General features: G+C 43.1%; 3 protein-coding genes, 1 long non-coding RNA gene, 5 other non-coding genes and 1 pseudogene across 15 annotated transcripts in view; 6 read left to right on the top strand and 4 right to left on the bottom strand.

Annotated features, from left to right (window-relative positions):
- Positions 1-1,782: 1,782 nt before the first annotated feature.
- On the bottom strand, positions 1,783-2,299 carry LOC136163137 (mitochondrial import inner membrane translocase subunit Tim17-B pseudogene; annotated as a pseudogene).
- A 2,332-nt stretch (positions 2,300-4,631) lies between these two features.
- On the bottom strand, positions 4,632-4,764 carry LOC136165846 (U11 spliceosomal RNA). The gene has a single exon (XR_010662812.1). It is a non-coding gene; the product is annotated as a U11 spliceosomal RNA (small nuclear RNA).
- Positions 4,765-8,495: 3,731 nt separating this feature from the next.
- Positions 8,496-33,254, top strand: TAF12 (TATA-box binding protein associated factor 12). 5 transcript variants are annotated; one of them, XM_065930210.1, is made up of 7 exons: positions 8,503-8,670; positions 19,590-19,674; positions 20,368-20,619; positions 22,239-22,316; positions 26,382-26,496; positions 31,193-31,281; positions 32,764-33,254. In XM_065930210.1, exons 2-7 carry the CDS (start codon positions 19,603-19,605, stop codon positions 32,797-32,799), a joined length of 642 nt encoding a protein of 213 aa, XP_065786282.1. In that variant the 5' UTR covers positions 8,503-8,670; positions 19,590-19,602; the 3' UTR covers positions 32,800-33,254. The 5 variants fall into 5 exon arrangements, with proteins under 5 accessions (XP_065786285.1, XP_065786282.1, XP_065786284.1 ...); XM_065930211.1 differs by having other exon boundaries at positions 8,524-8,601; XM_065930213.1 differs by lacking the exon at positions 19,590-19,674 and having other exon boundaries at positions 8,496-8,601.
- A 5,657-nt stretch (positions 33,255-38,911) lies between these two features.
- On the bottom strand, positions 38,912-42,005 carry RAB42 (RAB42, member RAS oncogene family). Of its 2 annotated transcripts, none has more exons than XM_065930208.1 (2): positions 41,757-42,005; positions 38,912-41,107 (listed from the first exon to the last, which is right to left on the bottom strand). In XM_065930208.1, the coding sequence occupies exons 1-2, from the start codon at positions 41,993-41,995 to the stop codon at positions 40,684-40,686; spliced, it is 663 nt and encodes a 220-aa protein (XP_065786280.1). In that variant the 5' UTR covers positions 41,996-42,005; the 3' UTR covers positions 38,912-40,683. The 2 variants fall into 2 exon arrangements, with proteins under 2 accessions (XP_065786280.1, XP_065786281.1); XM_065930209.1 differs by having other exon boundaries at positions 41,902-41,995.
- Positions 42,006-47,411: 5,406 nt separating this feature from the next.
- On the top strand, positions 47,412-50,148 carry LOC136164769 (uncharacterized). Its single transcript, XR_010662406.1, has 6 exons — positions 47,412-47,624; positions 48,056-48,103; positions 48,633-48,721; positions 49,005-49,090; positions 49,422-49,470; positions 50,031-50,148. It is a non-coding gene; the product is annotated as an uncharacterized lncRNA (long non-coding RNA).
- LOC136165802 (small nucleolar RNA SNORA16B/SNORA16A family) lies at positions 48,160-48,294 on the top strand. The gene has a single exon (XR_010662772.1). It is a non-coding gene; the product is annotated as a small nucleolar RNA SNORA16B/SNORA16A family (small nucleolar RNA).
- Positions 48,769-48,899, top strand: LOC136165820 (small nucleolar RNA SNORA44). Its single transcript, XR_010662789.1, has one exon. It is a non-coding gene; the product is annotated as a small nucleolar RNA SNORA44 (small nucleolar RNA).
- On the top strand, positions 49,118-49,243 carry LOC136165839 (small nucleolar RNA SNORA61). Its single transcript, XR_010662805.1, has one exon. It is a non-coding gene; the product is annotated as a small nucleolar RNA SNORA61 (small nucleolar RNA).
- LOC136165865 (small nucleolar RNA SNORD99) lies at positions 49,886-49,959 on the top strand. The gene has a single exon (XR_010662829.1). It is a non-coding gene; the product is annotated as a small nucleolar RNA SNORD99 (small nucleolar RNA).
- Positions 50,149-51,369: 1,221 nt separating the features above from the next.
- Positions 51,370-60,948, bottom strand: part of TRNAU1AP (tRNA selenocysteine 1 associated protein 1) — a 19,728-nt gene continuing 10,149 nt past the window's right edge. For both annotated transcript variants that reach the window (XM_065930207.1, XM_065930205.1), the window contains 3 exons: positions 58,511-58,673; positions 58,270-58,303; positions 51,370-51,613 (listed from right to left, as the gene is read on the bottom strand). In XM_065930207.1, coding sequence (XP_065786279.1) covers positions 51,477-51,613; positions 58,270-58,303; positions 58,511-58,673 — 334 coding nt within the window. In that variant the 3' untranslated portion in view covers positions 51,370-51,476. The remainder of the gene's footprint in view (positions 51,614-58,269; positions 58,304-58,510; positions 58,674-60,948) is intronic.

Here is a 60,948-nt window from a genome sequence, read left to right as displayed (position 1 = left end):
GCCAACGCATGTAGGGTCTTGTAGACCCTGATAAGGAGTTAAAGGTTAATTCTAAGGGACAGGAATCCCACTGGAGGAGTTAAGAATGAAGACTAGAAGGCAGTATGACAGGAAGTCAAAAGACCACTTAGGAGGTTCTGGTTGTAATAGAACAGGTGATGATGGTGGTTCAGACCAAGTGGGGATTCAGAGAGGAGGTGGTCTTAGAGGGGTCTCTGGGAAGTGACTCAGTGATGGAGGTGCCATTCGCAGAGGTGGAAGAGACAAGAGAAGAAGCAGGCTTGATGGGGGGATGGGAATCTAAGGGGAAGTGGGGATAGAAATTATGAAATAATTGCAGAGTTAGTAGCTGTCCATGCAGCTGGAGACAGTGTTCTGGGCTGGAAATAGACACCAGAGGGGAGGGACCAGAGGCTATCCTTCTAGGGACCTACCTAGGTCATACCTCTTCAAGGATGGATAACATAGGGTCCAGAAGATATCTGAAGTTTTTCTTTTAAATTGTTTATCAGCATTTACAAATCCAGAGATATCAAATAAAAGGTTTTCTGCCTCCTTTTCCAAATTGGTTGCTCTGGTCACACTGGGCCCTACCCCATGTACTAGGAAGGCCATAGCAGGCTGGTAGGGGAGCCCACTGCTCCTCCAGATTGAACATAAACTCTTCAACTAATCCCACCACTGCAGGCCTGCTGCAGATTCCACTCAAAGTCTGGTCCTGGTAGTCCTAGAGTTTCAATTTCTGGTATGGGCAGGAGGTGCCACCATAGAAGAGGAAAAAGTTGGTCTGGGACACAGTATATATTTTCTCCCATTCTGTAGTGGTTATTGATAGTGGTTGTGTGTGTGTTAGTCACTCAGTTGTATCCAACTCTACAACCCCATGGACTGTAGCCCACCAGGCTCCTCTGTTCCATGGAATTCTTCAGGCAAGAATACAGGAGTGGGTAGCCTTTCCTTTCTCCAGGGCATCATCCTGATCCAGGGATCTAAGTCCACTCTCCTACTGTTCAGGCAGATTTTTTACCAGGTGAGCCACCAGGAAAGCCCATCGATAGCGATTATTGATGCACAAAGGTTGTAAATTCTAATGAAGTCCAATTTACTTATGCTTTCTTGTGTCGCCTGTACTTTTGATGTCATATTTAAGGAATCGGTTACCAAACCCAATATCATAAAACTTTCCTATTTTCTTTTAAGCACTTTTTAGTTTTAGCTCTTAAATTTAGATCTTTGATCTATTTTTTGTATGTGGTTTAAGGTAAGAGTTGAGCTTCATTCTTTTGCATGTGGCTATCCAGTTTTCCCAATGCTACTTGCTGAAAAGATCGTCATTTCACTATTGAATGGTCTTGGCATTCTTATCAAAAATCATTTGAAGCCATGATTTATTTCTGCACTCTCTATTCTATTCCATTGGCCTACATGTGTGTTTTTACACCAGTACCACAATATTTTAACTTACTTTGCTTTGTAGTAAGTTTTGAAATCAGGAAGTGTAGTCCTCCAACTTTGTTCTTTTTCTTTTTTTTTCACTCATCCACAAACCTTTACTAGAGACGACTCTCTGTGTGACTCCAAATGTGATGGTTCCCACATCCCTGAAGAGGGCTCTGCCCCTTGTCCTAGGGAGTGACTCCTAGGGGTGGCTCAAGGAGTACATACACAAGCATTTTCAAAACTGGCTTTAAATACTCATCAGAGCGCCATGCAAAGGGATTGGGGTGAGAGCGTGTTACATATGTGAGTGGGGGTTGGGGTGCCCTGAGAGAAAAGGGACCCATCCATCAGGGCAGCTGGGGTGCCCCACCCCCAACCTGGGATCAGAGAACAGATAGAGACCCTCTCAAGGGTCCCATAGGACAACTGGGAGCCAGCCCTCCCTTCGAGGTAGATCATCAGGGAGGGGACAAAGGAGGAGCTCCCACAGTGGCAGTGATAGGCGGTCACTTCCTCAGTGGTACTGCTGATAGCTGGGGTAGCCTGGGCCCGGGGTACCCTCCTTAGGGGGCAGCTGGCCAGGGTCCTCCAGGAACGGGGGTGCATTGTGGAACTGCTGGGCAGTATAGCGAGTGAGAAGGATGCCAACACCCTAGATGAGGGCCAACAGGATGCCACCCATCATTGCCGAGCCCACCATGGCCAGTGGGCCACTGCGGGCAGCCAGCACAGCCCCAGGTGCATTGCGGAATCCCTTAATGGCCTGGAAGACTCCACCTCCAATAACACCCATAGTGAAGGCTCCACCGCAATCATCTATAATTCGCCATGGGCAAGGTTCCCGAGCTTACTCCTCCATGGCGCCCAACTTTGTTCTTTTTCAAGAGTGTTTTTGGTAGAGTCCTTAGAGATTCCAAACGAATTTTAGGAAGGGTTTTTCTATTTCTGCAAAAAATGTCATTAGGATTTTTACAGGATTTTTTGCATTGAATCCACAAATTACTTTGGATAGTATTGGCATCTTAATAAGATAGTGAACATGGACGACCTTTCCATTTGTTTCTGCCTTCTTGAATTTCTTTCAACAATGTTTTGTAGTTTTCATATACAAGTCACACTCCTCCTTGGTTAAGTTTCTCCTCCTTGGTTAAATTTCCTAAGTAGCATATAAACATTCCTAAGTATTTTTTTCTTTTTAATATTTTGTAAATGGAATTATTTCTTAATTTTCTTTTCAGTTAGTGTATAGAATACAATTTTTGTGTGACCTTCATTTCTTATCAGTTGTCACTGATTGCAACATTGGAGATATAGACCAATAGAGGAGCTCGGGAATCAGATTTGGTTGGTTTCAAGAGAGAAGCCATGCTGGCATTCGCCTACCTAAAGAATGGAAACTTCCTCCTCTCTTCTGACAAACTACTTCCCTGGTGACTCAGATGGTAAAGAATCTGCCTGCAATGTTGGAGACCTGGGTTCTATCCCTGGTTTGGGAAGATCCCCTGGAACAGGGAAAGGCTACCCACTCCAGTATTCTGGCCTGGAGAATTCCATGGACTGTATGGGGTCGCACAAAGAGTCAGACATGACTGTGCAACTTTCACTTTCACTTCTCTGACAAACTGACACCCTCTTCCCCTCCATCCTTCAAAATACCAAAGCTTCATAGCCTGTCAAAATCCATCTCCCTGAACCACCTCCCCTCCCATCACCCACCTGCAGTAAACCTATCCTGTTGTGAGTCTATGATATGATTAGAAGTAAGTCTATTGGGGGTGGGTCAAGGAGGGCCTCCCTGAGGAAGTGACATTTGAACTGACACAAAGAATGAGGAGGAATTAGTCACTTTGGGAAAATGCGAGAGGAAGACAGGCTGCTGAAAAAGAGAAAATTTACAGTTTTATTAAAATACAATTTACATATCATAAAACTTATCCATTTAAGTGTACAATTTAATGATTTTAGGAAACTCATATAGAGTTATGCAATTTAATTTACTTGTAGAACATTTCCTTCACCGCAGAAAGATACCTCATGCCCATCTGTAGTCAACCCCCGCTCTCAACTCCAGTCCCAGGCAATCACTAACCTACTTTCTGTTTCTATAGCTTTGCTTCTTCTGGATATCTTGTGTAAAAGGAATCATATAATATATGGTCTTTACTGACTGGCTTCTTTGTGAGTCTGATTTTATTTTTCATCATTTGTATTCCAGTGACTGTGCATCCTCATCATTTCTCTAATCTTTTCATCTACCCCATATTTTCTTAGAACTAACTGGAAAATATAGAGAAATAAAAGAAAAAAAGCTTCACTGTTCCAGTAAATCTTCCTTCTGTAATAGATTCCATTCTGGTTGACATTTTTCTTGGATATTACTCTGTGCAGTCACAGCAAGTTTCCTTTCAGAAGATCTGGACTCATCTCTTGACTTGCTGCTTTCTAGCTCTGTGTTGGGGGCCTTTCAGAGCTTCTGTTTGCTCATTAAGTGAGCAAAATAATACAACCAGCCCTCTGTATCCCTGGGTTTTGCATCCACAGATTCAACCAACCACCGATTAAAAAAACAGAAGAAACCCAAAAAGTTCCGAAAGGCAAAATTTGATTTTGCTGCCTGCCTGCAGCTATTTTACAAGCATTTACCTTGTTCTAGATATTATAAGTAATCTAGAAGTGATTTTAAATATACCTGGAGGATGTGCAGAGGTTATATGCAACTAGGGTAAAGAATCAGCCTGCCAAGGCAGGAGACACAGATTCCATCCCTGGCTGGGGAAGATCCCCTGGAGGAGAAAATAGCAACCCACTCCAGTCTTGCCTGGAGAATCCTATGGACGGAGGAGCCTGGTAGACCCCAGACTATGGGGGCGCAAATAGTCGGACACGACTGATCGTCTTCAGTATCTATCACTAATGTATACGTGTAAAAAAATGATTGTTTACATAAGCAAACAACCCAATAAAAGCATGGACAAGTCTTCTGGCTGCGTGGTCCAGGGAAAAAACACGCCACTTCTCATAACTCACGAGAAGATTAAAAAAAAAAAAAACTATAATCTAGATCTTAAGAACAAGGTACTTCACCCTACAAAAAAAAAACGTAACACAAACAAAAAAGAGAAAAACAAGCCCGCATTATAGCAATATAATATAACGACTACTTCATATTCTGTTCTGAAAACATCATAAGTGGGGGCGCCAGGACCAACGATCACCAGCTGCCCTGTTAGCAAAAATTATGCTTCCGAAATCTCTTGATGTCGATTCCGCACGTAGAGCAAACGAGCTGCCCTACGTGTGCCACTCACGACAGAAGCCCTTTTTGCCTTGCCGGCTACCGAAGCAGGGTGGCAGTGTCGGCAAATCCCTGTTATGGTAAAGGTGAAAATAAAGTCTACGCAGTTTTCCATTCAGAGTTCCCAAAGTTGACGATGTAACGGCAGACCCTTCTGAAAAGGTGAGAAGTCTTCATAAGGAGACTCTTATCATCTGTTTTTGGGTTTTTATTTAAAATAAAAACAGAGACTTGAGGTGTATGCAAATGTGCGCGGTGCTTGCTGGGAAGGTGCCTGCGGGTGCTTAGGAAGGCGTAGGGAGGGGACTGTAGGAAGGAGAGTGATTCTCTACTGCGTGCGAGCTGCGCCGCGAGACCGACTTTCCGGTAGATTTAGGTACCTATCGGGGGAAGACTCAAATCTCACCCTATTAAAATTGAAAACGCACAACTTGTGCTACTCCTAGGCGTCCACCCCGAAGCGGCCACACGGGCACTGGAGGCGTCGGATCACTGCAAGATCAAAACACTGGGAGCAATTTAACCTTCACCTGCGCAGCAACGGACGAGCAGAATGTGGTGGGTTCATAAAGTGGAATGCCATCTGCTGCAATTCCAAGGAGTGAATTGGACATCAAAATACACAGATTGATAAAAGCAGTAGAATAAGGTACAGCGTGATACCATTAACGTAAGCAAACAAAAAATACTGTGCTTTATCAACAAATATTTAAAAATTAAGTGAACCACTGAAAAAATAAAAATAAAAAATTTAAAAATAAAATAAAAAAACAGCCAAATCCATCTCATTAAAAAATACCTTTTCTGTACAACTTAAAAAAAATTAAGTGAAAAATGTGTTGAATAGGGTACTGCATATCATTGACGTAATAAAAAGCACACGTGTGCAAACAAAACCCAGTGCTTTATTTTTTATGGCTACATATTTGTATTAATATATATCAATGATTAACGCTGGAAAGGAGGGAAGGAGTCTGGGCACAGACACACAAAACTTTAGACTTATAATGTTTTGTTAAAAACCACAACGACTATTTTATTATGTATTTTGTTACTTGTGCAATTAAGACTATTTTAAAAATATAGTCCTTGCTTTCAGTAATTTCTCTGACATTTCTTAAAGTCAGGTTTGCGTGCTAAGTTGCTTCAGTCTTTCTGACTCTGCGACCCCATAAACGGCAGCCCAGCAGGCTCCTCTGTCCATGGGATTCTCCAGGCAAGGATACTGGAGTGGGTTGCCATGCCCTCCTCCAGGGGATCTTCCCCACCCAGGGATCGAACCCGGGTCTCCTGTGTCTCTTGCACTGTAGGCATATTCTTTACCCCTAAGCCACAGAGGGGGAGCCCTAGGATTAGGTTCATTGAGGTATAACTTATATACAGTAATTTCACCTTTTTTATCATACAGTTCTATGCGTTTTAACAAACTCATATAGACATGAATCTGTTATCACAATCAGTATTTCTATCACCCCAAAAAGTTCCTTTGTCCCTTTTTCTAGTCAACCCCTCCTCCCATCCTCAATCCTGGCAACCTCTTTTCTGGCCCTGTAGTTTTGTGTTTTCCAGAAAGGCATAAAATTGGAATCATTCGTGTATATTTCATTTTTAATATAAAAGAAATTGACATAGTACCAAAAAGTGAGAATTGATACTGTACGGAAATGTGAGAATGGTTTTCCCAGTTCTGTGTTTATCTTGCCTCCTACCCGGAGTGGTGCAGTCACTGTGGACAACAGTATAGAGGTTTCTCAAAAAACTAAAAATAGAACTATCATAAAACCCAGCAATTCCATTCCTCGGTATGTATCTGAAAAAAAACAAGAATTTGAAAAGATACATGCACCAAGATGTTCATAGCAGCATTATTTGCAATAGCCAAGATATGGAAGCAACTTAAGTGTCCATTAACAGATTAATGGATAATATATATCTATACTACCCATTCATTAAAAAAAGAATGAAATTTTGCCATTTGCAGCAACTTAGATGAACTTGGAGGGCATTATGCTAAGTGAAATAAGTCAGAGAAAGGCAAATATTGTATGATATCACTTATATGGGGAATCTAAAAGATACAACAAACTAATGAATATAACAAAAAAGAAGCAGGTTCATAGATTTAGAGAACAAACTAGTGGTTACCAATGGGGAGAGGGGAGGGTCGGTATAGGGGTGGGGAAGTGGGAAGTACAAACTACTAGGTGTAAGAGAGGCTACGAGAATGTATTGCACAACATGGGAGATATATAGCCAATATTTTGTAATTACTAAATGGAGTGTAACCTTTAAAACTGTTTAAAAAATAAAATTAAAAAGAATAATTAAGACCCAGAAAAAAAGTAAACTGGGTCTTAAAAGGACAGAGTGCAAAAACAAAATGGAATGCCAGACCCTTAGGAGAATGAAGAGAGCAGTGGCAGAGAAATTAGACTAGTACCATAGCTTGGAGCCTAATGCTGAAGCAGCCTGAAATCTGTGAATCTAGATCTGTGGCAGGGTTACCGGTGCATTAGGAATTTGGTGGGATGAGGATGGCAACATATAAAGGCAGGGAGAGCAAGCTGCTGTACCATCATTCCTGGTGGGAGGCAGCTTTTCCTGCTGACAGTACTGCTGCTCACTAAGCTATCACAGCGCTTTGTACACTACTTTTTGTCTGTGGATTCTCGTCCATCTTAGTTTGGGGACCTGGGCTCTAGGACGGACTCGGGCTGGCAGGCACTCAGGCTGGAATAAGGTCTTCTTTACAACTCTATCATCTAGCAGGAATTCAGCAGTTCTCACCAAGCATTTGACATTTGATGAAGTAACCGAAAGCATCAGTTCTAATGGTTAGACAATTGAGGCTTAAGAGTGAGAATTCTGAGTTCCAGTTGTGCCTCTGCACTTATTAGTTAGAATTTGGTTAATCTCTCACAGGTGTCCTTTATTTTCTTCTGGATGCATTCCGCTGCACGCAAGATCTTACTTCCCCTACCAGGTATAGTACCCGCGCACCCTGCAGTGGGAGCGCGGAGTCTTACCCACTGGACCACAAGGTAAGTCCCTCTCACAGGTTTCTTTAAATTGTTAAATGACTTAGCGACTGTAAGGTGTTTATAAAAAGTTCCTGGTGGATAGTAAGCGCTCAATTGTTATTAACTGCCAATCCACAGCCATAAATCTTTCTTTCTTGTCCCCAAGTTTCTCCGGTTGACGTCCAATAATTAGGTATCTATGGAGTGTTGGTCCCAGGAGATATTACTGTCCTCAGTTCAGTTTCAGTTCAGTCGCTCAGTCGTGTTCGACTCTTTGCGACCCCATGGACTGCAGCACGCCAGGCCTCCCTGTCCATCACCAACTCCCGGAGTTTACTCAAACTCCAGTCCATTGAGTCGGTGATGCAACCATCTCATCCTCTGTCGTCCCCTTCTCCTCCCGCCTTCATTTACTGTCCTCACAGCACGACAAAGACACCAACCAAAAATGCCAACTTCTAAGCCATCCAACGGCGTCAATTACCGGTCTTGCTAGCAGTATATATAACAAAGCTATTTGGCGGAGAAACAACCAGGTCAGGGTTAGTAACGCCGGGATAGAAGGCGCAGAGTTCGCTCACACTACCAGTCAGTCACAAGCAGGAAAAACCCCAACCGCCAAAGCCTAGCTAACCGGCAAGATCAACCACCACGTGTCTGAAGGCAGTCTGCGCCTGCGCAACCAGGCGCGCGCCCGCCGGCCGGAAGAGCCGCGCGTTTCCGGGTTGGAGGCGGGGAGTGGTGCCGGAAGTACTCGGGGAGGGCCGAGCAGTCGGACAGGCTGTTGAGACGAACGCTTCTCTGGGGCAGTCTCCGCATATCATGGGGAGATAGACGCTGCTGCCTGTGAGTCTTGGGCCCTGGCAGTTGAGGAAGAAGAGCGGGAGGAAGGAGTCAGGACCCAGACCCACAGTGGTCAGTATTTGAAGAGCCAGGTTGTGGAGGAGACGGGGCTGTGTGAGGAATCAGGCTCTTGGGACGGGACTGAGGGGCTCGGGGCTCGGAGAAGATACGGCTGTGGGGACCTGGACTCCAGACGGGACATAGGGAAAGGGGACGGATGTGAGTTATCCGGCATCCGAGGGAAAGCGGGCTGAGAGGGCCAGACAGGATTGTGAGGACCCACGCTCCTAAGAGGAGAGGGTTGGAAGAGAACGGGGCGTGAAGACACGGTCTCCTAAGAGGTAAAAGCCTAGCTGTAAGGACTTGGGCTGCTAAACGATAGAAGCAGGACAGTGAAGACCCGTGCTTCTAAGGAAGGATTCAGAAAGGCAGCAGCGAAGACTTCGGTTCCTGAGAGGCAGGAGTAGTAAGAGGACACGGGTTTGGGAAGAACAGGAGCGGGCAATGAAGACGGACTTCTGTGGGGACGGGATCGGGGCTTGGAGACTCCGAAGTATCTGAGGGAACAGGGCTGTAAGGACCCGAACTCCTAAAAGCAAAGAGGATTAGGGGCCATGGGTGTGAGGAAATAAGCCTCTTAGTAAAAGGGAGAGAGTTCGGAAAAGATACAGGATCCACTTTTTCTCCTCGTAGTCTCTGAACCGAGGGTGGTAAATGATGTATTCAGGGGAAGACAACGACTCCTTCGCGCTGCCTGCTTGACCTTTTGGCAGGCTTATCTTGTGTCGGATGCAATCTAGGAAGCCCACTTGCAAGCATCTTCTTTTTCAGCTTCGTTCTGGTAAAGCACCTGGTGTAAAGTTGAAGCAGTTATATACTTAGTAAGTGCTTCAAATCCCATTCTACTCAACCGAGCGTAGATCTCTGCATCTCAAAAAATGAGGATGGTGGAGATGAAAGGACCAGGAAAGATAATCTTTTTTAAACTCATATTTTACATGTAAGGAAGCTAAAATCCAAAGAAGATTAAGATCACAGTGAGGCCATGACTGATTAGATCATGATTTTGATACAGTACCCTGCTCTGCATAGCAGGTAGGAGATGCTTGGTTAATATTCCTTGAAAATATATTCTTAGAATCTTTGCTCTAACTTCAAACTCAAGAGGGAAGTTTTTACAGATTCTCCTATTTTATTTTGAGTCTTCTTACTGTATTGACATTGATAAAATGAGTGTCACAAGTTAGGAAACCTTTAAATGGAAGCCCCTCCCCCCTCAAAAATATAGTAAGTCATTTAGAAAGTCAGGGATAAGTAAGTTGTGTCCTTTATTTTTAACATAAATACTTAGTGAAGATGGCTACTTTTAGATAAGGATGGTGGGGATACTAGAACCAGTTACTTTCATTCTTCAGTAATACCTTTTGCTGAAACTTAGAGTACGTTTACAGTCCCACAAGTTAAATATTGTTAATTCCATTGTACAGATATATGAAATCAGTGCAGGGAAGTGAAGTTCCTCGCCTGAAATCACTTGCTACTAAGTGACCCAGCCCCAGTCAAATCCAGTTATGTGTTTGACTAAAATTTTTTTCTGTTTTTCTGAGTGGATTCTTCACCATGTCTCAGTTTGCTCTTCAGCAAAATAGAGGGAATAGTTATACAAAGCCTAGCATTGAATAAAAGCTCTCCTTTCTCCTCCTCCAGACTCCTCTTAATATTAAGTACTGTAACTTATTAGGGTATTTAAGCAGTGTGCTTTTGAGGAGAACTAAATTCATGTGTTTTAAAGAAGCACAGATATTCAAGATAGAAAAATGGGACTTGAATAGAACTTTCCTCACAGTGGAGTAAGACATTAATTTTAAATTTAGGAGGCTAAGAAAGACCAATGTGAAGAACAAGGACTTAAATTGGAGTAACTTTATAGTTATTGTAATAAGAATTAGATGATTAGGGAAACCGGAATAACTTAGTTTCCAGTGGGATTGCCTATACTGTTTTCAAATCCTTATACTGAATGCAAGTGATCAAAACTTACACCAAATTATGAGGTAAAGCATGACCATACTGCCATTTCAAAATACCTGATGATTTAATTCATGATAGTTTACTCCTGAGTTATCATTCTCATCTACGTTTGCAAATTGTATTACTTATTTCACTCATTTGTGGCTCTAACATTGACTGAGTTATTAGAATAGGATTTCTAAGTAAGTCTCTGATCAGAAAATCATTGTGTTAGAGCAGATATGAACATAGAACATATTACTTTTGACCCAAAGTACTTGAGAGACAACATATTGGCAGTGTTTACAACCTGCTCTGTGAAACAAGTGTGTTGAAGACAAACTTTTAAATCTATACATATGGACTTAATTTTAAATCTTATACTAATTGTTAGAACTGGAGGAGACTTTAGATTTTGCCTGGTCCTTTTCTAATTATAGGAGTAGAAACTCTGGGCAAAGGCAGCTCACATAACTCAGTGGCAGAACTTATGGTGGCACCTAGCCCAACTGACTTGCATCTTCCCTGTGTCACAGTACCTTTCATCAGCCTCCTGCTGACCATTTGCCGCAACTTTTTTTTTAAATCCACTTTTCTTTTTTAAATGTCTGTAGTAATAAGAATAATTATAGGATGCTGCTAATACATAGCAGGATGGGTGAAACATTTTAGGCTTAATACACTGACTTTTATAATTAAAATTGAAAAGAGGAGAGCATATATAAAATACTAGCAAGCATTTTTAATTGTACTTACCAGTGCCACACATTCTTCTAAGTGCTTTAGAGTACAGAAATTAAGTGAATGGTCACAGCAATCCCATGGGGTATATACCTTATGATTAACTCCATTTTCTAGATGAGGAAATTGAGACCTAAAGAGATTAGGTAACTTGCTCAAGGACATAAAGCTAATAAGTGGCAGAGTAGGTGCTTGAACCCAGCAACTGCCCCCAGAACCCATCCCTTGACTGCTGTACTGTACTGCTTTTCTGCTAATTCAAAATTGCCTAAAAAAAAAAAAAATGCCTGAACAGGATCAAACCAGGCAAAAAATAAGTAGAAAAAAATCCCACATTTCTGTTGCTCTCAGATCTCACACGCTGCAGTAAAATGGATTCTTTGTGGTTTATTTAGGCTGGAAACCATGAGCTTGTTTAGATGCATTTAGAAACCAGTGAGAAGAGAAACAGCCAGGTAGAAAACTCAAAGCATTAAGTCATGTACCACAGTGATAAGGCTTTTATGCCATCAGGCTGGTAGTCCCCTTTCAGTTTGGGGTTTTTTGTTTGGATCTTCGTTCTCTGACCAGGGATTAAACCTGTGTTCCCTGCAATGGAAGCATGGAGTTCTAATCACTGGACTGCCAAGGAATTTCCTACTTAGTATTTGTTTAAATAATAAATTCCTAAACATTTCAGAGGTAAAAGGGTTTTAAAGCCAATCCAGGCACAGGATTTTCACATAGTAGGGGCTAGTAAAGAGTTTACTATTATAATTGTTCTCTCAAACTATCCTACAGTTAATACCTCTGTTTTTATCCATAGTACATTCCTACCTCTTGGCATGCTAAGAAAATGAGTTGGAGATTTGAGTAACCCAAAAGCAACCATAGTACCTTACATAATGGAATTCAGGTTATTTACGGTCACTTCATTCCATTGTGCTTGACCAGCGTCATCTACAATTGAGCTAATGAAAGTTGTCAGTAAACAGATAATTTGGACCATTTTTATCACATCGTGATTTTTTTAAATTTTAAAATTTACCCAGTAAAACTCACTTTTCAGGTTATAGTTCTGTGAATTGAAACAAGTGTGTACTGTCGCGTAAGCACTATAACACTCAAGTTCCATAACAGCCCCAGCCCCCTCCAGGTTTCCTTCATGTTGCTCTTTTGTAGTCAGACTTTCCCCAGTGTCAGACCCCTGGCAATCACTGATCTGTTCTCCATCCATGTGTAGCTTTGCCTTTTCCAGACCCTTACAGGAAGTAGCCTTTGGAATCTTGCTTCTTTCATTTATTTTAGTGCCCTGGAGATTATCCATGTTCCTTGTATTAGTAGTTCTTCCTTTCTGTTGCTAAATTGTATTCCATTGTATGGATAGACATAGTTCATTTATCCATTCTCCAGTTGAAAGATTGTTTTCAGTTTTTGGCAATTATGGATAGTGTTGCTGTAAACATTCACATACTGATTTTTGTGTGACTATAAGTTTTCATTTGTCTAGGGTAGATAGCTAGCAGTGGATTGCTGGGTCATATAGTAAGTATCTAATTTTATAATAAACTGCCAAACCATTTACCAAAGAGACACTACCATTTTACAGTCACGCCATAAATGTATGAGGGTTTCAGTTGCTCCAGATCCTCTCTAGCACTTGTCTATTTTTAATTTTAATTATTTTAGTAGGTGCTTGCTACTGCTGCTGCTAAGTCACTTTAGTTATGTCTGACTCTGTGCGACCCCATAGATGGCAGCCCACCAGCCTCCTCTGTCCCTGGGATTCTCCAGACAAGAATACTGGAGTGGGTTGCCATTTCCTTCTCCAAATAGGTGTTTTCTGGCATCTCATAGTGGCTTTGGAACTTCCCAGGTGGCGCAGTTGTAAAGAATCCGCCTGCCAATACAGGAGACACAAGAAACACAGGTTCGATCCCTGGGTTGGGAAAATCCCCTAGAGTAGGAAATCGCTACCCACTCCAGTATTCTTACCTGGAAAGTTCCATGGACAGAGGAGCCTGGTGGCCTGTATAGTCCATGGGGTCACAACGAGTTGGACATGACTGAGCACATAGTGGCTTTATTTTGCATTTCCCTAATGAGTAATAATACTGAGTATTTTTTCATGTGTTTATTTGCCATCTGCTTGTCTTTGGTGAAGGATCTGTTCAGATCTTTTGCCCATTTTTTAATTGAGTTGTTTTCTTATTGAATCTTGAGAGTCCTTTGTATATCCTGAATACAAATTATTTGCAGATACATGATTTGTAAATATTTTCTCTTAGTTTGAAACTTGTCTTTATTTTCATTTGCAGAGCAGATATTTTACATTGTGATTAAGCCCACTTTATCAATTTTTTCTTTTGTGGATTGTGCTTTTGGTGTTTTATCTAAGAACTCTGCTTGACCCAAAGTTAGGGAGATTTTCTCCTATGTTTTCTAGAAGTTTTATAGTTTTACATTTTTACTTTTAACTCTATGACCAGTTTTAAATGTATTTTGTATAAGGTATGAGATAAAGGTCAAGATTTATTTTTGTTGCTACTGCTGTATTTTTTGTTAGGTTTTAAAAACAGGGGTCAATATTACCTATTTCTTCAGAGGAAACAGACCAAACAGTAGTTTATTTTAATTTTTATAGGTTATGTATGCACATATTACAGAATTTAGGATATATAATGAGAGATAAGTCTCACACCTTGGTTCCATGGCCATCCAAATATTACTATTCCCCTATCCTCCTGAAGACAGCCATCGCTATCAGTTTCTTATGTATCTTTCCAGGAATAATTTATATGTTTATAATTAGGTGTCTTTTAAAACAAGTGATAACAAATTATCCTCACTGTTCTGTACCTTGCATTTTCAATGTACAGTGTATCTTGCAGGTCATTTCATGAACTTCCTTGCTTTTTAGAAACAAGTTTATTGAGACAGTCACATATTATACAATTCACCAATTTAAAGTATACAATTCAGGGACTTCCCTGGTGGTCCAGTGGCTAAGACTCCATGTTCCCAGTTCAGGGGGCGGGAGTTCAACACCTGGTTGGGAAACTAAGATTCCACATACCATGAGGCACAGCCAAAAAAAGAAAAAGTATACAATTCAGTGTTTTGGTTTCTTTGTTTATTTGGTTGTACTGGGTCTTAGTTGTAGCACGTGGATCTTTGATCTTCATTGTGGCATTCAAGATCTTTAGTTGAGATAGGGGGATCTTTTTTTTTTTTAAGCTGTGGCATGTGGAATCTAGTTCCCTGAGCAGGGATTGAACCTGAGCCCTGGAGTCTTAGCCATTGGAGCACCAGGGAAGTCCCTAGTCCAGTGTTTTATGGTACATAGAGGGCTGTGCAACCATCACCACAATCTACTCTAGATTATTTTTGTCACTCCTAAAAGAAACTGCATAAACATTAGAAGTCAGTTCCTGTCCGTCTCCCCACTCCTCAGCTCTAGCAACCACTACAGTATAGATTGATCTATTCTGGACTTTTCATATAAATGGAATCATACAATATATAATCTTTTGTGACCGGTTTCTTTCACTTAGATAATATTTTCATGTCTCATTTTTTTTCAGTGTATTCCATTATATAGTTATATTCTAGTATATTTAACTATCATTTTGATAGACATTTAGGTTGTAACTGCTTGTATGTATAGTATTCTAGTCACATACAAGTTCAGCTGTAATATAAATTGTTAAAAATAGAACCATGGGATCAAAACAATATATACTTCTCTAATTTTGATAGATATGGCCAAGTAGCTCTTTATAGAGACCTCTAACTAATTTTCATTCCCCTCTCTCCAGCAACTTATGAAATGATTATTTCTCCATTAAAATTTTCAAACACAGTATGTATACTAGAATTTTACCATCATTGCCAAATGGCAAATAAATAGTACCTTGTAGTTTTAATTTGTATTTTTATTATAAATGAGAATAAGGCTCATTTCATTGTTTTAGGAACCATTTGAATTTCTCTTGTACTGTCATGTTTCTTCATAGTATTTATTTTGGGTAGTTAGTTCTTACTGATTTGCAGTTATTTTTTATATATAAAAGAAATTAGTTCTTTGATACATCTTGCATATATTTTTGCTAGTTTGTCTTTTGTCCTTTAACTTCATTTGTTACATTTGTTGCCATGCAGACATATTTATTTTTGTGTAATTGAACATATTAATCTCTTTTATGGCTCCTAAGCTATAGCTCCTGAGCTTTCATTTCTTTAAAAGGATATTATTTACTCTTGAAAATATTGTTTTTCCAATTTTTAAAAATTGAGATAACTTAGATTTGTATAACATTATAAAAGATAATACAGAGCACCCTTTGCACCACTAGTTTTCTCTACCAATAACATTTTGCAAAACTGTTGAGTAATATGACAATCAGGATATCAACATGGATACAACCAAGCAATCTTATTCAGATTTCCCCAGTTTTACCTGCACTTGTTTGCTTATATGTATATATGTACTAAGTGCTACACAATTTCATCACTTTTTATAGGTTAATTTATCCATCATCACTATCAAGATATTGAACAGTTCCATCACAAGGGCTCTTCGTTGCCCCTTTATAACCACATTTCCCTCCCTCCCACCCAGTCCCTGACAACCTCGCTAATCTGTCCTCTGTTTGTAAAATTTTGTTATTTCAAAGATGTTATATAAATAAAATTATACAGTGTATACTCTTTGAATTGGCTTTTGCTCAGCATAATTCTCTGGAAGTTCATCCAAGTTGTGCATATCTGTAGTTCATTCCTTTTTCTCGCTGAGTAGTAGTCTTTGGTGTGGATATACTACAGTTTGTTTAATGATTCCCCTATTAAAAGACATCTGAATTGGCTGCAGTTTTTGATTATTGCATGTAAGTCTACCATGAGCATTCATGTACAGGTTTTGGTGTAAACATAAGTTTTCATTTCTCTAGGATAAATGCCTAGGATTGCAGTTGCAGGGTCATATAGTAGTTGTGTGGTTTTTTGTTTTTGTTTCTCCAGATTCACTTTATTGAGGTATAATTTTTATTCAATAAAATGTATACCTTGTAAGCATATAGTTCTGTGAGTTTTGATAAATGTAGCAGCTGTGTAAGCATTCCCCCCACTTCAGATATAGAACGTTTGCATCACCTTGAAAACTTCCACCCTGCCCTGCTGCAGTCTCTGCTTCATCTATCATTAGAGACTTGTGTTTACATAATTAGATATTACAATTTCACATAAATGGGATCATAGTATGTATTATTTTGAGACTGGCTTTTTTTCCCACCAAAATATTTTGATTCATTCCTGTTGTTTTCTGTATTAGTAATTTTTTTCTTTTTCCATTTTTTTTTTCTTTTTCCAGTTTTTAATAAACTCTTAGAGCAGTTTTATTTATTTATCTAGGAGGTCCTACCCGGATAGCAATTTTAGATTTATAGAAAAATGGAGGAGATAGTACAAACCTCCCGTATACCCTGCACCTAGTTACTATAATAATGTACTTCATTATTAACATCTTACATTAGTATAGTATATTCATTACAACTAATCAACCAATTTTGATACATCATTATTAGCTGAAGTCCATGGTTTATTCAGTTCTTAGTTTTTACATTTAATCTTCATGTCTTTTTAGGCTCCTCTGTGACAGTATATATTTAGATTTTTAAGAAATTGTTTTACAGAATGGCTATACCATTTATATTCCCACTAGCTATATGTGAGTGGTCCAGTTTCTCTGCATCCTCGTTAACACTTGGTGTCACTATTTTTTATTTTAGTTATTCTGATAATTGTGTAGTTTTGTCTCATTATAGTTTTAATTTGCCTTTAATGACTAATGGTGATTGGATGACTTTCAATTTGCTTATTTGCTCTCTGCTTATCCTCCTTGGTGAAATGTCTGGTGTGACTTTTGTCCATTTTCGAATTGAATTACTGTTTTTTTAAACTATTGAGTTTTGAGAGTTTATTTAATGCATTCTAGATACTAGTCTTTTGTTGGATCTATAGTTTGTAAATATTTTCTCCTAGTCTGTAGTTTGTCTTTCCATTTTTTCTACATGTGCTTTCACCGAGGAAACTTTTAGTATTTGATGAGGGCCAATTTACCAGTTTTCCCTTTTATTGATCATGCTTTTGGTGTCATGTCTGAGAATGCTTTGCCTAGCTAGAGCCCCACAATTTTCTTCTTTTTTTTTTTAATTTTGTAAGTATACATCTTACATATATGTGATCCACTTTGAGTTAATTTTTGTATAAAATGTAAAGTTTAGGTTTCAGAATATTCTTTAAAGATATTCTGTATTTTATCTGTGATTTGATATTTAAAATTTAAATGTGTCATCCATCTGTAATGGAAGAACGTATGAAAGGGAAAATGTATAACACCCCCCAGTGCAAATTGCTCAACTATTTAAATTTTAAATATGAAACTAGATGTTTTTCAGATATATTCAGTCATACACCACCATTTATTCAATAATCTGTCTTTTCTCTATTGATACATGCTATGAACATTAGTATATAGTTTGTGTGAGAACATGTTTTCAGTTTTCTGAGATAAATGCCTAGGAGTGTAATCTTTTACCTGTTTGGGCGGTGGGGGGAGGTTGGTTTATTGTCTCTAATTGTGGCATAATTTAAAATGCACAAATCTTAAATATTCAGTGTGATGAGCTTGACAGGTGTAAAAGCCCATATAATCATCACCCACCCAGGTATGTTCTGGTGCTTTAAATTCAACCAAATAAAGGAACGGTCTCAGAAACTTAGAGCAGTGCCAGTCTGGAAATGAGTGTCTGGTTATCATCTGCTTTGTTTGTTTTGTTTTAATGGAAGAAGTAACTCACTGACCCAGAATTTTTGAAAAGTTAGAAGTATCTTTTGTTTCTCAACAGAATCAGTGGGAACGGTAAATTTCAGTCCTGTTTTAGAAACTTTGATTTTTCTTATGTTATACAGGTTCCACTTATTTCATTAAGGCAGTTTATTTTATTAGTAGCCATCAGAGCTATTCCTTAAGATTAATTCCTGTATGATTATTCATATTAGGTACTATGTAGATAGCTATTTTTTTTAATCTACAGGTTTTTTTTTTTTTTTTTAATATTTATTTGGCTGCACCAGTTCTTAGTTGTGGCATGTACAATCTTATTTCCCAGCTAGGGTTCAAACCCGTGCCCCTTGCGTTGGAGCATGGAATCTTAGCCACTGGACCACCAGGGAAGTCCCTATCTCCAAGTTCTTAATAGAACTTTCTGAAATTCCCATTATTCAGAAATACAAAAAAGTTCTTCCACTTACTTTGAGCAATACTCAGTGCTATTTGAGAAGTAAATCTGTTGAATGTTGTGGGAATGTTATTTGAGGACAGAGTATATGTTCATACTGATAATCTTCAGTAAAGCTTTATGATAGAACTTGCTCTGGGAAAATAGTTTGTTTTTTATAACATTAGAACAGTTATTACCGTTTAACGACCTTTTCTTTTTCTGATTCTTTGGTAACATTTGTGAGAAAGGGAGAAGGAAGCGTGGACCATGTGTTTTTTTAAAAAAAGTAATCTGGGGATTTCCCTGGTGGCCCAGTGGCAAAGACTCCATGCTCTCAGTTCAGGAGTCTTGGGTTCGATCCCTGGTCAGGGAACTAGTTCCCACATGCTGCAGTTAAGACCCGGCAGAGCCAAATAAATAAATAAATGTTTAAAAAAATAAAAAAAGAAATCTGAATGTTATGCTACCCCCCTCAGCCAACCCTTGGCCAACAAAGTTTCTCTTGACCATTTAACTACTTGCTTTTATTAAGAGTAAACCAGCAGAAGATGATTTCTCCCATTAGAGAGTTAGACAATTTGTTGGAGAGGAACTCAGCAATAGGAACAAGAGTAGAATAGATGAAGATACTCATTTAGGTTGCTAAGCTTTTTCAAGTTCTGAAAACTTTGCCATGATTCTTGCAGGTTCAAATTCTGTACTTTTGGCCAATAAAGTGTTTCATATGCTGCTAGTTTATCCCTAACAGTAGAGGATTCATTTTTTTGGAAGAGAGTCTTAGTGTTACTATTGTTGTCATTAATTAGTTTTAAAAGTTATATATGAAAAAGATGGAGATGTTTTTCTTGGTGCACAGTAGGAATAAGGAAATGTTTCTCTGCGTGCAGCTTGCTACATCCTGGTCTTTGAAGACATGCAGGCCATGCAGCTGAAATGGTTCTGTGACAAGGGTGGTGCTTGACGCCAGTTATTCATTTACAGGTAGCTTTTGAAAATGGCTGCCTCTCATTTCACCGGGCTCACAGCTGTTGCTGATGTCATTAAAGATCTAGACACTCAGATAGCTGTAAGTAAGCTCCTTGAGGTCACTGTGGACAGAACTTCTTGAATGTGCTTCTGATCTTGATGACACCAAAGCTGAGGTCCACCGAGTCAATTTCATGGCTCTAAAACTTAGAAGTCTTGGCTATTCCAGGCTAGGGGCTCTGCATGTATTTAAAGATTGCTAACACTCAGAGAAAATTTGCCCTTGATGACAGAGAAGAGCTTACTTTTAACAGTTGCTAAATTTATTGTGTTTATCAGGCCCTGGCATAGAGTTAAGCATGTTTGAAATGCTGAAATGAACTAATCTGTTTTTTGAAGTTTTGTGACTAGGTTTCAAGTATGTGATTGTGCCATGATTTGTTTGAATTTAGCGTTATTTGATGTTCAAAAATAATGCATGTACTACTTAACCAAGTATTCTGTTTTTACACAGTCTTCAAAAATGTCTTGCTCATTCTAGTTTATTTATGTACATAAGATTTCTCATTTCTTTTAATTTCTTATTTCATTTGTGTGGACTATTTAGCTTTTCAAAAAGAGATGGTTTCTAAATATCAGGTGAGAGCAGTGAACATTCTTCATTCCATTTTGAATGTGCAAGTGTCAAATGAAGACCCTTCAAAGTCCGACAGACCTCATAGAATTTTACTTTTAAAACTCATCCTTTGTTACATGTCTTTCCTGAACTAATTCTTTTGTTTTTCTTCTACAGTTGATTGGCCTTGGTCCTCATAGCTCCAAAAAGAAACAAGATCTCGATAAGCTCTATGAGCTGAAGTCCAAAGCAAGACAGATTATGAACCAGTTTGGTCCCTCAGCCCTAATCAACCTGTCCAATTTCTCATCAATAAAACCGGAACCAGCCAGCACCCCTCCACAAGGCTCCATGGCCAACAGCACTGCAGTGGTCAAGATCCCAGGCGCTCCTGGGACAGGAGGGCGTCTCAGCCCTGAAAACAATCAGGTATCATCCTCTTTTTGTTCTCTGTGAGCACTTCTTATCTTTTTTTAAATCAGTGATACTTTGAGAGATGTCCATATCAGATGCTGCCTCTTCCTCTCTTCTCAAGTTCTTTATCGATATATCATGTACATTTATCAGTTTTTACTTTGTAGAATATATGTGTGTATACATATATATATGTATATGTGTATATATATACACATACATGCATTAATACAATACCTTGCCTATGACAGGTTTTTGTATATTTATATATAAATATATGCTATATAATTATTAAGCAAAATAAAATAGGTAAATAATTAATGGATTCATTATTCATTATTCCTATAATAAAAGTACTCTTGCGTCCAGTCTTTTTTCCTTCTAGTTCATCTAGCTGCTACCATTATTCATTTTCTGCAATGATTCTATAATCTGACCTTCTCTTTTTACCCATGATCCTGACTCTGTCCTCCAGAGCCATAAAAAATAAGTATAATATCTGATTTGGGCCTTGTAGGCTGAGTAGAACAGGATGAGGAGACAATAGTTGAAGAGAATGGGGGCGGGACCAGCAACGGTGAATGGGAAGGGTTAGGCAGATAGTCAGGAGATTGATTACCATGCTGAGTGTGGAGTTGGAGAAGAGCAGGAATTAAAGTTGTATAGGTGGGATTATGGCAGAACATATTGGGCCTATGTTAGTTTACATTGGAACTTTTAGTCAATAAACACTCTGCAAATATTCAATGAGGCATTAAAATAACATAATAAAGTATCTTAGGAGGATTAACTTGACAGTAAGGGGACAAGAAAGGTAAGAAAGGGGGCAGACTGAGAGGAAGACCAAGTCTGAGACTCTTGCAGTAAGTCACGATATGTGGTAAAGACTTGAATTAAGCAATAATGGTAGAATGGATAGATCTGAAACATTATTAACAAATATTTATTTTTAAAATCATATTCTTTTTTTCTATTTCCAATGTTAGGCTTTTCTTGAAATTTTAGAAAAAGAGAGAGAGTAAATAGTCCGTAATTCTACTACCACCCCACAGTAACTGTGGTTAACATTTTAGTATGTGTCTGTTGATTCTTCTTTAGTGGCATATACATGTGATATAATTTTCCCTTTATGAAAGAGGAGATCATAGTTGTACATACTTATACAAATATTCAGTTAAACAGAGAGGAACACATGTTCCCAGCTATCGAGGAGCTTTTAGGCTATTAAGTCAGAAAACAAGGAAAGAAACCCAATGATGGATGGGTACACAGGGCACACCAGAGGCCAAAGGAGGAGGTGGTTGCTTTCACCTGGGTAGCCTAGGAAAGCACAGAAAGGAGGCTCTGTGAGCTGAGCAGGTGGGAAGAAGGGTAGAAGAGCTCGACCACAGGCAGCAGAGGAGTTATACGACTTGTGGTCAGAAAATTGCAAATTAATACAGAGTTTCCTAAAACTGTTTGACAGATGTTGGCCTCTCCTCCATGCTACTCTTTCTGCCTTTTCCTAGGTTATTCTTCTCTCTAGAATATAGTCTTCCAGTAATAGCTCCAGGTAGGCCAGACTGATACTTCTTTGGAAAGTAGAAATCAAACCCAGTAAATTGGCTGAAAACTGTTCTCCCAATTAACTTTAGGTATTGACCAAGAAGAAATTACAGGACTTAGTAAGAGAAGTGGATCCTAATGAGCAATTGGATGAAGATGTGGAGGAGGTAAGGTGGGACTGGGTACTCCAGAGACTGTGTCCCCGAAAAGTATAGAATAGCCATCAACAGCACAGACTTTAGATGCAGACATGTCTGAATTTGAGACTTGGTGCTGTGGGTGTGTTAGTGAAGCTTTCTGAAACTCAGCTTCCTTCTGTGTTAGTGAGGTATGACATTATTTATCTACAGGGTTATTCAGGGTTTTTGTGAGGGTCCGGTAGAATAACTTACACAAATCACCTCAGAGAATGCTTAGTACTTATTCCTAACAACACTGCTATTTTTGCCTGTCAAAAAGGGTGTAGTCTACTGCTCATAGGCAGTCACTTTCAACAATTTAAATTGTTTCCTCTGTATTTCTTTTCTAATTAATTTTTTTTTTTTTGGCCACACTGTTGGTGCCTGTGGGATTTTAGTTCCCCGACCAGGGATTGAATCCATGCCCCCTGCACTGGAAGTGCCGAGCCTTAACCACTGGGCCATCAGGGAAGTCCCCATTCCACCAAATTTCTGAGTAATATGCTTAAACAGATATTCTTTGATTCATTAATTTTATAATAGTTGTAAACTTACGGTTATGGTAGATGAGAATTTGTTAAACCATTCACATACATGCCATACATGCTTTTCTTTCTCTCATTTTTCTAGTATCATTTTGTCACAATTTTTGCATAGTTCAGAAATCAATATTTACATTATTCTGGCTATTTAATTATTTACTCTTCACCAGTGAGCCAAGTCATGCCTATGATTACCTTTCCTTTTTGGTAAAACTTATCTTCTTGAAGTAGATAATTGACCCTTTTTAGTTACTTAGTTTTCTTTGTACCTTTTTTATTCAGCTTCCACTCTTAGCTATCTTATACCCCATCAACATTATTTTCCAAATGGAAAAATACTTGATTTGGGTATTCCCCCTCCTGGAGATCAGACTCTCAGAAACCTCCATCCTCTTCTGGTTTGATTTATTTTAATCCACTTAGACAGACCCCTCCCTTTCCTTTTGCTCTTTTTCTGTTTGGATGTCTTGTCTCCTAAATCCCACATCCCCTTACTTCACTCCCTCATTTTGTTAGACTAGATTTTTTTTTGTTACTTCCTACGAAAGGCTAGATAATAGGTAAAATGTTTGAAAATATCTGCAGTCTAACCTCACACTTAATTTTTAGTTTGGCTGAGTTTAGAATTCTATTTGGAAATCATTTTTTTTCCTGTTAGTGATGAAGGCATTGCTTCATTGTCTTCTGAAATCTAAGAAACCTTAGGCTATTTTGGTCCCAGCTCTTTTAGGGTCTAAATTTTTTCCTGTTCTGAATTTTCATATGAGCCTTATATATATCTTTTTTCTTTTATTGTGCTAAGTTTTTAGAGGCTTCTGTTAGACACTTGTGTGCCTTGATTCAAAGATGATATTGTTTTTTTTTTTCCTTTTCTGAGGAATATGTAATAATAGAGAAAGAAATGCAGGTTGCAAAAACAGTATAATTTCACTGTTTTTTTTTTTTTAATCTGAAGAGAAAATATTTGTCCTCACTATGTGAGTTTGGTTTTTTAGATAGCAGCTTTATTGAAATAAAATTCATGTAACACATAATTCATGCCTTTGAAATATGCACAGTTCATTAGTTTTTAGTATATTCACAGGATTGTACAGCTATCAACATAATCTTAGAACATTTGCATCACCCCTAAAAGGATCACATACCCCTTAGCAGTCACTTCATTTTCCCCCAACCTCCACAACCCTTGGCAACCACTAACCTACTTTCTGTCTCTGTAGATTTGTTTATTTTGGACATTACAAATAATTGGATTCATATAATAACTGGTGTTATATGACTAGTTTCTTTCACTTAACATAATGTTTTTTAAATTCATCCTGTTGTAGCAGGTGTCAATACTTCATTTCTTTTTATGACTGAATAATAATAATAGTCCATTGTATGGGTAATGCCACATTTTGTTTTTTCATTTGTCAGTTGATGGACATTTGGATTATTTCCACTTTCTGGCTATTATCATTAATATTGCCATGAACATTCATGTATAGGTTTTTTGTTTTTTTCTTTCCTTTCTTTCTTTTTTTGAAATCATGTACAATTATTTCTGTGGGCATAGGTTTTCATTTCTTTTGGATATATACCTAAGACTGGAATTGATGAGTCATATGGTAACTGTGTTTTTCCTTGAGGAATTTCCTGTTTTTATAAAGTGTTCCATCCTTTGACATTTCCACCAGCTGTTATGAGGGTTCCATTTTTTTAATCTTAGTTTTTTGATAATTTCTTTTCTATTATTGTTCTTTCTTTCTGGAATGACAGTTGTCCATGTAACTTAGTAGTTCCATGGCTATGAACAAGTTAGTCTCCATGAATCTTAGCATCTTCTTCTATAAAATTAGGATAAAATCCATACCTCATTTTTCTTTCCCACAGGATTATTATAACAGTAACAGTTGGAGGTTGGATCTTCTGCATTGATCCTCTTAGTTTTTTGGTTTTTTAATCTTTTCTATTGTTCCTTTCTTTGCAATTCTAAGTTTTGCTTGCTGGAGAGATTTTCCTCAGTTTATCTTCTAAATTTTAACTTTTTTTTAGTAAAAATTTTAATTCCCATGAACTTTTTCATGTTGACTTTTTTTTTCCCCTTAAGCCATTCTGTTCTTATTTTATGATTGTTAGGATCTCCTATTTTTCTCTCTGAAGATATTAATTATGTTGTTTGACATTTTCTTCTTTTCCTTGTATTGTCTGTTTCTTCTGGGTCCCCTTCTCCCCCTTTGGTTTGTTTATTTTCTTTTTAGTGTTGGAGATTTTCTTCAGATGTCTAGTAATCCTGGTATGTGTGGGGAAAAGTCGCTTGGCTGCTTTTGAAGATGAGGATTGGAACCTCATCTTCATCTTCTATATACATATTGTATATAGACATGTAACTTCTTCAGTTTTTAGTTCCATATCTCAGTCAAGTGTTCTGTGGTTAATGATAGCTCCAAATCCTGGATTTGGCAAATCAGTTCTGTTCTCGTTGGTGTCCCCTCTACAGGCATTTGTGTTATACCTTCTGTCTGCTAGGTCAGTTCCCACTCTTTCTTTGTTACCTCTTTTCCAAAAATTTGCTGTAAAAGTTTATTGGAATCTCTTGCCTGTGAAGGTTTTCTCTCCTTTTCTTGTTGTCTTTGTAGATTTATATGTCTTCCCCCCTCCCCTCACCTTTTTCTTGTTGTTTTGGGTTAGGGAAGGAGAGGTCATTTTTGAAGTTGACTTGCCATGTTTAATCATTTGAAATCTTTCTTTTAGATAGTTTGGTTCCATGGGAAAGATAGCAATATATTAATGGTCTAGCAGAAAAAGGATTGTTTATTACTATGGTTGTAATTTTATTTAATTTTTTTCCAGAGGAAGACATGAGGAAGGTATTCACTAATCAAAATTTCAGTTTTTCTTAATTGTAGATTTTTCACTTCAGAATTCTAATTTTGCTCTTTACATAGTCTACAAATAATGGATAATGAAGTGGAAAGAATCCAGGATTTGGACTCAGAACTTTGAGCTCGAATCCTGCTTCCACTACTTAGTAGTTACATGGCTATGAACAAGTTAGTCTCCATGAATCTTAGCATCCTCCTCTATAGAATTAGGATAAAATCTATGCCCCATTCCCCCCCCCCCCACAGGATTATTATAAGGACTCGGTGAGATAATGAAAATAAAAATGTTTAAGAGAAGATAAAGGATTTAATGAGAAAATGAGGATTTAATGATTCACTTTTATGTTCCTCCCTAATTCAGAAGAAAATATAGAGAGGGTATGGTTTGGGCTGGTTGACCAGTGCTAGGTAAAAAGTACAGAAAATGCATCCTCAGAAAGGTGTGAGTTTCTCTCAACCTGGTTAACAAGCTGGTATGTTTCTCTTGTCCTCACTCCTCCTCCTTACCTTCACTCAAATGCTGATTCCAGGCCGTGTAATAGAAAGCCTGACTAGATAGGTGATTCAAGCAAATACAGGTGTCTCAGCAACAGGAGCCTACCCTGCCACGTCATGGTTACTCTCCCTCACTGTTTTTCCCCCAGATGCTGCTGCAGATTGCTGATGATTTTATTGAGAGTGTGGTGACAGCTGCCTGCCAGCTTGCTCGGCATCGCAAGTCCAGCACCCTGGAGGTGAAAGATGTCCAGCTACATCTAGGTATGCGCTCTCATTTCTCCTGAGGTAACCACACTATTGCTCCTTCAGAAACCTTCCTGCCAGAATCAGACTTTAGGGCTCTGGAATTTATATATTCATTCAATAGTAACATTACACAGGAAAGAGAAATCCATCCATGGTAGGGGGCATGAGCCCTTCTTTGGGTTTGCCACTTTCTAACTGTACCACCTTATCCTTTCCACTTACTTTCTCTTAAAGTTGATTTCCTCATTTGTAAAGTGGGGATCATAATATCCTCCTTACAGGGCCATTGTGAGGATTATAGATAATGTTTGTAAAGTGACTGGCACAAAATAATGATCTTAGTAAATGTAGCTATTATATGTCCACCATTCATATAATGGTATTTTCCTTCCAGTTTTTAGTTTATTGATGTATTTTTCCCAAGAACATTTTATCCCTAATGCACATATGATTTCTGCTTTTCTACTTAATAGACACTAAATTTGAGCTTGGATTTTTCTGGGAGATACTCTAACATTGGTAATCTAACATTGGTAATCATAATCACTTGGAAATGAATAAGCCACCCCCACCCCCATCCCCTACTGCTTTGGTTGCAGTATGATCAAAAGGAAGAGAACAATCTGTGACTACAAAGTCAGGCCAAGAGAATGAGGCACAGTTATTAAGGTATTCAGTGCAGATCAGCCCATGACTGAGAGGCTCCCTTCTCAGTATTAGGGAGCTACTGCTCAGAAGGTACTAGTACTGGGGGTGGAATAAATGACACACTTCTGGTTAACATTGCTGGTATTATTAGCAGAAGACTTTGCATCATACTTTCGCATCATACTTTGGCCACCTGATGCAAAGAACTGACTCATTGGAGAAGACCCTGATGCTGGGAAAGATTGAAGGCAGGAGGAGAAGGGGATGACAGAGGATGAGGTGGTTGGATGACATCACCGACTTGATGGACATGAGTTTGAGCAAGCTCCAGGATTGGTGATGGACAGGGAAGCCTGGCATGCTGCAGTCCATGGGGTCACAAAGAGTCAGACACGACTAACTGAACTGAATAGCAGAAGACAGATATTTCAGTTACCTATTATAGTATAACAAACATGGCCGAAACAGCATGGCTTTTGTTAACTAGTCTCTGAAGACACACTGCATTGCATGTGCATGTGCTAAGTCGCTTCGTTGTGTCCAATTCTTTGTGACCCCATGGACTATAACCTGCCAGACTCCTCTGTCCATGGGATTCTCCAGACATGAATACTGGAGTGGGTTGCCATTTCCTTTTCCAGGTGATCTTCCCGACCCAGGGATCGAACCAGCATCTCGTACATCTCCTGCATTAGCAGGCGGGTTCTTTACCACTAGTGCCACCTGGGAAGCTGAATTCTCTTCTATGAGGCGATCACAAAGACCTGTCCAGGTTCAAGGGGAGGGATCATAGACTCCACTTCTTGATAGAAGACATACTTTAAAACCACCACAACACAAATGCATAGAGACCAAAAGCTAGGTGGTTACCAGAGGCTAGGAGGATAGAGCAATGGAAGTTACTGTTTAATGGGTACAGAGTTTTGGTTTGGATGGATGAAAAAGTTTTAGAGGTGGAGAGTGGTAATGGTTGTGTGAATGTGCTTAACTGCCACTGAGCCGTACACTTAAAAATGGTTAATTTTATGTATATTTTATCATACCCTCCCCAAAACAATCCCACACAGTTTCTATTACTTTCAGAGTTTAACATTCCTGTTTGTAAAAGTATTTTATATTTTGATTGTTGAAAATAAAATTTGCCGGGGTCCAGCCTCGGCAGGATCCAGGGGGGTACCCTCAGGATGAACGGCGTCGGCGAGAGAGAGAGAGAGACGTGAGACTAGCCTTGATAGGGCCAAATCTGCGAGGGAGAGAGAGAGAAAGAGAGAGAGAAAGAGTGACCAGACGGGGGTGCAGAGAGTCTGGAAGAGTCTGGCAATGCTTTATTTTTTACCATAGCTTATATACCCTAAGTTAGTACATTTCTAAGGGGAAGATAGTTTAACATTACGTCAGCTTGTCCTTCACGAAACCAGGGTGTGTTCTGCATACTTCTTTGTTTATGAGGGTCTTGTACATTATCTTCTGGCCTTGGGGCCTATTAACATTTTATGCAGGTCAGGTGATTGTAAACCTATTTTCTGTTTTTATGGTGACCTTAACTGAAAGGTAACAGGGTCATAGGGAAATAGTACAGAGTAGAATTATATTCTTGTTAATACAAAAATTAATCTTTCTGCAAAAGTTGTCAGTTGTGCTTATCTAAGAAGTTTACCCCATACAGATTCTGCGGCTTCAGTGAGGCAGCTTCTGCCTAGTACTCCTGGCTGACAATTAACAACCATCTCATTGTTACCACACTAGGGCTAAGTTCTTATTTCCCTAGATCTTTAACTAAATTAACAATGGTTTTTATAACACAACCTTAGCACATTAAAGGCAAAAATACAGCAAACAAAAACACAACAAGTAAATCACAACCCAATAACCACCTATAGAATAAATTTTCTTATGTTTTCTAATAGGACTCCTTTATCCCCTAAAAGGGCTCTATATCTATTAGGGCTTTTATATAATCAGGTTCTTTATGCTACTTTATGATTAGGATATTATAAGCAATCATGCATATTAGTACCAATGCATAAAGGCATTTGGCTAACAAACTACCAGCAAAGGAGTTTAAATTAAAACACTCCTTTCACCCTAAATAATTTCATAAAATACCACCACCTGGGAAACTTATTGATTAAAATTCTAAATTGATTCTTATTTGGGAAGAGATCGGGGAAGGCCTTCCTGCCTGTGTCAGAGAAATTAGGGAGTAGTCCATTGAGGCAGGCATCAGAAAGACAGATATCATCTTTAAGGTGAGAGCCGGGGGCAGCTTTCCGAAATCCCTAAAAACCTGATCTGCCTTGCCTGTCAGGCTTTCTCCTCATGACCTTGTCATGGGTGGGATCTCGTGAGCTGGCCTTTTCAAAAAACCCCTGATAACCTGATTCACCTTGCCCATCAGGTTTTTTTCCTTACGGCATTGTTAGGGGCAGGGTCTCGCGTGTTGGCTCCCGGCAAAAATTGGAATGTCAGTTTCTTCATTATGGGTAAGAAATAATTATCACAGATGTGAATACTTGAAATTCTGTATGACCAGAATAGCTTCTTGTCAGGGGGCCTAATGGAACCTGAATTATAAGGAAGATTGCTGGGAGGTATGGGATCAGAGCATGGGAAATTAGGAAACCTGGTGTTAACCATCTAGGTCAGCTGCTCACACCCTCCCTCCTCCTAGCCCTAGCAAGGATAAGTTTACCAGTGGAGCTGTAAACCTTGATGGCTTTCTTTTGGACAGGCTGAGATGGATACTGCCAGTGTTTGCTTCTCACTCAGCTATTTCCTATACTTGAATAGTTAAATAACCTCGCCTTCTGATTGACATGGTCTTCATTTCTTTTTTTTTTTTTTGCATTAAATATATTTATTTGTAGAGTATACATTCATACTAATTCATTATCTTTAGATTTAAATGAATGTAAATATTCCGGGTTACTAAACTCATTGACTTAGGTATCTTCTAACAAGTTGTACTTGAATATGTGTTAAATATGTACTCCTTTTGAGTAGAGATTTATTTCCTAAATAACCTTATATGTGTGATTTTTTTACATTTGATGTACTTAAAGTGCAGTACACTTTTATTTGTGGATTGGAGGGTCCATGCCAGTTTCTGACAAAGCAGAATAACCAAATGTCTGCCCTCTGGTGACTTGGAGAGGCAGTCTTACACGTATGATCATCCGGTGGCACGAGGAAATGGAGCCGTGGCGTGGACAGAGCTGTGTCAGTATCTGTATTTCTGTGTGTTTATCTCAGGCTCTGGGATTGCATTATGCCACTGAGGGCTCTCAACCACCCTATCAGGTGGTTATTTCTGTTGTTGTTGTTCAGTTGCCAACTCGTGTCCAACTCTTTGCTTCCCTATGGATTGCAGCACACGAGGCTTCCCTGTCCTCCACCATCTCCTGGAGTCTGCCTAATTTCATGTCCATGGAATCAGTGATGTCAACCAACTATCTCATCTTCTGTCGCCCTCTTCTCTTTCTGCCTTCAGTCTTTCCCAGCATCAGGGTCTTTTCCGATGAGTAGGCTCTTCGCCTCAGGTGGCCAAAGTATTGGAGCTTCAGCTTCAGCATCAGTCCTTCCAATGAGTCTTTCTGTTGTTACAACCTTATAAAAGGTCAAGAAACCAAGACCCAATATTATATTGCTCCACAGTGAAGCAACAGAGCTAGGACCTTGCTCTTCACTCCAGATTGCTAAGAGTGCCTTTTGTGTTCCTACTCCTTTAGGTTTGAGAGCGGTTGCCTTGAGCATAAGGGTAAGATGGTTGAAGAAACAAATAACTTTCCTGAAAAGCTACATAGAAAACCTTAGGGCTTCACACTCAAAAAGTTGACTCATTTACCTCCTCCTTCCTTGCACGAAGGTCAGACTGTCCTCTAAAACCCTGAAGGCACCATATGCACTTACCTTTTTGGGTCCCATAGAGCCACTCCTCAGTTTCTGTTTATTAGTACAGCGGATTGCCCAGGTTAGTCCCCCCTGACCCTTGTCTGAGAGTCACACTGCACCCAGACACTCTCTTCCTCGTCCCCTTATCTCTGTTTGGGCTTCTCCCTTACAGAACGCCAGTGGAACATGTGGATCCCAGGGTTTGGCTCTGAAGAAATCCGACCCTACAAAAAAGCTTGCACCACAGAAGCTCACAAACAGGTGAGAAGCCTTCAGAGTCCCAAGACTGCCACAGCTGATTCCTTGAGTTGTGTCTCAGAGAGAAGGCACACAGCTACCATCTGTAGCTGGGAAATGACTGCAGTGTCATTTCCCCCAAATGTCAGAGAGGGCAGGGGGCAGCAAGGCTCCATGCGTATCGCCAGGTTTTTCCTTGGCACTTTGCTGCTCTCACGTGGGGTCTGTTTTTTCTGTCAACCCTGATGAGAGAAAAAACTGAGTGTCTGTGGGTGTTGCTTAAAGGTGTTGATTCTAGGTTCTTCTAACATGGATGGAACTCACTCCCACCACATCTCTTTAATGAAATCTTTCATTGTTGCTGATTTGAACATCATCTAGGACCCCTGACTAAATGGCAGTTTAAGGAAAGAAGTATGCTATACTTGTGCCAGGAGGTAGCACTCAGGCTGTTCTGCCAGGCATTCTGGCCTCTGCCCCAGCTTAACCTTTGTTCTCTGTCCCTCTTACTGCAGAACTGAGGGGTCAGTAAGAGAATATGTCTCCACTTCTGCTGGAGAACAAGCTGTCCCTGTCATTAGTCTCATAGCAATGTTGGCCTCCGTTTGACAAGTCTTAATTTAACTGGCTACTCTGATTTGAAAGTGGGCTTTTTGCAAGCTTTAGATGGCCACAGTTGGACAGTTCTGACTGACCGTACCCTGCTTTTCCATAACTTAGGATCTCTGGATGGGTATGTTTACAAAGCTCACAAAGGAAGCTCTATAAGAAGATTGCCAGTAGCCTAAGTGCAGTGTTGTTCAGAAGGGAGTCCCTCAAGTCTGTGGACAGTCAATTTGGTTCTGCTATCAAATTGTCCACTTTTAACCCTATTTATTTATCAGCCAGCAAATATAATGTTAAAGCAACCTCTTAGTCAAAAAGAGTGAGCAAAGCAAGTTGTTAATTTGGCCACTGGCTGGTAATAGGAAGATTTGAAACCCATGATCTGAATGTTGCCCTGATGGGTTATGGTGGAAATTATTAGAGTCAGTTTCCTCCATTGCAGGTCATCAAGTGACATCAAATGTCAGCTCCCTTTGTGTGTTGGCAACAGGCTCAAAACAGAGGCCTCTTCTCTATTTTCTCCATCATCAGGAAGAGATTGGTGAGGGGGAGTAAGCCTAGAAAACACATATTTTGATGGCCAGTCCCTTAAATCCCTGAAAGGCAAGAGATGTCAGCTTCTGCTTTTAACTTTTCTTTTTTTTGCCATCCTGCTAGCATAGGGCTCTTTGAGTCTTTCAGTCAATGAAATGGGCCTACTGGCCCACGTAAACATCTCTTAGGGCCCCACAGACTGTACTTTAGTTAGAAGGAGTCTGCTGAGCTGCCCCGTGCCTGTAAGTTCCTGAGGACTCCAGCCTCAGGAGTGCCGTAGACCATGCTGCCTGGTAACCACACATGGATTTCCTGGAAAGTTCCTCACTCTAACCTGTGTAACCGCTTATTCCTCTCTCCTTTCAGAGAATGGCGTTGATCCGGAAAACAACCAAGAAATAATGCAGGGAAAGGTCAGGGGATGGACAGCAATGTATTCGGAGATACTTGAGCTGAGACCTCAGCCATCTCATCCTTGGATTTTTTTTTTTTTAATGCTTTACAGAGAAGCATATATTTTTTATTAACAGTGCAGCAATATCTATAATGACTGAGAGGATCTGCCAAAAGAATAAAGCCTCCTACCCCAACTTCCAGTCCCTGTTCCCTGCCATCTCAAAGAAGAGCAATGTATCTTCCAGAGAAGATTTTATTTGTGGTTTATTATATAAGTGATTGAATAGGGGACAAAGCATTATGGTCTTGTTTGGTGAGAGAGTATTAATATTAGCAGGATTTGTAGAGGTTTCTGTTCCCTTCTCCCTGCCCCTTCTCCCTGTACTTTGTAATGTCAGTGTTTATATGAATATGACTTTCATTTGCTTTTCCAGAATAAAGAAGTTATTAATCGAAAGAAACAGGGTACATGGCTTACAGCCTTTAAAAATGCCAGAGGAGGATAAGCAAGGCTGAATGTAGGCCTCTAGTCAGCAGATGGCAGCACTATTATTCATTTCTATGATGGAGGAAAAAACCCAGGGATTTTTCCATTATTTTACTCCAAGGAAGACCATACCATCAGCAGGACTTTCAGTCCAGTCTCTTTGCCATAACAATCGAGCAGGGTGACCTTTTCTTATCAGCCCCAAACTGAAGAGGGATCCTGATTTGGGGAGATTGTTTTTGATCTGCTTTTCTGGAACTGCTGGAGTTCATCCTTGATGCCGAGAAAAGATGGGAACAGACTTGTGGGGAGGCCTTTCCGTGCAGGCTTCCATCTGTCTGTCGTTGTGGAGATCCTAGTATTTTCACCATCGTACAGAGGAAACCAGCTGCTTTGAGACCTCATGGTCGTGACCTTCAGTGGCACCTAGCATCATCCTGTTCTGTGCCTGGCAGAGACCTTTGTGGATCCTGAAGTTTCCAGGAGCTTCAGGGAGTGTGGCTGCCCACCCAGGGGCCACCAGCATGGACACATCCCCCTTGCCCCGCTTTGGGTCTCTGCCTCCTGAGACTTGGTCTGTGGTGGGACCCTGCTGTTCTCTCCCTCCCACCCTGAGTTTGGCCCCATGACCCCTCTCTTCACAGCTCATAGATCTCCTGAGTCAGCAGCTTAAAGTCTGTGCTGGATGTCACCGTTGCTTTTGGCTGAGGTCTCAACATAATAAGCACCCAAAGAGGCAGCCAGCTTCTCGCCTTCCTCCGGCATCACGTGTCGCTCAGTCATCACTCTTGTGGCCTCCCACCAGGCAGAGGATGTTGAAGGTTTGTGCTTTCTCCAGAACCTCCTGACGCTGCTGGGGGACAGTCAAAAGGATGTTCTGTTGGTGATTACCAAGCTGCAAAAAGCCTCCCACCGAGTTCCTGCAGTAGGAGCTAGTCATTGGCTTCGGCAGCCAAGAAGGAATCCAGAGTTAGTTTTGAATCTTCCATTGAGGACAGAAGGGGGCAGGGAATCCGGGCAGTTTACTGGCAAGAGCTGGGTTGAGTCAAAAGACCTCAGGTCTTGATCAGCTGCGTGACAGGTGAGTGCATTCCTCCAGCTGAGACATCTTGTCCTGTGTGCTCCCTGAGAGGCTTGTTCATCCAGCGAGTGTTTATAAGCTGTGGCCCCTGCCCATACCAGGCATGGCCAGCGATGATGAATGAACACAGGGAGCGTTCCTTCCACTGAGGGAAAGGGAACCTGCCTCCGTGACAAGAACTACAAAGCAGAGACTCCCAGGGTCAGGGGAGAGCGTCTGAGCAGTTGAGCTGTAATTTAAGGGATCCATGGGAAGGCAGGGTCACTTTAAAGGAGAGAGAGCTGCATATTTGCCAACCCCAGCGCAGTGTGGTGAAGTGAGACAGGCCAGGTCATGCGGTGTCTTGTAGGCCTCAGAAGAGTGGGTTTTACCCAGAAAGCAGGAACCATTGAAGGATTTTAGGCAGAAATGTGACATGGTTAGATTGGTGTTTTGAAAAGATCACTCTGGCCAGACAGTGGAGGGGATAAGAAAACATTTGGAGAAGCAGAGGTTCATAAGAAGGTTGTTGCCTGGACTGAGGTGGCCGTAACGAAGTGGAGAGAAGGGAGTTTGACAGCTGTTTTAAGTGGTGCACGCGTGGGCCTTGGTGACTGGATGTGGGGAGAGAGGTGTCACCAAGTATCTATAAGGGATCGCCTAACTTGGTGTCTGGGGTAGCTTAGCCTGGGTGCAAGGCCTTCTGCCTCACCAGTTAAGTAACCGGGCCCATCCGATTCCCAGAGCCCCGCACACTGAGCACGCAGACGACCTAACACATGCTGAGCAGCCCAGAGAGTGGGGAGCAGGGCTGATGAATTCGTGTGCTCCGGAGAGAACTTAGTAGGTGCCATGTCCTGTGCCGAGCACCTTCTGTGAATAAGCTTGTTTCCCCAACAAGCCTGAAGCAAAAGTGTCAAGCACTTTGCAATAATCTCATTTAACCCCATTTTTCAGTGAGGCAACTGAACTTTAGAGAGTTTAAGTAATCTACTCAGATCACACAGGTGGTAGTGATGGTGCTAAGGTTTCAACCAGGTCCCTCTGCCTCCAGAACCTGCTCCCCTGACTGTGCCCTAAACTCTCTCCCCAAGTCCTAGGGGAGGACAGAGAGGGGAGCGACAGTGCATGCAAAAGCCTGGGGGTGTGAGGAAGTCACCTCATCAATGTGGCTGAAGCATAAGGTGCTATGTCAGGAGAGAATGGTCAGTGGTGAGCAGAGTAAGTATGGGGGTGGACAGCCCTCAGGTCTAGTGGTGGGGTCTAGTGCCCATGTTTGGAGTTTGCCATGTGTGCGTCTTGCAGGGGGTTGGGAGGGTGTGGGGAGCCCAGCTGGCTGACCCTGGGCTTCCCACCCCTCTTCAGCCTGAGCATTCCCTCTCTCAGCTCTGGAGCATTTTAGGGCTGTGGGAAAGATCCCATCTGACAAGATTCTGATGCTAGTGAGAGTCGTGTCCGATTCTTTGAAACCCCATGGACTGTGTCCATGGAATTCTCCAGGCCAGAATACTGGAGAATACCGTTCTCTTCTCCAGGGGATCTTCCCGCCCCAGGGATTGAACCCAGGTCTCCCATATTGCAGGCAGATTCTTCACCAGCTGAGCCACCAGGGAAGCCCTCTGATGCTAACAGCAGGCATGTAAACAAAAAGTTTGAATCAACCAAAAGGCAGCTGTAGGGGGTGGCCACAAAAACAGGGGTGAGTTTTGAGGACCTAGAAGGCGCCATCTGGGATCAAGAAGCCATCCTGGAGGGGGTCCCTCCTGCATGGGGTAAAGCAGGGAGGAGGGTCGTGCTGGACTGAGGTCTCGCGGTTCCCTATAGTTGGGAAGGCTTTCCACAGTCCCTCAATGTAGTCCTTTATTTTCCAGGTAAAGGCCCCTTCCCTTCCTCTTTGTTTAAAAAAATGTGGCTGTGCTGGGTCTTTTTGAGGCACATGGGCTTCTCTAGATGCGCCCCGCGGGCTTAGTTGCCCATAACCTGTGGGATCTTAGTTCCCCAGCCAGGGACCGAATCCTGCATTGGAAGGCAGATTCTTAATCACTGGACCACCAGGGGAGTCCCACCCCTTCCCGTTCTGATGGGTGGACTCTCCCTCAAGGGTGGGTGGTTTAGAAGGCTGGGCAGGGGCTGAGCCCAGGACCTTTCCTGGCCAGCTAGACCCCTAGGCTCTACCTCCACAAAATTCCCGAAGGCCACCTCTACTGCCCTGGTGACGCCCTCGGCAAAGATGCCCTCCCTGCAGGCCCCGTGTGCTGACCCCTTTCTTCCCTCTGCTGACCTGAGTCCCAGAGCGCGGGCTATGCAGTGTGAAGCTTACCTCTCCCAACACTGGGACTCCTGCGGGACATGTCCCAGCCAGGGGTCCTAGAGAGATTCCCCCACATCTGTCACCCACTAGGGCCAGGATCTAAGAATAACTTTCATAAAGAAAAGGGAGAAGAAAACACAATGGGCCTGTTGCTATTTGTTGAAGTTGAGTTATGAGTACAAGAGGTTCTTCACAATCCTTTATACTAGTTTCTTTATTCTTGGTTATGTTTCAGATTTTCCCTAATGGTCTTAGAAAGCCCAGAGTTCCCCTGCCGGAGAACCTCCTCAAGGGAATCAGCCCGATCTTGAAGAGCTGCCCTCTAGTGGGGCAAATAGACACAGCAGAACCTGAAATCTGCAAAGAGGAGAGCCATTCCAATAAGTACCCTGAAGGCTCAGGGAAAGAAATGGGTTAGGTTGGACTAAGCTTTGATGGGTGAACAGAGTTTTGAGAGATGGAGGAGGGACATTCCAGACAAGGGAGTCACACACAAAAGGCCCAGAGGAGGCTTGTTGGCAGAAGTAGCCTAACATTTATTAAGTGTTAAGTAGCCTAACAATCCATGTCATAATTCTCTAACAAAACTGTGAGGTAGGAATCATTCTCATTTTACCATGAGGAAAGGCTTGGAGGCCAAGTAGCCTGTGGGGAGCCCAACCCATATCTCTGCAAGGGGTTAGGACCTTTAAGAACTTTGTTAGCATTTGGAATTCTTATTTCCCTGAAGTATATAGTTTAGTAGCCTCTGTTCCCTAACAGTTATAAGAGCAAAACCCTCAGGAAAAGAAGTGGACATCCACCTTCTGAACTCCTAGAGCCTAGTGAGGAGTACTGCCTTTGATTTGTCATTTGATCCTTTCTAAAACTTGTGAGTTAGGAAGTATTATCCCCATCTTACAGATGAGTCCACTGAGGCTTAGATGAAATGAGTTCCCCAAGGTCCCACAATTGTATATAGCAGAGCTGAGATTCAAACCCAGGTTTGACCCTATTTTTGGCAGCTGGGATAATGCAGTGGTTAAGAGGAGGCCATATTATTCTGAGTGTTGCAGGCTGATCAGATAACACAGCGAGGGAGTAAAGTGCTAGGGTCTTCCAAGCAAAGGGAACAGCATGTGCAAAGCCCAGGGCTAGGTGGTTGGGAACCTGGGCAAAGCAGGTGGAGATGCCATAGGACCAGATCAGACTGGACTTGGGGGGAAAGGGTTTGGATTTTACCCTGCAGGCAATGGGGAGCCAGGGAGGGATTCTAGGAGTAGAGAAGCCAGGTCAAATCTGTATTTTAAAAAGATCCCCTGGGGCAATGTGGATGCTAAATCACACCCAGCAGGCCTGAGACCCTCAAGATGGGTGATACAATCTACACTAAAGATTGGAGGCCGGGGGTGGGGGGCGGGGGGTGCTGCACTGAGACAGCAATGGCAAACTGGTTGGCAAATGGTACATAAGAAGTGCCCGATCAGAGCTGGACACCGTTCCTTCTGCCCAGATCTCTGCTCTTAGCTTGGTTCTTCCTCCTCATCTAGGTTCTCAAATCAAAGGCCATCTCCTGAGAGAGGCCCTCCTTGACCATCTGCTCTAAACGAGCCCCCATCACCCTCAGGCCCATCTCCCGGATCTGTGGTCTTTATAGCACTTACAGCTAGGACTCATTTAGTCCCACTTACTAGTTTTTTCTCTTCCACTGGAATGTCAGCCCTAGGACTGCTTTTCTGTCCTGTTCACTGCTGTATTCCTGGAGCCCAGATCAGAATAGATGCTCATTTTAAGACATTTTTGATAAAGGAATGATAATAACTATAAAGCAAATTATTTCCCTCTCTTGTCTACACTTTCTCATCGACGAAATGAAGACAGTCGTGCCAACCTTGCAGGATGGTCAGAAGAATGAGTGATGTTTTGAAAAGAGAAGGCAGGGAGAAAGTCGAGCACACAGAGGTTGCTCCCGGCCCAGGTGCCAAGGCGAGGAAGCTAAAAATCACCCCGAGTGAAACTTCCCAAGACCCCTAGGAAGGAGAGGTTTTCAGTGACAGCTTACTGAGGAGGAATCCGAGACTCAACCAGGTCGAGTAACTGGCCCCAGGTCACAAAGTGAGTAAAGGGGCTGTGCTATTTTTACTATGGCAACTGCCCTGCCCTGCCCGTGCCCACTGGCACAATGAGACTGCCCAGATATGCCCTTGACACCTGCTGTGTTGCTGTTCAGTCACCAGGTCCAACTCACTGCGACCCCATGGACCGGTCGCAGCACACCAGGCTTCCCCGTCCGTCAGTCTCCCGGAGCTTGCCCATGTTTCTGTCCATTGAGTCAGTGATACCATCCAGCCATCTCGCCCTCTGTCACCCTCTTCTGCCTTCAGTGAAGTGTAAAGATCCCTCTCTCCATAAAGCCCTCCTGCATTGCCACTGGATATTTTGTGCCTAGCAGCTTCTGTTGCAGGTTAAGTTCCCCAGCAGCCAGATTTTGAGAACAAAGTCAGTGTGCAGACTTTTATTTTTTTAGTATTTACTTGTTTGGCTGCACCGGGTCTTAGTTGCAGCAGGCAGGATCTTCAGTCTTCATTGTGGCATGTGAGATCTTTAGTTCTAGCATGTGGGTAACTGTTCCCTGCGCCGGGATCAAACCCGGGGCCCCCTGCATTGGGCGCTCAGAGTCTTAGCCCCTGAACCACGAAGGAAGTCCCCTAGACTTTTATATATAATTTTTTTCCCCACACCATGCAGACTGTGGGATCTCCAGTTCCCCAGCCAGGGACTGAACCTGGGCTCTTGGCTTTGAGATCACAGAATGCTAACCACGGGACCGCCAGGGAATTCCAAGGGTGCAGACATTTCTTCCCCCTTGTATTTTTGTGCAGACTTTTATTACGAAATTCTTTCTTAAAAAAATATTTACTTGACTGCACCAAGTCTTAATTGTGGCACTTAGGATCTTTAATCTTTATGGCAGCATGTGGGATCTAGTTCCCTGAGCAGGGATCGAAAACAGGCCCCCTCCATCAGAAGCTCAGGCTCTTAGCCACTGAACCACCAGGGAAGTCCCTATTAGGAGATTCTTGAGATCAATACCTGCTGGGTGGGGGAGGAAGGGAAGAAAGCCGGATTGAACAGGAGAATGTAGCTGTGATGCTGTCCTAACAGTGGCCTCAATGGACCCCATGGAGAGTGATGAAGATGGGTGTTTCCTTCAGAGTTGTCTAGAGTTGAGGCAAGAAGGCCAGGCCTTTGAACACTCCCCTCGCCCCCAACAGATCTGATGTATTGATGCTGGACTGGGCTGCCCCAGATGAGCAGGCAGTTCCCAGAGAGCAACCTGGGCTCCACCACCACATAGTACTCCCAGCAGCTAGGAGCTCTGGTGGGGAGGAGGCCATGGGTTCTTCAGCCCTGGGGGGAGATTTTGGTGGCTAACCAACAGTGTCCACCATGCGCCCAGCCAGAGAGCTGTTCATATTCATCCCTGCCTCTCCGACCCGTGGCCTTGGAGTAGGAGCACTAGGCAGCAATCCGGGCTTGAAGGCACACTTTCTCATCCAAGACTGAAGACCTGGCTCAGCCTGAAAGCCCCTGCCCCCTCCTCGCCTGTAGCAGCGTCCACACGCTGAGCCGCTCGGCGTCCAAGCCCAGGGACGCTGCCTGAAATGGCCACATCCTGGCCAAGAGAGGAAAGAGCGGCAGAGATGACAGTTCTTGCTATTCGATTCTCACTGTGTGGGAGGCTCTGGCTCTGGCTGAGCATAGCGCATCCATGATCTCAGTCATGCCCACAACCCCCCGTGAGTGGGGTCTGTTACGAGCTCCTCTGACTACAGAGGAGACAGGCTCCAGGACAGGAAGCTGCACACCTGGCCTCTTAGACCTTTCTGGTGGAAGAGGGGCTGAGCTCCAAGACCCCAAAATCCAGGAGGCGTGACTGTGCCCGGATATGGTTTGTAATAACTGTCTGAATAGATTCTGCCATTTGGCCTCCAGAGAGATACTAACACTCCCCATCCCACCAGCACTGCTTTAACCCTTTCCCTCCTAGAGTCAACACCTGCATGGGCCCGGGTGCTGTATCCGGCTGGGCAGCCTGGAGATCTGGGTGTTCTGGATGAGACGCACACCCCCCCAGTCCTCCTCCAATTTGATGTCCCCCTGCCACAAGGCCTGCTGGATGGTGTTGGCAAGGGTGTCGAAGGCCAGGTCCACATTGCAGTTACTTTTGGTGGAGGTCTCCATAAAGCCCGTGCCCAAGGAGGCAGCCAGCTCCTCCGCCTCCTGGGCTGAGACACATCGGGCAGTCTGCAGGTCACTCTTGTGGCCAATCAGCAGGAAGACGGCCTTGTCGGGGCCCTGAGCGGCCATGACCTCCTGGTGCCAGTCTCGGATGTGTTCAAAGGACTTCCGGTTTGTCACATCGAAGACCAGCAGGACGCCCACCACGTTCCGGTAAAAGGACCTGGTGATGCACCTGACGGCGGAGGGACGGTGAGACAGGGTTACGCCTTCGACACGCCGGGTCCTGCGTCCCCTCCATCCAGTGGCTGCCTCGCACCCCCATTTCAGCTCATTTCACACCACCCCCTGCTTCCCTTTGCCCCCGGTCTCTGTCTCTACCAAGTTACTGCGTGTTCCTCAGTCAGGGAGCAGTTTGATTCCCATACTCTCCTGACCATTTCTGGAGAAAACCTGACGTTTTCCTGATCGCAGGTTTCCCAGTTCTCTCCCTGGCAAACTTCTACGCATCCTTCACAGCCAACACAAATATCTCTTCTTTCCACCTCTCCCTGACACCTCCCTCCTTCTCGGCGCTTCTGTGGGCCCTCCCAGCACCCAGGTCATTCATCCCTCTAGGTTTCAATGTCGAATATTCCACTGGGGCCGGCCGGGCCAGGTCTCAAGCATCAAACTCAGAGGCTCAGCCCACCAGCTGTTATTTGTAGGATGCATGACTCAAGCGTGAAGGACCCGGGCCCAGGGCAAGGACCCCCCAGATCTCTACTTAGGCCACTGAGGGCGGCGACTCTGAGGGATCCCCATGGTCACCCCGCCCCAACCAGAAACCCCTCACCCCAAACCCTTCTCGTCCCTCCCCGGCCCACCTCCCACCCACCGCGCACCTGAAGCGCTCCTGGCCCGCCGTGTCCCAGAGCTGCAGCTTGACGCGCGGCCCGGCCTGAAGCTGCAGAGTGCGGGTATAGAACTCGACGCCCACCGTGGGCGCCGACTCGAGCTGTAGCTCGGGCTCGGGGATCCCGGGCTCACCCCTCATGTAGCACCGCAGCAGCGACGTCTTGCCCACGGCCGCGTCCCCCAGCAGCGCGATCCGAAACTGGTAGCGACAGCCCCCTGCCTCCATGGCCAGCGTCTCACCTCCCGAGGCCAGACTGCCAACTGTGCGCCCCCGCCCCGCAGCCACGCCCCCGCCCCGCAGCCACGCCCACGCCCCGTCTCTGGGCCCCGCCCCCCAGTCTCCGGGAGGCCCCAGAGACACCCACACCCGGGCCTGGAGAACCTGGGGCGTCTTCAGCAACGCCGAACCGTTCGCCGAGGAAGCCACCCGGCCCGGTGGAAACACCTGGACAGGTCACTTCCTCGCTCCGGGCCTCAACTTTCTCCTCTGTAAAGTGGAGACAATCTCTACTTCAAGGAAGAAGAGATTAAACTAGATAATGTGGGGAGGAGGGCTACAGAGGACCGATCACCACACCCAACGTGCCCTGGCCTGAGACTGACCAACAGCGCCAGAGCAACCACTGCATTCATTCTTTGGGGCGGTTTCCCTCTGCAGCCCCAACTCTCTGTTAGTCCTCTTGTTGCACCCCTGCTGCTGGACCTGGAGAAAGTTGATGGTTTATAGATGCACTTTTCTCACCCAGATGCCCCTCTCCTGGAGCCCTACTGGCCCTGGTCAACAGTTCAGCAGGCCCCACTGCTTCCACCCCGCCTGCCTGCGCTGGGCCCCAGGGTCGAGAGAGAGACCTGGACACAGTCAGGAAGAGGGGGCAGGGTAGACAGACAACTGCAATTCCAGAGAGTACAGTTGGCTTGTGAACTGGACAGCTAAGGTTTATGAGGTGAGATGGTCAGTTTCTTATGCTTTGGGACAGCAACCCTCTGAGAAGGCTGTCGTGTGCCCATTTTAGAGCTCAGGAGACAGGCTCAGATGTGCGGCTTGTCACACATCTGACATGTGTGGCTCACCCTTGATACCACAGAAGGGGACTGGAATGCAGGTTCCCAAAGGACCAGGACAAAGTGGGTCAGGGGCGCAGTAAGGCAGATGCAACCGGCATTCAAGATCACTCTTTCCAGTCTGGTCTTCTGAACACCCTGAACATCAAGGCTCGAGGTTGGTCCCAAACAGCTTGTCTGCTGGTTTAATCTCACTAACCCACAGTGGGTAGATGTTGCAGTTTAACAGGTTGGCAGTGGGAAGCAGTTCTCACTAAGGCAAACCATCATATCATCACATTTCCTCCGTACACAACCTTGTGAGTAGGTGTTAGTCTGCCCGGCTTTTTACAGATGAGAAAACTGAGGTTCACAGAAATTAAGTAACCAGCCCAAGATCATTCAGCACAGAAGACAGAGTGGTGGCCAAATTTATTTCTGGCTGGACAGTTTGAAAACCTGGGAAGGCCCAGATTTCCTAAATAAATCGTGAGAAGCCATTTTGTTAAGCCTTCTAGTAATTCTGCCCTTCGGTCACTCCACTAGCCTGAAGGGGCCCAAGTCTCAGCTCACCCCCACTCCAGGAGAGAAAGGAAAATCAGGTAGGGTGTATGTGTTGAAGATCCTCCCTGCCAGTTCTGTCCAAACCAGGAGAGTCTGCCCCATTCCCACCTGCCCCTCTGAGGCTTCCATCAGGATGCTCTCATCACCTTGCTCTGTTCAGCTGGAAAAGCAGTTTTTGCATCAGGCCTGTGCAGAACCGTGTCCCCTCATTCCAACCTCTCCTGTCTTTACCCACCACTGGTGCTCCAGCCATGCTGAACATCTTTCCTCTTATCAGCCCAATGCCAAGAACACTTCCCTTCTGCTCTTCAAAGTGTAACTAACCCCAATTTTAGGCCTTAGGTTAGATCTATGTCTTCAAGAAGCCCCTCACTGACTGGCTAGTGAGGTCACAGGCCCTTTTGTCCTTTGTGATGTCTATCTCCCTTCTAGACTCAGGCCCCTTGAGGACAAGGACCAGTGGCTGTATCCTCAGTGATTGGCTCAGTAAATATTTCTGGTTGAATGAATGAATAAAAGTGGATGTGCTATTCATTTATTCATTCACTCATTATTCATTCAAATACAACAGAGTTGGACTTAGGGAGCCTCGGGGTTAGAAAAGACCTCTTGGAGAAGCTGAAGCTGAAGCTGGGTCTCCAAGGACAGTGGGAGCTGGGGAGGTGAGCAAGGAAGGGCACTCGGGCAGGGGCAGTGGGTGAAGGCAGAGAGGCATGGAACAGCTTGAAAGGAGTTTGAACCCAGACATCCCAGAAGCCCTTGTGGTCAGCGTGTGGGCAGAGTGCACTGTCAGCATCAGATTCCTTGAACTTCCTCTCCTAGATGTTCCTGCTGTGGGCTGGGGTCATGTGTCTGCCCCTGACTGCGCCTGGCACTGGAATCCAGTTGTCAGCTGATTTTGTCATAGACTGCCTATGTGACTCCCCAAGGGGCGAGTCACTTCTCCTCCCCAGCCCTGCTTCCCTTCTGCGAAGTGAGACAGATCATGGCAGCCACCACACGGGGCAGTTCTGGGGTAACTGTGTGTCATAGAAGGTGCACGTTTGCATTAGACAGATCCTAGTTTTTTTCCTTTATTTTGTAATTAATGAATTTTATTATTGGAATATAATTGCTTGACAATGTTGTGTTTCTGCTGGACAGCAAAGTGTATCAGCTCTATGTACACATCTCTCCCCTCCCGCCCGCATCTCACCCCTCTAGGTCATCACAGAGCCACCAGCTGAGCTCCCTGTGCTACCCAGCAGCTTCCTACCGGCTACCAGATCTTAGTTCTATTTTACTTCTTAAATTTAATTGTTAAAATTTATTTATTTAATGGCTGCTCTGGGTCTTTGTTGCTGCTTGGGCTTTCTCTAGCTTCGGTGAGCGGCGGCTACTCTTCATTGCAGTGTGTGGGCTTCTCATTGCAGTGACTTCTCTTGTTGCACCGCATGGGTTCTAGGACGTGTGGACTTCGGCGGTTGTGCCATGGGGGCCTAGCTGCTCTGCTGCATGTGGGATCCTCCTAGACCAGGGATCAGGTAATGAAAGCAAAGAGGAGGAGCCGCCAAATCACCTGTGGCTTCAGAGGCCATCGAGGGTACTGAGCTTTATTCCAAATGTGTTGAGAAGTCAGTGATTGTGGGGCAGGTGAATTACATGATCTGAATTTTCTCTTGCTTACTTTCTTGTTTTTAGCATCTTTATTAAAATGTAATTGATACATAGTAAACTGCACATATTAAAAATGTACAATATGCATTTTGACATAAGTGTACACCCACAAAGCCACCACAGTTGAGATAATGAACATCTCTATTAGTCTCAAAAGTTGCTCCGTGTCCTTCTTTTTTTCTTTCCTTGTCCTTCTTTAATTCTTCACTCCTGACCTCCTCTACCAGACAACCAGCAATCTGCTTTCTGCCACTAAAGATTAGTTTGCATTTTCTAGAATATTTATCATATAGTATATAATCTGGCTTCTTTCACTCAACATGATAGTATTTCACTGTATTAATATACCACAATTTGTTTATCCAATCCCTGTTAAAGGACATTTGTGTCATATTCAGTCTCTGGCTATTACAAATACAACTGCTATGAACATTCATATTCAAATCTTTGTGTGGATGTATGCTTTTCATCTCTCTTGGAAAATACCTAGTACTGCAACAGCTGGGTTGGATGGTAGGTGCATTTTTATTTATTTAAAAACTGCAAAATCATTTTCCAAAGTGGTTGCACCATTTTACAGTCCTGAATATTGTATGAAATTTCCATGTGCTCTACTTTTCCTTCGTTGTTTGATATTGTCAATCTTTTTAACTTTTAGCCCTTCCTCTGTGTTTGTAGTATTATGATACTGAGCGTCATTCATGTGTTTATTTGCCATCTGTTTATCTTCTTTGGTGGGGTGTCTTTCAAATTTTGTCACCCCCCTTCTTTTCCCCCTTTTTAAAAATAGAGTGATTTTACTTTTTACTGTTGAGTTTTAAGAGCCTTTTATTTACTTACAGGTTTCTCATTGCAGTGGCTTCTCTTGTTGCAGAGCACAGGTTCTAGCTCAGGCTTCAGTAGCTGCAGCACATGGGTTCCATAGGTGCTGCTCACACAGGTTTCAGAGCGCAGGCTCCATAGTTGTGACTCGCAGGCCTAGCTGTTCAGTGTTATGGAGGGTCCTCGTGGACCAGGGACGGAATCCCTGTTCCCCGCACTGGCAGGCAGATTCCTAACCAGGGTAGTTCCTTAAGAGTTATGTTCTTAAACAAAAACAAACAAACAAAAAAAGAGTTCTTTATGTTCTAGATGCAAGGCCCCTATTCAGTACATGTTTTGCAACTATTCTCTCCTAATTTGTCTCTTATTAAAATATATAATGGAAATAAAAAAAATTATTTATTTTGCTGCCTGAATCTTGGGCTTGTCAGGTGCCTCAGTGGTAAAGAACCCATTTGCCAATGCAGGAGATGCAGGAGACAGGGGTTCAACCCTGGAGGAGGAAATAGCAACACACTCTAGTATTCTTGCCTGGAAAATCCCATGGACAGAGGAGCCTGGGTCAGAGCTGGCTGAGCGTGGACGCCTGGGTATTAGTTGCCACTGGTGGGATCTTTAGTTGCAGCATGTGGGATCTAGTTCCCTGACCAGGGATGGAACCTGGGGCCCCTGCATTGAGACCTCAGAGTCTCACTACTTTATATATATATATAGATAGATAGATAGATAGATGCTTATTCATTCTATGGATAAAACTTATACATGGCACAGTGATTATGAGTGTGGTGTATGAGGTGAACTTCCGCATTTCAGGTCTTAACTCGCTTAACATCTGTGTAAGCCATTTCTGTTTCCTTATCCGCAAAAGAGGCATAATTGTAATTCCCATACACAGGGTTATTTTGAAAACTAGCTGAGATAATCGAGCTTAATGTACTTAGTAAGCACTCAGTAATTTTCTTATCTATTAGCCGAAGAGATAAGCCCGAACAAAGAATGCATTCTCCTAACGCGTTCTGTAATCAGTCCCCTCTTCCATTTGGAAAGGAAGCCCGCCCCCAGATCCCTCCGCCGAAATCCTGCTCAGTCTTTGCTCCTCGACGTGCTCTCAGGCGGTTTGGAACCAAAATCCCTGGCTAAGCTCACTGGGTTAAAGGTTAACTTCCCGATATTGAAAGTCGGTGATATTTATGAGCTCCGTCCTGGGTTACTGGACGTTCACTGAGTGCTAAATGATGGCGGAGGAATCTCTTCGGATCCTGAAGAAATCACTTACACAAGCTTCCTCCAACCGAGTGAAAAGAGTCCCACACGACACGCGATTGGGACTGCGAGTCAGACAGTCGGCCGCTCGCCAGAGGCGAACGAACTACAACTCCCATCATTCCGCGCAGTACGCTGCTCCAATCGTCAGGCACAGCTGCGAGGGGCGGGGCCTATATAAACCCCTTCCCGGCTCACAAACGTCCTTTTTCTCGGCAGCCGCGCGAAGGTCGTCTTGTGTGTCTTGGGTTCTCTGTCTGCAGTGGTCCACGCCCATCCTCCGCCATACCCGGTCTTAGCCTGGTTGCCACGGGCGCCGCACCTGCCGGGGCTGCCTCTAGAGGCGTTGGGATGTTGAGCGCGGCACGGAGGATCCAGGCCTACTGGCCTAGTCGGGCCGAGATCCGGAAGGCCACGTGGTTCTCAGGCGCAGTGGAAGAAGCCGGACGCTGTGTGGGCCACGCCCTGCTCCCGCTGCGGCCCTCGCGGCCCTGTGCTCCGGTGTGACGGTGAATAACATGGGCAGGCGGTCGGGTGTGCGGCGTTTCTGGGACTGAAGTGGCTTAAGTAAGGGGAGACCACGTGGTGGGGTCAGCCAGACCTTGAATATGCCTGTGACAGTTGCTCCGTGACTTTGGGCATGTTAACTTGCCTACCTTCTCCAGAATTATCTGGCTGCACAACACACGATAAGGAAGTCACCCTAGTGGGTATAAGGACAAAGTTTTCTGGAGGACGGGCTATAGTCATTCAGATCCTATTTTGAATCCCAAGGTTGTCACTTTCTCCATTGACAGGGGACTTTGGCAAGTAACAAGTCTAAATCTGGTGTAAGACGGGGTTGATGAAACGATCCTGTGGCGATAAAATGAGGCACACCACTGGCACATAGTAAAAGAAGGTGGTGATCGGAATTTATAGGATGTTTGTTTTCTTTTAGTTTCCAAAATGTCCCAGCAGATGAGTCCTGACATCTCACAGGATTTAGGTGAGTCTGAGGGCTGCAGCGTTGGGTCTGCACTGTGACCTAGATCCCCGTCCCCCCGTGGCCCTTATCGAAGCTGCAGCTGCTTCCATATAGCTGCTGTGGTCAAAAAGGAGCCCAAAGTGACAGTTTTCCTTGACGGTCGCCGTTCTGTTTGCTGTAACTGATCCGCAACATTTCAGGAAAAGACATTGTACTTGCCATTTCTCAGGTACAACCAGAGACCTTTATTAGAACTGACGTTTTCAGAGGCCACCAGAAATGTTCCATTGGTGGGGTCTTACATGCAAGAATAAGGCTTTTGAGAAGTGGCTTGCAGAGGCCAAGAACCAGTATGGAGATGCACATATGGGTGGGTTAGATACCTGGGCTGGGGAAATCAGGGGCGAGTGGTGCAGATTGTGGCCATGCTGTGGGTCTTTGCCCTGAAAAGCTTAAGGCATCAGTCTAAAGGTGAGTCAAAAACCTTGATTCTGAAAACCAGATGAATGGAGCGAGTAGGTCATTCAGGACAATGTTGTTCTCATTTTAGTTGTGCCAGAAGATTCCAGGATGACTGAAGTTGGCCTTTCTGGTGAGTGAAGAGGACATGACAGTGATGAACACAAGCCTCAGGGCCCGGTAGGTTCTCTAAAGATGTAACTTGGGAGCCACCTCGTGGCTCAGTACGGCATGTTTCCAAGGGCTGTGGCCTGTTGTGGCCATGGGATCTCCAACTGCATGCGAGAGCAACATGGAGAGACTTTGACAGCACAGGTCAGCATAATACCTGCAGCTGCCACTCGCCTTTCCTATAATCTCAGGATTTGGGCTGGAAGTCTTCCACTTGAATCCATGTGTTTCCATCAAAATCACATTCTGTGTAGATTAGGTTTTTTGTTAGAGCTTCCACACTTTTTTGCAGGTTGCCCCGTTTTTTAACTGGCAGCGCCTGATACTGAAGTAACTGAAAACACCAGCTTGTCGCTGGAGCCGCGCTTTCAGAATAAGGTAAAGTCGGGTATTGGAGACAGCCTGACCCTCCAGTTCCCTTTCCCATCGGATCTAAACCCTGGTCTCGGTGGTCGTAAGAGGAGGAATAGTAGTACTGAAACTGTGCTCATCGTGTGTGCTGTAGAGCATGTGGGCTAGTTTCAGACAAGGCTGAATTCTCTTGGAACTTGTTTTCTCTGCCCCTTACAATGGGATAATCTTAAGCTTAAAGGGAAACTATATATGAAACTGGCAGTTGGTATAGTAATTGCTGGCTAAGATTTTTGTATTTGAGAGGGCTATACCAATAGCTTTCTTGCCTCATGATTGATATTTTTCTCCCCCTAAGACCTGTTGCCAGTAAAGCTGTCTTCATCTGTGTGGATCTACAGAGTTGGGTGAGTTGAATGTCTAGCTGAAGCTTTATCACAACTTCCATTTGTACTTAGGTTGTTAAGACTCTAAGTAGTGTAGCCAATAAAGATACTCAGTATGTAAAAGTCCTGTATTTATAGTGTATCACTTACATCTGGCTTTCCTTGGAAGCTGCATTTATTGGCTGTTCATAACCAGATGACAAAAAAACGCTTTGTGACTTGGTCTGCTAGATTTTGCCTGCACTAAGGCCAAGAGCACATCCAGAGTAGAATGTATAGCAACTGTTATGTCTTTACCTTGAGGACTGAGGGCCGACTGCTGCTCACGCTCAGTGGTTTTGGGTAGCCATGGAGTCACCCACCCCTTCTTTGAGAGTGGGAGACGATTGGGTAGAAACAGGTAGTTCTGTCTAGCTTGGTATTTTCTCACGCTGTGACTGGTCTAGGATGAAACCTAATCTGAGTGGACATCTGTGGATGATAAATGCGGATATGGGACTGAGACCAGCTCTTGGGAAAACCTGGAGGGGCACGGATAAATTGGGGCATTACTAACACACTGGCTTATACTTCCTTTTCAGGAGAGAAACAAAAAGGCAAATGAAGAGATGGGGCGCTTTCAGGCGGAAACAGCTGTTTTGTTTTTGGTGATGTTGCTACCTGGCATATAAATGACCAATAAAAGATTGACCAATAAAAGGTTGTATGTTTGTCAGTTTCTTGATGTTTTCAATTTATTGCTTGCTTATTCTCATTTAAATATTCCATAAGACCCAGGATGAATTAAGAGTCTCAATCTCTGAAGATTTTTCTCAGAAAGTGATAAAATGGATCACTTCTATAATTGCAATTATATTACTCTTGCTTAGTGAGAATTCAGGCTGAGCCCAAGACTGGTGCTTAATGATCTTTGAAGGGTACATGACTCTGCCACTCCTCAGGTCTACACAAAACTAGGGAAGCAATCTTTGGCATAATTTCAGGAGGGCCCTGGTCAAAGGGATTTCCTATTTGGAAAACAGCAGAGATGTGTGTGACAGTCATCAAGATGTGGTTTGGTGATGGTTGATCTGGATTACCATTTCCTATATGTTAACAAGACTCATGCATTTAGTTTATTTTTAGTTTAAACATTTTCTTAAGAGGTGGGATTGGTACATACACGGCACCATCTTGTACCTCAAACAGTCTAGGCATTTTTGGTCTAAAATAAGCTGGTTCCAACACTTCTACCTTCCCAGGTGGCACAGTGGTAAGAGAATCTGCTTGCCAATACTGGAGGTGATTTGATGTCTGGGAGGGGGAAATCCCCTGAAAGAGGACATGGCAATCTGCTCCAGTACTGCCTGAAAAATTTCATGGACAGAGAAGCCTGAACACTTGACCATTCAAATTGGAATCAAGTCACTCGGACTGTAGCCTTCCAGGCCCCTCTGTCCATGGGACCTCCCAGGCTCGGGCTGCCATTTCCTTCTCCAGGGGATCTTCCGGACCCAGGGATTGAACCGGGGTCTCTGGTGTTGCAGACAGATGCTTTACCGTCTGAGTTACCATTCAACCATTCAATGGGCCCTGCAATTTCACTACCCAGTTCAAATAATGAATTCCTAGCCACCAAATTTGAAGCAAATTTGTAGGGGGAAAGGAAACCTGAAAACAAGTAATTGCCCACCATTTGACACTATCCCAGCAGGCAATCACAACCTTAAATGTGAACTTTCCTAAGAAGTTGGCTTAGTAACTTATGACCCACCTTGGTTAATCATTATGTCCAGGAGTGTAGGTGACATCATCTGGATAAATGAGATTACTGTTCAAAGATAAACCTCATTCAACCCTCTTCCAACTGGTCCCTGGGTTTTCAAACTCAAATGAAGGCAGCAGTGTTAAGAGGAAAAATATAATTGCAGGAACGGTTGATTACTAAAATCTTTATGAAACATTTAAGAAAAAAGTCTTGCAGTAACTTTAAAAAAGGAGTCTCTTCTCTCCCTCACAAGTCCATTCTGGCTTGTCCTTTGTCCTGGCTATATCATGGCAGGGATCTCTGAAGACACCGTGTCTAGAGGCTGCCAGTGACAGTCCATCAGCGCATCATACAGCTCCTCGCTCTGCTCCATGAACTCCTTGTTGGCCTCGGTCACATCCAGCTGCGGCATGGGGTCTGGAAGAGAAGCAAGGGTGGGTTCAGGGGGCGCAGAGGGGAGCAGCACTCAGCAGCCACAGAAGACTCAGTTCCCTGCTCCCTCCTACCTCACCGGGGCTGCCAGCACTGCTGCCTCTGTAGGGTTTGTGAGGAAGACAACAGGGTAGTGGACAGTTCACCCTCAAACAGGACAGGATCCACTCGCATGTGGAGGTTTTCAGGAGTAAACGCTACAGTAGTACACGATTCAACCCACGGCTGGCTGAATCCAAGAATGTGGAGGAATGGAAGATAGTGAAGGCTGACTATAGATTACATGTGGATTTATGATTGAGGCTGGCAGGAGCCCCCCTAAGCCCTAGTTAATCAAGAAAAGAAAGTAGAAAGTGAAGTTGCTCAGTCGTGTCTGACTCTTTGTGACCCCATGGACTGTAGCCTGCCAGGCTCCTCCGTGGGATTTCCCAGGCAAGGACACTGGAGTGGGTTGCCATTTCCTTCTCCAGGGGATCTTCCTGACCCAGGGATTGAACCAGGGTCTCCCCCATTGCAGGCAGACTCTTTACTTACTTGTGGCTCCGACGGTAAAGTTAATCAAGGGTCTAACTCTAATTTTACAGAATGTAACAGGTAATTAGTACTCAAGTAGTTTTGGCTGTCATTCCATGTTTATTAAACACTACACACACCTGTAGCTGTCACATGTCTCAGATTTTCTGGTGTGGTCCTTTTTTGAAATTTGGGTTTGGAAAACCTGATCAACATTACTAAATCAAGAACAATGAATGTCTAATGAAAGAGCTAGAGTCAAATACACAAGCTGAAACACCAAGTTCTGTATTTTTATATATTTTTTTTCTTGACTGCAATAGTGGTATTTGTTCACCAGAAACCATGACAAAATACCAAACAGCTTCCTTTTAAACCTCTAACAAGAAAACTATTCTTAGAAGGGAATACTACTGAGCACTAAAAATGAACCTCCGTTGCATCCAACTTGGACGAATCTCACAAATAAAATACTGAATCAAAGAAGCAAGACAGTATATACAGCACAGCATTAAAATTCAAAAACAGGCAAAACTAAACCCTGCTATTTAGGGGTGTATATCTGTGTGATACAACTATAAAGAGAAGGAAGTTCTGTCACTACAAAACTCAGTACAGTAGGGAGTTCCCTGGTGGTCCAGCAGCTAAGACTCTGCACTCCCAAGCCTTTGACTGTGTGGATCACAACAAACTGTGGGAAATTCTTCAAGAGATGGGAACACCAGACCACCTGACCTGCCTCCTGAGAAGTCTGTATGCAGGTCAAGAAGCAACAGTTAGAACCGGACATGAAACAACAGATTGGTTCCAAACTGGTAAAGAAGTAAGTCAAGGCTGTATACTGTCACCCTGCTTATTTAACTTATATGCAGAGTACATCATGCGAAATGCCGGGCTGGATGAAGCATAAGCTAGAATCAAGATTGCCGGGAGAAATATCAATAACATCAGATATGCAGATGACACCACCCTTATGGCAGAAGGTGAAGAGGAACTAAAGAGCCTCTTGATGAAAGTGAAAGAGGAGAGTGAAAAAGTTGGCTTAAAGCTCAACATTCAGAAAACTAAGATCATGGCATCTGGTCCCATCACTCCATGGCAAATAGATGGGGAAACAATGGAAACAGTGACAGACTTTTTTGGCTTGGGCTCCAAAATCACTGCAGATGGTGACTGCAGCCATGAAATCAAAAGACGCTTGCTCCTTGGAAGAAAAGCTATGACCAACCTACACAGCCTATTAAAAAGCAAAGACATTACTTTGTCAACAAAGGCCTGTCTAGTCAAATGCATGGTTTTTCCAATAGTTACGTATGGATGTGAGAGTTGGATTATAATGAAAGCCGAGCACCAAAGAATTGATGCTTTTAATCTGTGGTGCTGGAGAAGGCTCTTGAGAGTCCCTTGGACTTCAAGGAGATCCAACCAGTCAGTCCTAAAGGAAATCACTCCTGAATACACTTTGGAAGGACTGATGCTAGAGCTCCAATACTTTAGCCATCCGATGCAAAGAACTGACTCACTGGAAAAGACCCTGATGCTGGGAAAGATTGAAGGCAGGAGGAGAAGGGGATGAGAGGATGACACAGTTGGATGGCATCACCAACTCAATGGAAATGAGTCTAAGCAAGCTCTGGGAGTTGGTGATGGACAGGGAAGCCTGGTGTGCTGCAGTCCATGGGGTCGCAGAGTTGGGCACAACTGAGCGACTGAACTCCCAATGCAGGGGACCCTGGTTCAATCCCTGGTCAGGGAACTAGATTCCATATGCCACAACTAAACATTGTGCATGCTGCAACTGCCGCCGCTAAGACCTGGTGCAGCCAAATAAATAAGACCCCATGAACTGCAGCACCCTAGGCTTCCCTGGCCTTCACCATTTCCCCGAGTTTGCGCAAACTCACGTCCATTGAGTCAGTGATGCCAACCAACCATCTCATCCTCTGCTGCCCACTTCTGCTCTCAATATTTCCCAGCATCAGGGTCTTTTCCAATGTGCTGGCTCTTATCAGGTGGTTAAAGTATTGGAGCTTCAGCATCAGTCCTTCCAATGAGTATTCAGGGTTGATTTCCTTTAAGACTGAGTGGTTTGATTTCCTGGCTGTCTCAGGGACTCTCAAGAGTCTTGTCCAGCACCACAGTTTGAAAGTATCAATTCTTCGGCATTCTGCCTTCTTTATGGTCCAAGTCTCACATTCGTACATGACTACAGGAAAAACCATGGCTTTGACTATATAGACCTTTGTCAGCAAAGTGACATCTTTGCTTTTTTAACACACTGCCTAGGTTTGTTATAGCTTTCCTTCCAAGAAGCAATCTTCTAATTCCATGGCTGCAGTCACCATCCACAGTGATTTTAGAGCTCAAGAAGAGGAAATCTGTCACTGATTCCACTTTTTCCCCTTCTATTTGCCATGAAGTGGCAATCTGACATCAAAGCTACTATGATAGCCAAAATGAAAAACAGTAACTGTTGGTGAGAATGTGGAGAAATGGAAATGCTCCAAGCCTTTTTGGACAGGTCTGGCCATTTCTCAAATGGTTAAATAGTTTACTATATGATCCAGCAATACACTCCCAGGTATACACTGAAGAGTACTGAAAACTTTTCCCTGAAAACCTCTCTATGTCCACACAAAAACTTATACACGTATGCTCATAACAATATTATTTACAACAATGAAAATGGACACAATCCAAATGTCCATCAACTAAATGGATATCCACAGAATGGAATATTATTCAACCATAAAAAGAAAGGAATGACACATGCTGTAACACAGAGAAATCAGAAGTTAAATCAGAGAGGCCATTCACAAAGGACCACATATCATACATGACTCCATTTATTTAGAATGTTCAGGATACGTAAATCCAAAGTAGGTGAGTGGTTGCCAGGGACAGGATATTGGAGTGACTGCTAGTGGTTTCACAGGATTCTTCACTGGAATTAAACAGTGGTAATGGCTGCACAACTTTGTGGCTATTTTTAAAAACTACTGCACACTGTAAAAGGGTGAATTTTATGTTATGTGAGTTACACCCTCCAAATAAAAACCAAAGAACCTAACCGAGTTCTTACTGTATATCCTATTGTATTTCAGGACTTGTTTCATTGAGAACATTTCTCTACATCAATATTCTTAGAAAAAGACATAATTTATTATTATTTTTTTACAAAAGACATAATTAAACAAAAAATCTAATTAAAATTTTACCAGTATTTAATAAATCTCCTATTATTAGATATTTATCTGTATTGATATCATTGTGGGGTAAAATCTTTCAGGTAAAATTGATTTCATGCATATGAACATTTTAAGAATTCTTTGTAGAAAGATAGTATATTTTAATTTGTATTTAAGTACTAGCATTAGCAGTGTGATGGTTACATTTTGTGTCAACTTGGTCAGGATAGTGGTGACCACTTGTTTGTGAAACACCAGTCTAGATAAAGATATTCTGTAGATGTTATTCACATCTACAATCAGTTGACTTTAAGTAAAGGTGATTATTCTCAATAATGTGGGTGGGGCTTAGCCAATCAATTAAAGGCCTTAAACTGAGGATTCCCAAGGTAGGAATTCTACCTCTAGGTGCTAATATAGAAATCCTGCCTGAGCCTCCAGCTTGCTGAAGCACAGCACAGATTATAAATACATATATCCTTTCGGCTCTATTTCTCTGGAGAATCTTGACTAACACAAATAGTATATGCTTAAATTCTTTTCTCTTGTGGTTTATAGGCCATTTGTGCTTCTTTTGTAAGCTGTTGCAAACTTTCTCAGGCACTTGTAAGAATCAGTCAGTGCTGAATCAACCAATCAGTGGTCTTTTCACCCATTGCAGGTGCCCATTCCTGCAACCCTCTTGTAATTCTAATCTAAATTATGAGTTGAAGTTTTGAGCATGTACAGCGAGCAGCTCCATACGGGAACTCCCGGAAAGCAGAGCATGACCAGCCTGGCCACTCCACTCAGTGCTGGTAATGGCATATGGCAACAGATTCGCAAAAGCCTCCAGCAAGGGCAAGCATTTTTGCTGCTGCTGTGTTTTCGTCTTGGGTGTTTCTGGCCGAGCCACGCAGCTCTAGGGGTCTCAGTTCCTTGACCAGGGACTGAACCCAGGCCATGGTGGTGAAAGCACCCGGCACTGGACCGCCAGCGAATTCCCAAGGACACATGTTTGGATGTGCAGATGTCTACGGACGCACGGACAGTGTAGCACCCTTCCTCACTTGGGTGACAGGGCCTGGAAGATGGCCTGCTGAACCCAAGGCACAGAAGGACGACACACCCTCCGGGGCCCTGTTTCTGTGTGGCTATTAGGTTAAAATGGGAGGTGTTAGGGACTTCCCTGGTAGTCCAGTGGTTAGGGCTCCATGCTTTCACTGACAAAGGTGTGGGCTCAATCCTCTATTGGGGAACTAAGATCCGGCCACCAAAAAAAACAAAGAGGGAGGCATTATAACTGTGGTAAAGAGCCTGAAGTCTGGGGCAAGACTGCAGGGTTCCAAGACAGTCTACCTCTTGCTACGATGTTGCAACTATGCTGACCTTGAACACGGGAATCTAATTTGCTTTCTCTTCTGTAAAATCAAGATAATTAAGGTACTTACCTCAAAAACATTGTGATCAAATGAGTTCATACCTGTAAAAGTGCTTAAAACAGTGCCCTGTACGTGGTAAAACCTGTCAGCTATTAACTATTTAAGCTTCAGTTTTCTTTTCTGTAGAATGGGATCTATAAAGGAACCTATTCATCAAAGTGTTGATAGGTAGCAGTGCCTGCAGAACTACTGTAGTAGTGTTGGCTAAAATAATGGATGATGAAGAAATAGAAAAACTCTAAGGAGTTACACACAAATATTGTTATAATCAGGATAATTTCTCTAAAAAGGAGGCAGTGCTTCCTGCAAGAAAAGGCAAGAGACTAAGGACAGAAAGACAGGGACTCCAGGTTGAACCTTGCTCCTAACTCACTGGGTGACCCTGAGAAGACCACGTGGATCTCCAGCTCACCATCCCTCTACTGGAGCTCCGGGTCTGCCCAGCCCACCCCTACGGTCGCTGCTGCCAGAATCAGATGACAACATGTTCAGTGAAGTGCTTTAAAATACTATGATATTTGTTTTATGCCTACAGATGATGTTTCCTTTAAAGGATATTTTGCTTACAGATTACATTTTCCCTATGACCTTCTCTTGAAGAATAATTCTTAAAACAGACTTAAGATTTTAAACTTGGAGTCTTTTTGTACCTTAAAATAAAGGTTTATGTACTCAGAGATCGATGTCTGATTTTATTTTACTTCTTTAAACCTTAAACCTAACATTTTGTTCGGAAATATGCTGAAAAAAATTTAAAAAAAATTTTTTTTTAAATAATTTTCTCAAACCTTTAGACTCCTTTAAAAGTATGAATATCTCATTTGAAAAAATATTTGTCTCAAGGTCAGCAATTACTTTGGTTTTACTTTTTCTTCTGTTAAATTCAGTAAAAAATCACAACAAACACTTTTAATTTTAAATAAGCAATAATGGCTATTACCATGTAGTGAAACTGGGGGGTGATTTTTAGTTTCTTCCTTATACTTTACTGTATTTTCCAAACTTTCAATCATAACTATTACTTGAAAGTGAGGAAAATATGTAATTTAAGATATATGGGGGGGGGGGGAGTTCCTTGGTGGTCAAGTGGTTAAGAATCTGCATTCTAATGTAGGGGTCTCCAGTTCAATCCCTGGTCAGGGAGCTAAGATTCCACAAGCTGCAGGGAAGCTAAGCCCACATGACAACTAAAGAGTCTGCACGCTCTAGAGCCTGTGCTCTGCAACTACAGAAAGACTGCTGGGATGGGCAACAAGGACTCAGCGTAGCTTAAAAAAAAAGTGTGGAAAAAAATCAAAACGTGAAATTAAAAAAATTATTTTACATGAATCTGACAAAGTGTGACACAAATAGAAGGCAACAGAGTTTTTGGTTCAGACCTATATCCTAGGGTAGAACACCACGTGTCCAAGGAACCTTGGGCTCCCTCCTCTGTTGCTCCCCAGGGAGATCTGGGATCCATACTTCCCACTCAGGTGACATTCACAACTCACACAGAGTGAAGGGAGTCCTTTCTTACCTTCCAATGCGTCATCTCCGACTTCTTCATACGTCTGCCAAGAGACCAGAGAGGTGGGTGAGAAGCACGGTGAAAGCCTAGCCCATGACTAGGATGGCTTCTCTTTAATAAGAGGAATTAAGCTGCTTCATCTTTCCCTCTGTCTTTCTGAAGCACAAGCTCCTGTCCTTAACCACCCCATCCTGGAGAGCCACCCAGGTCTCGAGAGGATGCGGGGCCAGCCTGGCCGAAGCATGGTTACCTGCATGGTGCTCTGGGTGTAGCCATACTGGGGGTAACTATAGCTGTAGCTGCCTGTGTTCTGGTCATAGCCCCACTGGGCGTAGTAGTTCTGGTACTGCTGGTAATACTGGTTGTAGCTATAACTGTACATTTGACTATATTCTACTGGCTTCACACGGCTCCTTAAAGGAAGAAAGAAAAATAAACATACAAATGAGCAAACATTTCCATAATACGATATGACCGGGACTGTTCTGAGCGCTTTACACAGACTAACTTGTTTAATCCCCACAATGGTGCTATACAGTAAATATATAATTAATCCTATTTCACAGATGAGAAAACTGAGGTACAGAGAGATTACATCATTTGTCTGAAGTCACACAGTGAATAAGAGATTCAAACCCAGGCAGTCTGGTCCCAGAACCCAGCTTTAAAGATAGGAGCTTTTGGGACTTCCCAGGTGGTCCAATGGTTGGGACTCTGCACTTTAAGTTCCATGGGCCCAGGTTCAATCCCTGATCAGGGTACTGGGATCCTGTGGGCCAGACAGCGTGGCCAAATTTAAAAAAAAAAAAGGCGCTTTCAGTGGTTAGGTTTGTCTCCCTTACAAACTCTATTAGTACTGACTTTTCCCGTTCTCAAGATCTTGGGGGGCTGTTTTTCTGCCAGCCACAAAGGCTCAGTCAGGTAAACATGGCCTGGATAATCTAGATATAGAATGATCCAAGGAGCATTTTCAAATTACAAAATATCTTACCACCTTTTCCCTGTAAAACATAAGGTAAGTGTTTCAGGAGCCTGGAACTGTAGTCAGAGATACCATTTGTGGAGTAGGTACTTGGGATTTGTGCCCATTCTTTTTCATATATGGTCTCCTACTTTAAGTCTGGCTCAGCTCTACGACAGAGCTATTATTTATTATTCCCTCTGTAAATATGAGAACAGAGCTTCTGAACAGTAAAGTGATTTACCTAAGACTACACAGAGGACTGGAGCCAAATTTTAACTCCAAGGCTTGCACCCCTACCACAACACGGTTCAGACAGCACCTGCCCTGCAGATTCAAGTCTCCCGTCCATCTCCCCTTTCCTGCATTCACCAATCAGGGCTGAGGCCCAAAGTCAACAGAAAGCCACCTTCTCTGATTCCACAGCTACCCCAGTCACTGCTAACCAAAGAAAATGTCAAGCCTGCAAAAGATCTACTGCTTTCAAAATCGTTAAGAAACCACAGGTGATGAGCTCTTCCCAAGTTCCCCGTGTGCTCAATGTCGGCTTGGTGAGCTCTCAGCCAGAGCAGTTAGGCTGCATCTGACTGCCTTAGCATCACCTCCCGATGGGGCGGCTCGATGAAGTCTGATGGCAGAGATCTCTTCTCCCTGCCCACTGCCAGGCTGAAAACTGCTAATGTTTGTCTCCATGGCCCTACCCCCCTGACCCATGTGTCCAAGGAGTCTACCACCCCCATGACAAGTTCAGATCACTGAAGGTACAGGGCCTGGGTCTACACATTTCTGTTTCTCCACACTCGGCTCTTACAAGTCTGACTCTCAAAGGAAACTCTTCTCACTCAATTCTTAGTGCATGAGGGCACCTCCCCAGAGGCAGGCATCAAGTGCTGACAACAACGCTCAATGAAGAAACAGATGTAACAGAGTATAAGGGATCTGCAGAAGGGACTTTGTTTTTCTTGTTTATAACTGCAACTTCAAAGTCTAGGGTGGGGCTGCGGTTGCAGGGACTCAGTTATCATTGACTGAATAAATGATGACACGGCAGAAAACACCAAAATAGTAAACATCAGAGGAACTGCTAGACAGAATATGCGATCAAAAGAACATTCCGCAGCTATTAAAAATGTTGTAATGATGACAACTATGCAACTCTATGGCAAAGTGAGTGTGTATACTGAGTAAACTGGGGAAGCAAAAGAGTGAGTATTGTTATTGTATTAAAAATGAATAAAGCAATGAATCTACCACATGTAAACTGACCCATATGCATGCAGTGTGTGTGTTATCTACATCAATATCTACATTTATACAGAACAGAAGCTTATGGAAAAGCCTGAAAAGGAACCCAGAAATTATCAGCAGTCGTTTAGAGTAATGAGGAACTTTCTTTCTTTTCAACGTTTTCTTTAACGTTTTTACATATACAGTAGAGTTTAGAACAAATAACATTTGGAGGGGAGAATTGCTGCAGCTAAACTGCAGAGAGCCCCCAAATCTTTTGCTGTCTTAAAAAACACGGCCACCTGAAAGTTCTGCCCGAACAGTATAACCAGCTGTATACTTTAACACGAAGTTTCTCAGCCTTAGTAAAATTGACTTTTGGGGGGCAGAGGAGACCATTCTTGGTTCCGGGAGCTGACCTGTGCACTGTAGGATGCTTAGCAGCACACCTGGCCTGTACTCATTAGATCCCAGAGACTGCCCTCTCCCAGTATGGGAGG

This window comes from Muntiacus reevesi, chromosome 3 (genome assembly GCF_963930625.1).
Source record: "Muntiacus reevesi chromosome 3, mMunRee1.1, whole genome shotgun sequence".
Lineage (NCBI taxonomy): Eukaryota > Metazoa > Chordata > Mammalia > Artiodactyla > Cervidae > Muntiacus > Muntiacus reevesi.
This window is presented reverse-complemented; position numbering and strand designations above follow the sequence as displayed.

Bases quoted from the DNA above. Each gene is read 5' to 3' on its own strand.
- TAF12 (XM_065930210.1), top strand. From the start codon at position 19,603: ATGGCTGCCTCTCATTTCACCGGGCTCACAGCTGTTGCTGATGTCATT. The intron at 20,620-22,238 runs GTATCATCCTCT...AATTAACTTTAG, and splicing joins TCAGCCCTGAAAACAATCAG to GTATTGACCAAGAAGAAATT. The intron at 31,282-32,763 runs GTGAGAAGCCTT...CTCTCCTTTCAG, and splicing joins CCACAGAAGCTCACAAACAG to AGAATGGCGTTGATCCGGAA.
- RAB42 (XM_065930208.1), bottom strand. From the start codon at position 41,995: ATGGAGGCAGGGGGCTGTCGCTACCAGTTTCGGATCGCGCTGCTGGGG. The intron at 41,108-41,756 runs GTGCGCGGTGGG...CTCCGCCGTCAG, and splicing joins GCGGGCCAGGAGCGCTTCAG to GTGCATCACCAGGTCCTTTT.